The sequence below is a fragment of the Onychomys torridus genome, chromosome 4 (assembly GCF_903995425.1).
Source record: "Onychomys torridus chromosome 4, mOncTor1.1, whole genome shotgun sequence".
NCBI lineage: Eukaryota > Metazoa > Chordata > Mammalia > Rodentia > Cricetidae > Onychomys > Onychomys torridus.
The window spans coordinates 136,951,324-137,023,061 of record NC_050446.1 but is presented as its reverse complement, the minus strand read 5'-3'; the positions used below and the strand labels follow the sequence as shown (position 1 = coordinate 137,023,061).

The window sequence follows — 71,738 nt, the reverse complement described above, 5'->3', positions numbered from 1 at the left end:
GCATCTAAGCAGGGTGCTTTCTTCTCTCTCAGCCCGGGGGCTCCAAATGTCCCAATGGTGGCCTTTGAAGATGGTCACCTGCTTGGACATACTGGGGATCCCACACTTTTGTGACACTGCGGCATCTTCTCTCTTCTCTATGAAGCCCCACTCCACCATTGAGTTACAGACGTGGAGTACCTTCTGACCTGCTTGGTATGAAGTGTAAGGAAAATGCATGACATGTTTTTTGGTTGTGAGCCTAGCCTTTAACGTCTGAGCTATCCCTCCAGCCTGTGTGACATGTTTTTTTTTTTTTTTTTTCTTTTTTAACAACCCAGAATCAAGGCTCCAGAAACCAGGTGGCTGTGGCCATGAGTACCCTCACCTTCCATCAGGCAGAGGGCACTGGGAAGGGTCTTCCAAAGTCTATGGACACTGAACATTTCAGTGGCTCAGGGGAAATAGGATAATCACAAGAGGAAGCAACAGTCAGAACCTGAACTCCACAGTGCCCACAAGTGGCTTTTGTGGGACTCAGAAGGGGAAGAGGGAAAGGAACTGAGACTAGATTTCTTCCAATGGCAGCTCTTAAGTAGCCAAAGCCCATTGTAACATGTACCCATCTCATCCACATAGTGAACTTACAAATTAAATTAATAAGAAAGAGATCCTGAGCTGGGTGGTGGTAGTGCACGCCTTTAGTCCCAGCACTCAGGAGGCAGAGGCAGGCAGATCTCTGTGAGTTTGAGGGCTGCCGAGTCTACAGAGAGAGTTCCAGGTCAGCCAGGGCTACACAGAAAAATCCTGCCTTGAAAAAACAAAAAGGGGCTGGAGAGATGGCTCAGGGGTTAAGAGCACTGGCTGCTCTTCTAGAGGTCCTGAGTTCAATTCCCAGCAACCACATGGCAGCTCATGACCATCTATAATAGGATCTGATGCCCTCTTCTGGTGTGCAGGTATACATGCAGAGCACTCATAGATAAAATAAAAATTAAAAAGAAAGTAAGTAAGGGAGGGAGGGAGGAAGGAAGGAAGGGAGAGAGAGAGAGAGAGAGAGAGAGAGAGAGAGAGAGAGAGAGAAACCCTGAACCAACAAGATGGTTCAGCAAGTAAAGGCACTTGCTTCCAAACATGATGACCTGAGTCCAATCTCCAGGACTCACATTGTAGAAGAGAACCATTTCATACACCTTGTCCTTTTCCTTTGACCTCCATAAGCATGCTGTGGCATGCATACTCACAATACATACACACAATAAACAAACAAACAAACAAACAAATAAATAACATTTTAAAAAAGATATCCTGTGTGCTTAGAAATAGCATGTTACCCAGTATGATGTCCTCCATCTGTTGAGCCAAGGAACCCTGTGAGGTCACTGTAAGGGAATGCTTATATTGGATACAACTCCAGACTGACATCAGCTGTCAATCATATGTTTAAATCACAATTGTTTTGAGGAATGAGTATGTCAACACAATACCACAGGAATAAGATAGAGTCAGAACTGAGGCCTAGCCTGGCTGCTACAGGGACCACCCTTGATCTCTCAAAAAGGGACCTCTCTAAGGAGTATCCTATTGGATTGGGGCTTTCCAACTGGTCAGTTGCTGCTGATAGAATCGGGTCTAAAGTCTGAATCAAATTCTGTCTTGAGGCTCAGGGCTTAAGGGATTCCTAAATTGGAACTGCCTGTCAGGGACTTGCCCTATAGCTCTGTGGACTTGTTCCTGGTCACCACTACACAGCTGGTTATTCCAAGCTCCAGGGAATGAGGAGATACCTTGATGATTTTGTAAATATACTTGTTTTCTTAGGACCCAAATAGCCACTGGAGATGCCATCTGGGAATCATGTGATAAAGAGGACACATGCCTCTGTTCAGGTTCATATGTGGGCCTCCAGCCTAGTCCCTGGAAAGATGCCTACTTTCCACAACTCAGGGAGAAGCACAAGAGTAACATCATTTCTGGTGACATCACTTTTCTATCTCCTGCCCAAGAAGGATGGGTCAGTCAGAATGTAAGACACTGGAGGAAACAGAAACATGAGAATTGTTCAGGAGGGGATGGGAGGAAAGGGGTACACTGGAGTATCATATGAAGATGAAGGTGAATCTGCCGGCATAGGTTCTGGGTATCAATGTTGTATATCCCAGAAAAGCATACCTAGCCCTGGCATAGCAGATCTGATCATGGACCAGAACTTCTTAGTTTGCATGTTAGGGAATTAAAGGAACTTGGTCAAAGGTAAGATGGTACTTGTGACAGTCACTATGTGGAGCCTCCAACAACAAACAGGGATGGGAATCCTTCAGACTGATTCCATTTTTCTTAGCAAAGAACAGAAATAAAAATGGGACTCCTATGGGAAGCTGGTCAGAATATATGTGTCACCTATTATATATAATATAACATATTACCCTAAGGAGCAACTAAAAACATCATTGTTATCTTGTTTCCATAAGTACAGATACAGTTGCTGAGCATCTATGACTTAAGCTACAGACAGAATGTCAACAATCTCTGATCATTCTGAGGCTGCCCTGGTGTTAAGGGTCCCTTCCAAGAAGCACTATTTCCACTCATGCTAGCAGGACATGGGCCAACTTTGAACTGCTTGATCCTAGTTCCCCCAGAGTGAGCCATCAGAAAGTGATGGGAAAGAAGATGCCTGGACTCATTTCAGGAGTCATTCACTTCTGTTTGCCAGAACTGAGTCAATAAGAATAGACCACACTCAGGCTGGAGAGATGGCTCAGACGCTAAGAGCACTGGCTCTTCTTCCAGAGGTCCTGAGTTCAATTCCCAGCAACCACACGGTGGCTCACAGCCATCTATAGTGAGATCTGGTGACTTCTGGTCTACAGGCATATGTGTTGCAGAACACTGTATACGTAATTAATAAATAAATCTTTTTTTTTTTAAAAAAAGAATAGACCACACTCAAGGGAGTGCCAAAGATTTTGTGGTCCTATTTAATTTTACTCTTGCTTAGACAAAGTTTCACTTTATAGCTCTTGCACGCATGAGCTTAGAAGGCATGTGCTTAAAGGTATGTGCAACTGTCCTCAGCTTTGTGGGCATATTTTAAAGTCACTTCAAAACTGGGTGGAAGGGTGTGGTGGTGTACACCTTTAATTCCAGTTCTCTGCAGGCAGAGGTAGGTGGATCTCTGTAAGTTTGAAGCCAGTCTGGTCTATAGCAAATTCCAGGACAGCCAGAGCTATATAATAGAGAGATCTTGTCTCAAAAAAAAAAAAAAAAAAGTCACTTCAAATGCTATGATTGGAGTCACTACCGAAATCTGCATGTGTACCCCAAACTCAGTGTTGGAAACTTAATCCCAGGACAACAGTGTAGAAGGTGGGCCTTTTGGTGAGCATTTATTTGACTCCTGGAGAGTCTGTTCTCACCTATTGATTAATTCTGCCATGAACAGGGCTTGAACCTCTCCTGTTTTTCTACAACATAAGAATACAGTCTCAGGGCTGGAGAGATGGCACAGCATTTAAGAGCACTTGTTATTGCAGACCCAGATTCGATTCCCAGCACTCACTGATGGCTCACAACCATCTGTAACTCTAGTTTCTAGGGATTGAATTCCCCCTTCTGACTTCCATGGGCACCAGGCACACACATGGTGCACACATATTCATGTAGGCAAAACACTCCCACAAACAAAATAAAATAGAATAAATCTAAAAAATACAATCTTAGCGAATGCAGCTGGTACCTTGCTATGTATTTCTCAGCTTCTAGAACTGTGTGGGCAGTGGGGGGAGGGGGAAACAGTACAGATTGTCAAAGGACAACTTGAGGTGTTGTAGGGTATTCATGGGAGAAGACTTCTTGGACATGGGTTGAAGCCAATAGAAAGCTTTTATTAGCTGGTCAGTAACTACACTGGGTGTTTGGGATCCCAGTGTAGCCCCAAGCTTTTCTCAAGGTGAGTTTTCAAGCACAAAAAAATGATATATTAGGTTGACATAATCCAGTTAACAAGAATGGCTAGCCAGAAACAGAACTACAAAAGCACAGAAGCAAGGTTAGTACATTTAGGAACTTTCCCAGTGATGGATTTTGATGGATTAGGTCTTTGTTTTTGTTTTGGCAGATGGTGCTGTCTATGTGTTGAGTTGTATGGCCTGGATGGTACTTCCATCATGGAGTCAGTTGTGCTAAGGTCTGGGCTGTTAGAGAGGGAATCAGTCCTCTCCTTTCACCATGTGGGTCCCAGGGATCAAACTCAGGCCATCTTTCTGTTTGTTTGCTATGTTTTGTTGAGACAGGGTCTCACTGTGTAGTCCAGGCAGGCCTGGAATTTCTGATCTTCCTTGCCTCTGTTTCCTGGGTGTTGGGATTTTAGGCATGTGCCCACTACTGGCTTGAAAATGCATCTAATGTGCCTAAATTATGAATGACACAGTTTATCCCAACTGTGCTGGTTAACACTGGTTATCAACAGGAACTAGAAATGCCTAGAAAACAAGGTTTCTAGATTGAGTTAACTGAATTGGGAAATACCAATACCCCCAATTATGGGCAGCACCATTCTATGAGTTGGGGTCCTGGACTGAATAAAAAGGAGAAAGAAAACTGAACATCTGTTGGTGAAATTATTAAGGCCACTCCATGTAGTTAAAAGGGAGATTTATTTTGTGGGGTAACTTACAAATGAAGAGATAGGTTGCAGGGTCTGGGAAAGGTTATGTCGCAGTCTGGCGGTGTTCTCTGGAGAACTCTGCTCGGTCTACCTCCAGTGTCCAGGGTCCCGGAACCAAGAGATCCCTCTCATTCAGATCCTGGGTCTTCAGCTTCCTCCCTCAGCCCCGCCTTGTGGGCGTGACCATTACAGAAGCCTCAATGGGGGTTGGAACTTCCAGGCCAAGGCTAGGATGGCTACCCACTACAAACATCAATATCCATCATTCTCTACTCCCTGACTCTAGATGCAGTGTGACCTGCCACATGGCTTCTCCACTATGATGATGGACTGTACCTTCAAACTGTGAGCCAGAGTAAACCCTCCCTTCCTTTTGTTGCTTTTGTCGGGCATTTCTTCAGCATTGAGAAAAGTAACTAATACAATAGCCATCCTTATATGCTGAAGACACCCTAGCTGAGAGTTGGACAGTCACACAGAACTTATAAAGAGCTTTATTAGAAAAAAGAGGGGATAGGAAGGAGGAGCCAGGCCTGGTAGGGAAGGGAAGTGGGGAGCAGAGCAAAGAGCAGAGAGGAAACAGAGAGGGTGGGAGTCTGTGTCCTGCTTTTTAGGCAGGGATTTTGTAACCATGCAGCATTCACTGATGATGTAAGACACAAGATGCCAGGCCCCATGCTGAGCATGTACAGAATCCTAATATTCCAGGCTTTTGCTTATTATTAAAAAAAAAAGTGAGTGAACAGGAATAGGGCGTTGTTTCTTCCAGAAAAACTGCTTCCAGCTGCCTTGGTGAGCTTCAGTTGGCTCTTGTGGGGGATAGGGAAGGGAGCTTCTGAAGCAGACAGGCATCCTGGGATGGTGGGTTAGGCTGTCCTGCTGCCCTGGAGCCGTCCATCCCTCTTGGCTTGGCCCCCTGGCCACTTTTGTGTCTGACAGGATGCAATCAAATGTGTGGAGATGAAGCAGTGGTGGCAGCGGCAGGCGTGGTGTGCAGGTCCAGCAGCTGGGAAAATGAAAAAGCGGATCTGGCAGTCACCGGGCTTCTGACATTCCAGCCCCTTGATGCTGAGTGTGCAGAATTTCCTATCTGAGTTCATGGCACCAAATGATGGGTAAACGGTGCTGGTTATCGGCGGAAAAGTCATGAGCCACGGCCATGACTACCAGAGTTATAAAGGGCTTTATTAGAAAGAAGAGGGGATAGGAGGGAGGAGCCAGGCCTGGCGGGGGAGGGGAGCGGGGAGCAGAGAGGAAACAGAAAAAGCCAGAATCTATCTTATAATAAAGTGTTGGGCATCATCAAGATGTCTCAATGGGCCAGGTGTGGTGGGACATGTCTTTAATCCCAGCACTCTGGGAGACAGAGGCAGGCAGATCTCTGACTTCAAGACCAGCCTGGTCTACAAATCAAGTTCCAGAACAACCAGGACTCTTACACAGAGAAACTGTCTTGAAAAACAAAACAGATCTCTCAATGGATAAGGGTATTTGCCACACATGAAAAAGTGAAAGAACTGTTTCCATAAAGTTGTCCTCTGATACATATCACACAACCACACACAAATAAATAAAAACAAAGTACTGGAGGTCTTAATTTATTGAGTATATATAGAAAAACAGAACCAATAGGATGGATATAGAAAGGGGGATTTATTAGATTGACATACAGGATATGGTTTAGGTAATTCAACAATGGCTGCCCTAACAATGGAGAAAGAGAGAACTGTTAGCTGCTCCATCTACTCAGCTAGGGGCCTCAGTAGTCCCAATGTGGTGTTGAAGTCCCAGAAGATTCTTGGAGAACCATTGGTCTTCAGCTCAGGATGAAAGGCTGAAGAAGCTGGGTTCAGATGTCAGCAGCAATGACAACAGCAGCAACAATGTAAGTGAACTTGTGAACAGGGAAGATGAACTCACCGACTAGACAAAAAAGCAAACAAGTAGAAAACAAAAACAAAAACCCTAACCCTAACCCCTTAGCTCTTGTTCTGTGCCTGGTGCTAGAAGGTGCTACCTACAGTCAAAGTGGGTCTCCCACTTCAGCTAATGTAATGAAAATCCCTTGGGCTAGAATGGCTCAGTAGTTAAGAACACTTGCCGCTGCTCTTTCAGAGGACAAATGCTTAGTTCTAAGCACCCACAGGTCAAGCAGTTCACAACTGTCTTTAACTCCAGATCCTTTGACACCACTGGCTTCTGTGGGCACCTGCACTCACATACACATAACCCACATGAAGACACACACCTACACATAATTTAAAAAAATTTCTTTCTGAGACAGGGTTTCTCTGTGTAGCCCTGGCTGTCCTGGAATTCCCTCTATAGACCGTGCTGGCCTCCAACTTAAGAGATCCACCTACCTCTGCCTCCTGGGTGCTGGGATTAAAGGCATGTGCCACCACTGCCCAGCAATAGAAAAATATTTTTTAAAAGAGAAAATCCCTCACAGCCATGCCCAGAGGTTAATCTAATTTAGATAATACCTAACAGGTGTACCCAGAGGCTTGTCTTTCCGCTGATTTCAGATCGAATCAAGGTGATAAGCACGATTAACCATCACACTGCTGGCAACACAGTAGGTGTTCAGAACCATGTAATACATAACAAGCTGTCCAAGGATGTGAGAGTATGTCATATCACATCTCACTAGCCTGGAGCACAGGGGCTAAGGGTACAGCTTGGTGGTGGAGTATGTGCTTAGCATGCATGAGGCCTTGGGTTTAATCCCCAGCACTGTAGAAAATGAAATGAAACAAAAAATTGAAAATTCTAACTCCATAAAATCACTTTCATATAGGATAAAGTCACAATAAGGCTGAGGGGAAGTAGAGATGGCTCAGTGGTTAAGAGCACTGGCTGCTTTTCCAGAGGACCAGGGTTCAATTCCCAGCACCCACATGGCAGCTGACAACTGTCTGTAACTCCTGTTCCACAGGATTTGATGTTTTCTTCTGCTCTGTAGATTCTGCACACACATAGGGCACATAATTTACACAAGCACATACAGATACACATACAAATAAGAGATAAATGCATTAAAAATGACAAAACTATATTGAATATAAGCTTAGAACATTCAAGTACTCAGAAAAAATTGAGTGCATATTATATGTGTGCTATTTTACCCCAACAATTAAATTTTGTTAATTTAAAAAATATGTGTGTGTTTCTGAGTGTAGGTGAACAGGTACACACATAGGGGTCAAAAGTCAAAGGACAACTTCTAGCACTTATTTTGAACTTTTTTTTGAGTCAGAATCTCTTCTGTTGTTTGCCATTGCAATACATACTCCAAGCCAGCGGCCTACAAATTTCTGAGGATTCTCCTGTCTCCACCTCCCATCTTTATGTACCTCTGTCTTTTTATGTGGGTTCCAAGGATTTGTCATCAGGTATGTATTGTGACACAAGTGCTTTTATCTACTGAACCATCTCCCTAGTCCTTTTTGTTTTCTCACCCTTAATATTTTTGTTACATTTATTTATTGTGTGTGTGTACAAGAGCACATCACATCACAAATGGGGAGGTAAGAGGACAAGTTGCAGGAGTTAGTTTCCTCTTTCCATAATGTAGGTCATGAGGATCAAACTCTGATCCTCAGGCTTAGCAGCAGGCGTTTTAATGGAGGATCCATCTTAGCAGTCCTCTTTCCTTCCCACTTTGAGACAGGGTTTTCCTACTGTGTAGTCCAAGCCGGTCTTAAACTCTTATGTAGCCAAAACTGGTCTCAAACTTATGATCCTCCTGCCTAACCTCCCACATGCCAGGATTATAGCCCCAAACCTTAAAGGACCCCTCAGCCCATATTGGGGATAGAACCTAGGGTCTCTCACCTAGGTAAGTACTTTACCATATTATTTACCACTCTACTGCCAGCCCTGTAGTAATGAACTTTGCTCAGTTCTCTGAAAGAATTTGTAGCTAGTGAATAGAACCTGATTACGGGGGCTGGGGAGATGGCTCAGCCAGTAAAGGTACTTCCTGCCAAGCCTGACCACCCCAGTTTGACCCTGGACCGCATGGATATTCATACTCCATTGGCGAGAGTGTGCATAAGCACTCACTCTCTCACATACACATGACAGCTCATGACAGTTAATCTTACCATCAACTTGATTAGACACCTAGGAGATCAATAAAACACACCTCTGGGGTGTCTAAAAAGGCATTTCCAGAAACAATTAAATCATGATGATTTTATCATTGTTTAATATACAGCTTCTTAAACTGTGAGTAGTGAACATTTTTGGTAGAATAACAGAATGTGGGGATCACAAATTTTTTGGCAACAGCAACAGGTTTCTGAATGTGTAATGACCAAAATTAATTCAAACTAAAAGGCCTAATGAATTCAAATTGTTTCTGGCAATACTCTCATTATATCCTGAGATTTTGCTTGTAGCCTTCATTCTGAACATACAACATGAACACTTTGCAGTTGTGTGCCATCAAGTCACACAAAACAGCAATGAATCCTGCCTGAAACACTTTGGTTATTTGAGACTACTATATGTTACACATTGCATTGTTTTTACTGTACATACAAAGCTCTCTCTCTTACAGAAAATAATAATTATGGAAAATGGATTTAGTATGTGTCAGATTTATGTATCTTTGGATTTTATTTTTAGAATGCCTGACTTTTTAAATTGCTATGAATTGTCTCAACTTCATGAAGTTGAACATGTTTTGAGTCTCTCTGAATCTTTTTTTTTTTTTTTTTTTTTTGTGGAGCCGAGGATTGAACCCAGGGCTCTACCACTGAGCTAAATCCCCAACCCCATTAACTGTGGGAAATGTAGTTCTTTTATTCATTCATTTTTTTGGTTTTTTGAGACAGGGTTTCTCTGTGTAGCTTTGTGCCTTTCCTGGAACTCACTTTGGAGACCAGGCTGGCCTGGAACTCAGAGATCCACCTGCTTCTGCCTCCCAAGTGCTGGGATTAAAGGCATGCGTCACCACCGCTGGCCAAGACTTGGATTTTAAATTGGGTTTCTGTTTTCATCCCACATTGCTTATATTCTCCAAGGCTTTTTTTGAATAACATCTAACTCTTCACTTTCTTTTTATAACCGCAGACTTTCCTTCTTCTGTACCTCTCCCCAGCTATGTCTTGTTGATCCTCATGTACTCCTACCATCTTATTTACCTAAAATCCGAATAACTGGCTCTGGTGTTCATTGAATATGTTTTTGGTGACCTAGATGTAGTCTGGTGGTAGATCAAGTAAATGTTCAATATGTACTGAGGCGGTGGGTCCAGTCCCTAGTATTTGTATGTGCACAAACAGAGGCACCAAAAAAAAAAAAAACTTGGAACTTTTTGTTGTAAGCCAAAATATATATAACAGTTGTAAAAATGATAGTAGTTCCACATATCATTTACCCAGCTCCCCCAATGCAAGTATCTTAACATAACCACAGTCCAGCTATTGATGCCAGAAATTGTAACTGGCACACTATCAACCAAACCAAAGACCTTATGCGATTTTTACTAGCATTTTCACCAATATTGCAAGAATCTCTTTTTTAAATTTTTTCTTTTTTTTAAAAAATTTTTATTTTCCAGAACTGAGGACTGAACCCAGGGCCTTGTGCTTGCTAGGCAAGCACTCTACCACTGAGCTAAATCCTCAACCCCTAATTTTTTATTTTTCATTTTTTTCGAGACAGTGTTTCTCTGGCTGTCCTAGAACTAGCTCTGTAGACCAGGCTGGCCTCAAACTCAGAGATCCACCTGCCTCTGCCTCCTGAGTGCTGGGATTAAAGGCGTGTGCCACCACTACTTGACTACAAGAATCTCTTAATATTTTTGGTTTTGGGTCTCTAAACCCCCCCCCCCCCCCATTTGTGATAGTTCCTCATTCTGTTTTTTTCCATGTATTTTACATATTAACCACAGGTGCCCCCCCCCCCCAGTTCCCTCTCCCCACCTGTCTTCTACCCATGCCCTCCTCCATCTCCATTCAGAAAGGGGTAGGCCTCCCATAGGAATCAACACAGCAAGGCACATCAAGTTGAGGCAGGACCAAGCTCCTCCTTCTGCATCAAGGTCAGGTAAGGCAACCTAGCTTGTAGATTGGGTTCCCAAAAGCTAGTTCAAGATCCAGGGACAGGTCCTGATCCCACTGCTAGGAACCGCACAGACCAAGCTACACAACTGTCACACCTGATTTAGTCCTTTATGACCTTGTATATTTTTAAAGAGCATCAGTCAGTTATATTGCTGATTTTATCAGTATGAGTTTGTCTGATGTTTTCTCAAAGATGGATCAGGGTTAGACATTCTTGGCAACAGAACCACAGAAATGGTTGTTTCCTTCAATGGACTGTTACTGGAACTGTTTGCCATTTAAAAGCCAAAATATTCAGGAAGAGAGATTAGTAGGAAGGGAATCATCCAAAGGCTGGCATCCTGAGATGAAGGGGGTGTTATCATCATCCCTTAAAAGATCACCCTGAAGAACTTAAGTGGATGGAGGAGCTATTACAGGGAAGGAAAGGAAGTACAATTGGACACTGGGCAGAAAGGCTATATTCTGAGCAGGGTCTTCTTCATACAGTGTGTCTCCCCACGCCCCACTTTCTTCTTTTTATTACTTTGGCTAGAATATCATAGTAGACCTAAACTACATTTCCTGAGGCTAGTGTCTTTAGACAAACACAATACTTTTCTGAAAGCATTAGATCACACATTTCTATACATTCTAAAGCTCACCAGATGTGTTGAATTTTGTTAAGTTTAAAGAAAGACTGTTTAGCAGCTAACATTTCAACCACTAGGTGCAGTGTTTCTTCAGAATCCAGAAGCCAGTCAAGAGTGGAAGCAGCTCTGTGAGGGACAACTCACGAAGGAGCAGACATTGTTTTAAGATCACTTCACTCATTCCTATAATTCACTTCTAAAAAGTATTTTATTGAGCTGGGCATGGTGACACACGCCTTTAATCCCAGCACTCAGGAGGTAGAGGCAAGCGAGTCACTGTGAGTCCGAGGCCAGCCTGGTCTACAGAAGAGATCCAGGACAGCCAGGACTTTTACACAGAGAAACCCTGTCTTGAAAAAAAAAAAAAAAATTACTATCTTTCCTTTTATGGTTTATAAGTTTTGGGAAGGCAGAATTATCACCCTACAAGAGGTCCATGTTTTCATCCATGGAATATAGGAATATGTTTGGTTATGTACAAAGAGGAATTGAAGTAGATGGCAAGAAGGTTGCTAGGTGTCTTAGTTAGGGTTTCTACTGCTGTGATAAACACTATGGCCAAAAGCAATTTGAGGATGAAAGGGTTTATTTCACTTTTCAACTCTCAGATCACAGTCCCATCACTGAGGGGGGTCAGAGCAGAAGCTCAAGACAAGACCTGAAGCAGAGTCACAAAGAAACGCTGCTTACTGGCTTGTTCAGCCTATATTCTTTCTTCTCTTTTTATTTATGTATTATTATTATTATTTTATTTTTTTCGAGACAGTGATTCTGTCATGGATCTTGCTCTGTAGACCAGGCTGGCCTCAAACTCGCAGGAATCTGCCCGCCTCTGCCTCCTGAGTGTTGGGATTAAAGGCGTGCGCCACCGCTGCCTGGCCAGCCTATTTTCTTAGGCAACTAGGACTACTACTAGCCCCACTTCTACCCCACGGGAAGGATCCATCTCAATCATTAATCAAGTCAATGCACTATGGGCTTGTCTGCAGGCAAATCTTTTTTTTTTTTTCTTCAATTGAGAGTCCCTCTTCTCAAATGACTCTAGCTATGTTAAGTTGACATAAAACCAACCAAGGCACCAGATCACTGTCCCATGTGTCATCCATGTCCACCCCCACCCCCTACCCCACTCCCCAGTTTAACAGTTCTAGCTGTCCTGGAACTCAATCTGTAGTCCAGGCTGGCTACACAGGTCACTGTCTTTAAGTGTGTGTGTGTGGGTCTTAGGCTTTATCTAGATAGGCCCAATATACTCACAAGGGTCTTTAAAAGTAGGTAAGAGAGCAGAGAGAAGGGCAGTGGTGGCTCACACCTTTAATCCCAGCACTCAGGAGGCAGAAGCAGGCAGATTTCTGTGTGTTCAAGAGCAGCCTGGTCTACAGAGCGAGTTCCAGGACAGCCAGGGCTACACAGTAAAACCCTATCTCAAAAAAAGAAAGCAAAAGCCAGGCGGTGGTGGTGCATGCCTTTAATCCCAGCACTCGGGAAGCAGAGCCAGGCAGATCTCTGTGAGTTTGAGGACAGCCTGTGCTACCAAGTGAGCTCCAGGAAAAGCACAAAGCTACCCAGAGAAGCCCTGTCTCGAAAAACCAAACTAAAATAAAATTAAATTTAATTTAAAAAAAAAAAAAGCAAAAACAAAAAAAGTAGGTAAGGGAGACAGGAGAGCTGGCCTTAAAGATGAAGGGCTCCCCTTCGCTTCCTCTAGAAGGCACCAGTCCTGGAGCACATGGGCTTCAGCTCACTGAACTTGGATTGGGCTTCAATTCTGGCCTTCAGAGGAGTAAGAGAACAAAATCATGTTACTTGTTTGTTCTGGGTCTTGTCATGTAACTCAAATTGTCACTTAACTCTCAATCCTGCATCTTCTGTCTGGAAGTGCTGGAAATATAGGTGTATAATACATCTGACCTAAAAGTTGTACTTTTAAAGCACTAAATTTGACGTGGTTTTTTTTTTTGTTGTTGTTTCTTGTTTTTGTTGTTGTTGTTTTTTGAGAGAGTGTTTCTTTGTGTAGACCTGGCTGTCCTGGAACTCTGTCCAGGACCATCATATATGACTCATTTGAACAAGCAGGGATAGTGTAAAGCCATGACCAGGTGAGGTTAAAAATCATGGTCTAGGGCTGGGACATGCTGCATGAACAACCTTTACCAAGAATACACCAATGAGCCTGAAATCAAACGCAACGTAATGTCTAATAAACTTTAGGTCTTTACTGGAGTTAGGTACGAACTTCCTAATCTTGATCTCATTCACTCTCCGGGTCCTTCCTGCTGTTCCCAGACTGTCTCCTGGCTCAGCAGAACAAGCTTTTCCAGGACTCTGACTGACTGGTAATTTGTTTGTTTGTTGAGACAGGGTTTCTCTGTGTAGCTTTGGAGCCTTTCCTGGAACTCATTCTGTAGCCCAGGCTGGCCTTGAACTCTCAGAGATCCAGCTGCCTTTGCCTCCCGAGTGCTGGGATTAAAGGCGTGCACCACTACGGCTTGGCTTTGGTAATTTTTTGTTGTTGTTGCTGTTTAACAGTAGTAATAGAAAGTATTTTAGGGGAGGTATCTTGAAATCATGCAGAACTTGTTTTACCTCAAACTTTCATTAATTTTCAAAACTATCCAATGGATTTTGTCTGCCACAAATGTTTTTTTTTTTTTGTTTGTTTGTTTTTGTTTTTTTTTTCCCATTTCTTATTATATTTAGTAATCAGAACTCTAGCAGGGAACTGTCCTGTCTCCCCTTTACTTATGAAGTATTTGAACCTACACAATCTCCTGTTCTATGGGCATAATGTAACACTAATATCATGAGTTGGTGCTCACATGGACCAAGCTCTGACAGACAGGTGGTTTTTTTGAGCTACTCTACTCCCTGTGAAGGGCTACCACTTTGGGAGTATTTCCTTAATTGCAGGGAACTCATTTAACATTGGCTTAGATCATTGAGGCTACTGCAACAAAAAGAGCATACAGAACGTAGCTCTCACTCACAGTTCTGGAGGCTGGCAGTCCAAGATTAAGGCATGGTGTAATACACGAAGAGGGTTGCTTCCTGTCTCAGACATGGCACCTGTCACCTCTCAAACCCCTACTTTCTACTATCTTCTTAGGGAGTTAGGATTCAACATGCAAAAGGGGTGAGTGGGTCATGGACAAATGTCAATACCAGCTGATAACACCCTTCATTCCCTCCACAGACAAGGAGGGCTCTGCTCAGATGAAGGATGCCCACAGCAGGACTAATCTGAGGCCTTGGTGATCAGAGCCTGTGAGTCTGAGCAGGTGGGAGAAGCTGATTTTTACATCTGCTATATCCTGCAGGGAGAGTTTACATGTACCTTTAACTAAGGTGGTGGTCTTTAACTACACTCTTCAGCTTCCCTGAACAAATGCTCAGACTGGGCACCAGTTCATTCCACTTACCTACTGGCAGCAGCAGACATCAGCTATTCCTGTTCATGCAGGCTTTGATCTCCATTCCACCTCTTCTCTAGACTTACCCTTTAACTTCATTAGCATTTATTTCTGCAATGACAAACTTGCATGTTTATCACATAATAACCAAAATAAACAGCATTGAAGATTTCCTCATTTCATAATGAAAGCTCAATTCTCTGAAGACTGTAGGACAGGCAGAACAGGGATCCTGAAACCTTTGACTGAACTCTAGTGACCAAGCACATTTTGAGAGCTTAGGAGAGCTAGCCCCATGCTTAGAATTGGCTGTCTCAGCCAGTAGGCCCATGGCTGGGAAAGTAAGGGTTTTACTGCCAAGACCACAATGTCCAACATGGTACCCAGGCTCCACCAGGGCCAAGATAAACACAGCTCATGTTGCTAGGGCATAATGCTGTTACCTTTGAACCACACAAGAACTGCTTGTCTTTGGCTCTCAACTGTAAGAAATATAATAAATGTTGGCTGAGGGATTCTTATGTTCTGGAAAATCCAGGTATCTTAAATACTATACCTTTCCCTACAAGTTAGAAAAAATAAAAAATGAAAGAGGCAATTCTTTGGGCAGCCAAGACACTCTACGAAACTTTTATGGCTTCAAGATACCCCGAGACATTTACCTTTCATTAACTTTCATTTAAAACTTTAGAATACTGGGCTGGGCAAGATGACACACGCTTTTAATCTCAGAACTCGGAAGGCAGGCAGATCTCTAAGAGTTCCAAGTCAGCTTGGTCTACATAGCGAGTCCCGGTTTGGACTATCCGCTGCAATGCCGGTTGGTCAACCGCAAGAAAACACCGCTCCGCAATGAGCACGTTGCGAAAGCAAATTCGAAAACTCTTCAATTTCAAACAAGAAAGCACGATTCTGCCCGAAATGGGCAAGAACGCCCACACTCGGTGGTCGCACTCGAATTCTACGGACGTGTTGGTCGCGGCTCCCTAGTGGAGCCGACACGCGGGCTTAAAAAGCAAACGCCAACCTGGACTTGAGCCACGGAACACCTAACCACCGAGCACAGAAGTAAGGAACAAACGCACGCGCGCCAGGGCCCTTCGGGTACTATCTCACCACACCGTTCACTTCCGCGCCAGGCGCCAAATAAGTCTCCAAGCCCGCCCGACCTGTGCGTGCGCGGCCTTGGTGTCTGCGTCACTAGGAAGCGCGCGCCCGCGCCGCCGCCGCCGCCGCCGCCGCCGCCGAATCCCCAACAAGGAGCGAAGCCTGCAGCCGCCACCGCCACCACCCGCCGCCGCACCCGTCACAGCCGGGCGCCAGAGCAGGCCGGTGTGGGCCCAGGTAAGCGGCTTCGGCGTGCCCGCGCACCCCCGCGGCGAAGCTTCTCGCGCCGCTCACGCGCCGCCGTCCAGTCAGGGGTCCCTGCGGAGCGTCAGGACGTTACGGCGGGGGGAGGGGAGGTCGGGGGAGGGGCGGCGGGCGCGCGAGGGCGGCGGCGGCGTCAGGCGCGGCGGCGTCAGGCGGGCGGGCGGGCGCGGGCGCCTGGCGAGAGGGCTCGCGGAGGCGGCTGTGCTTCCGGCGTCCATCTTGGCTTCGCCAGAGGCAGGGTCGGATCGTCAGTGAAAGCCAAGGCGGAAAGGGACAGTGGGGTGTGGGGTAGGCGGGAGTGGTGTCGGATCCATCGATGGGCGCCAAATGGATCGAGTCCCTGAGGGAGGGTGGAAAGACTGGGGAACGACCCATGGGTGGGAATTCGTACCGGTGTAGACTCTTTGATGGGACCTTTATTGATGGTCCCTTGACTCGGAACAGAATACACAGAGACCCATGAGCATAATTGTAAGGGACTCATCGTCAGTGGAACCATGTCACTGTGGACTTGTTGGTGGGAACTGCATTAGAGACCCATTTGTAGAACTATGTGGTCAGTGGGAACTATATTAATAAGAACTCCTCGGTAGGAATTGAATGGATAATCTTATCGGTGGGAACCTCTTCAGTTTAGCCCATTTTTAGCCATAATTGGGTACATCTTTAGCTACTATTTAGTTGATAACTTTTTTGCTGAACCGGTTCTCTTTCTTGCAAACATTTCAAATACAACAGTTTCAATCACATTATTCTTACTAAATTAAAATTAAATGTATGACTGCCTGCTTAGCTTGTTTTTTCATAGGAAGTATGCAAAACTTTTTGGGAAAACATCCTGGAGTACACATACGTACATACCATTTGAACTTATGTAGAATGCAAAGAACAGATACGTCTGTGTGTGTGTGTGTGTGTGTGTGTGTGTGTGTGTGTGTGTGTTTAGAGAGGAGAGAGAGAGAGAGAGAGAGAGAGAGAGAGAGAGAGAGAGAGAGATGAATGGATATGGGCTTTCTCTGTGTTGCCCATCCTGTGCGGGAACTCTATTTGTAGGCCAAGCTGGCCTCAAACTGCCTGCCTCTGCCTCCCAAGTGCTGGTTTAAAGGCGTGCACTACCACCACCATGTAGACTCTTTATGACTCACCTTTCAGTGCTAGGAGACAAACTCACATGGATTGGGCCTGCCATATGGTGAAGTTTACTGGTCCGCTCCCTCACTCCATTCCTCCCTTTCCTTTCCTTCTTCCTTACTTCCTTTCTAGCTGGGAGGCTGAGGCAGGTGGATCTTGAGTTTAAGGTCAGCTTGGTTTACAGATCCAGTACCAAGACAGCCAGGGCTATACAGAGAAACCCTATCTCCAACAAACAAAAAACATAGTACTAGCCTAGAACTGATCTAGGATCTCTTATTTATTTTTGATTTTTTTTTTTTTTTTTTTTTTTTTGGTTTTTCGAGACAGGGTTTCTTTGTGTAGCTTTACTCCTTTCCTGGAACTCACTCTGTAGACCAGGCTGGCCTTGAACTCACAAAGATCCGCCTGCCTCTGCCTTCACAGTGCTGGGATTAAAGGCGTACGCCACCACCGCCGCCGTCTGGCATGTTTATTTTTATATGCATTGGTGTTTTGCTTGCATTCATGTCTGTGTGAAGGTGTCCAATCCTCTGGAACTGGAGTTACAGACAGTTGTCAGCTGCCATGTAGGTGCTGGGAATTGAACCCGGGGCCTCTGGGAGAGCAGCCAGTGCTCTTAACCGCTGAGCCATCTCTCCAGCCCCTCAATGCAATATTTTTTTAAAGTGAAATTTAAAACCTAATGGTGGTGGCATCGCTCTACAGAGTGAGTTCTAGGACAGCCAAGGAAGGCTACACAGAGAACCCCTGTCTCAAAAACAAACAACAACAAAAGAAAAAAAAAAGAAAGAAACTTAAAATGTTTGTTGAGGCTTGTTTAAAGGTCTTTGCTTTGAAGACTAGCTCTCAAACACTACATTGGTGAAAAACTTCATTCCAGAAATAGGAAGTCTACATGATTCCTTGTAGCTTTTCTGCCTGAGAAGCATTTGAAAATTGTCTACCGACCTGGATTAGCCTAACCTGGGGATGGAGATTTCCAGAAATGCTTTCATAGCTGGAAAAGTTCATATGTGAGCCTCCTACCTTGACTCAATGCACCTCGTCCTGTTGGATAGCTTCCAGTTTATATTGGAGTGATAGTAAAAAGATTATACTTAATGATGTTCTGAAACTTTTTCTCAGTGTTGGGGATGGAACTTATGGCCTCATTCAGGACTTTACGAGTACTCTGATATTGAATTTTGAAAATATTTTTTCTGTTTTTTGTTTTTAGCACTTTTTCCTTCTCTTGTTCTTTTTAGTTTTGTTTTTCTCTCCATTGCTCATTTTCTACACCTTTTTAGTCAAGAAAGAGAAGTACTGTCTTATCCATGGTTTCTAATTGTTAGTATCATGTGCTTAGATATATTCTGTTGGGGCTGAGGAAATGTGCTCAGTGGGTAAAAGTGCTTACTTTGCAAGTGTGAGAACATAAGTTCAAATCCCCAGAACTCACATAAAATCTGGACATGTAGCAGGAGTGTCTGTAATCCTAGCCCATTACAGGGCAGCGGGAAATGGAGACAGGAGAATCCTGAGAAGCTCACAGGCTAGCTAGCCTAGAATATGAAGCTGCGAAAAACAAAGAGATCCTGTTTTGAAACAAAGTGGAAGTTGAGGCCAACACCTCTGACCTATGCACAAGCAATGTGGCAACCATGCTCCTGCATTCGTATTCTCTGCTCTTCCCCAAACAAAACAAGATACATTCTACACATGTTCAATATGTTCTCTGTAGGAAAATCAATGTGTTTCCTTGTGGATTTGGCTCTGAATGATTTTCCTTCTTACTCTAACTCAACCAGATCCTCTGTGGTAGGGCTCATTCTTACCAGCTTGTGATTATTTTGGAAAGTGGCCCCTAGTTTCTTCTTGCTTCTTTTTCTTTGTGAATGTTTCCTTGCCACAATCCTTGCTTTTAGTCAGCCTACATTTCCTGGTTCCTTGGATCTTTGGGTCAAGAGTACTACAGGGCCTGGATGTTGTTGGTGTTTGGTAGCCCAAGTCCTAACTAACCTTTACTTCCCTTTGGCCCTTGGAAATCCTCCAGAGACTCAGGTCCTGCCCAGAACCAAGACCATTGATTGGCATGTTTGCAGGGAGGAAATAAACGAGGGGAATCTGAAAACTTTGCATTTCTATCCCCAGCAGTGCTAAAGAGCCTTCAAGTGCTGAGGATTGGAGCCAGGTGCAGTGGTAGTGGTGGTACACATCAATAATTCCAGCACTCAAAAGGCTGAGGCATGAGGGTCACAGATTTGAGGCTAATTTGAGTAATATAACAAGATCCTCTCTTTAAAAAAAAGTGCTGGGGATATAAGGGCTGGATATATAATTTAACAGAGAATTTGAGCTCTGTAAGGGGATGTGACTGACTGACTGACTGGTTAGCTGGTTCTATCACCAAAGACTTAATTGTAGAGGCTGGATATGGCTGTGGAGGTGGAGTCTGAGAACTGTCTCTGTCCTTGGACATACTTGCTGCTTGGTGAGTGCTAGGCATTAACAATTATTATGAAAAAACTCAAGTTCTGATCCTGACAACTCACACACCTTTAATCCTTGTGCTGGAGAGGCAGGGACAGGCAGATCTCTGAGAGTTCAAGGCCAGCTTGGTTTGCATAGTGAGTTCCATCTAGATCAGCACCAGTATGTGCTGGAGGTACACTCACCAAAAGAGAACATTCTAGCCCCTGACATGGGTATTGGGAACCAAACCCTGCTAGAGCAAGAAGCACTCCTAACCCTGAACCATCTCTTCAGCCCCTGAGCAAGTATTTATGGTCTCAGTCTTCTAGCCTTTATATAGTCCTAATGGAATTGTTTTATTATAATAGCATTAAACTTTGTTCTTTTCTTTTTTCTTTTAAAGACAGGGTCTTATGTAGTGTAGGTGGTCTTGAATTTTCCAAATATCAGAATGACCTTGAACTCTTGATCCTCTTGCTTCATCCTCAAGTGCTGAGATTACAGGCATGTGCCATCACATTGGGCACATGAATCTTTTAAAGAAAATAACTTTTCATGTAAAAATATCTTTATTAAATTTTTGAGAATTTTATACAATGTATTTTGATCATATTCACCCCAACTCCTCCCAGTTCCATCACTATTTCCCCGCTTTGTGTCCTTCCTTTAAAAAAACATGTTGGTTGGGGATTTAGCTCAGCTTGCCTAGTAAGCGCAAGGCCCTGGGTTCGATCCTCAGCTCCAAAAAAAAAAAAAAAGTAATAACCCATTGATTCCAGTTTGTGCTCTGCATATACTTCTGGGTGTGAGGCTGTGACGCTATTCACTGGAGCATGGTCCATCTACCAGGAAAACTCTCATTTTTATTATTATTGTATATGGTGTGTATGTGCACATGATGTATGTTGTGGTACTTATGTTTAAGTCAAAGGACAATTTTTGGGAGTTGGTTCTCTCCTTCCACTATGGGAGTTGAAGATCAAACTCAAATTATCAGGATTGTATATAATTTTTTTTTTATCCACTGAAAAATCTTGCAGGTTTTACATTAAAAAAAAAAAAAAACTTATTGTGACAAAAGGAAAAGTGGCTTCAAGCAGCCACACTATTGTTCATCTTTCTTTTCCAGAACTTGTTCATCATCCCACATTAAAGCTCTATACCCATTAATCAGTAGGTTTCCACTTCTCCTGCCCTGCTCTCAGTGAACTCTGTCTCTGTTCTACATTCTGTCTACAAATTTGACTCTTACTGCCATTTTGTATATGGTTTCTTTCATGTCAAGTATTATTTTCCATATTGTATTGGCATCATTTTACTTCATCTTGAGGCTGGACAATATTCTATTGTACCTATATGCTACATTCTGTTTGTTATCCAGTCATTTGTTGTTGTTTCATTTGGGTTGTTTTTAGTTTGGGGTGTTGTGAATAGTACTAATAACATTGGTGTACGAGTATGTGTTTTAGTCCTTATTTTCAATGTACTCCAATGTAGAATTGCCCATTATAGTTACTCTGTTTTTAACTTGGACAAATCTGTCTCCTGATTGTTGAAGGGCTTCTCGTTCTTACCATCCTCAACAATGCTTGTTATTATCATATCTTGATAGTATGAGAGATTCTTGCTTCACTGATAGCTAGTCCAGCTTTTCTTTCCATGTGCTTACTGATTGTCAGTAGATACTCTTTGGAGAAATAGCTATCCAACTTTTCAGTCAGATATGAGTTTTCATTTCTATAGAGTGAATATTTAGAGGTGGGAGTGCTAGGAGGCATAGTAAGAGTACATTTAACTTTATAAGAAATGACTGACCTGTTTTTCTTAGAGTAATTGGATCATTTAGTGTATATGAGAATTTCAGTTCCTCAGCATCTTTAGTTGCTCCAAAACTTAGCATTATCAACTTCTCCTATTTCTAAAGATTTATTTATGTGTGTGTGTGTGTGTGTGTGTGTGTGTGTGTGTGAGTGTATATATGTGCATTGTGTACATGCAGCTGCCTGAACATTCCAGAAGAGAATGTCTCTTACCTGTAACTGGAATACAGGCAGTTGTGAGCCACCTGATATGGGTGCTAGGAACTGAACCCAAGTCCTCTGCAAGAACAGCAAGTGCTCCTAATGCCTGAGCCATCTCTTCAATCTCCTTGGGCAACTTTTTGTTATTGTCTTTTTCAAGCCATTTTGTAGGTAGTGGAAACACATTATCAAGGCTTTAGTGAACATTTCTCCTTGGCCTATTGTCTTTTCTTTTTCTTTCTTCTTTTCTTTTTTTCTTCCTCCTTTCCTTCCTTCCTTCCTTCCTTCCTTCCTTCCTTCCTCTCTCTCTTTTTTTAAAGACAAGATCTCTGGCCTGAGTGGTGGTGGCGGCAGCACACGCCGTTAATCTCAGCACTCAGGAGGCAGAGGCAAGTGGATTTCTGTGAGTTGAATGTCAGCCTAGTCTACAGAATGAGTTCCAGGACAGCCAGAACTAAAACCGAAGAGAAACCTTGTCTCAAAATACAACCCCCCCACCCCCCCTCCCAAAAAAGGCAGGATCTCCTGTGTCCTAGGCTGGCCTGGAACTTGCTATTTTGGTTTCAATGACCTTGAGTTTCTGTTTCTTCTGATCTTTTTGCCTCCACTTCCCACCACACCCAGTTTTATGCTGTGCTGAGATGGAACTCAGGCCTTTTCACAGGCTCTACCTAGAGTTTCATTTCTAGCCCATGTTGAATTTTTCTATATATTTATTTTCCAAACATGTTTATTCCAATCTTTTACTCATTCTTGAAATTGGGTAGTTTGTTTTCTTTTTGTTCTTTATATATTCTGGTTGCAAATTCTTTATTAGAATCAAGATTTGTAAATTTTTTTTCAGTCTGTGCCCTGTATTATATTCTTCATTTCTCTCTCTCTCTCTCTCTCTCTCTCTCTCTCTCTCTCTCACACACACACACACACACACACACACACACACACTTAAAATTAGTCAATAGCTTAATTTTAAGGTAGTATAGGCTTATGTCAAATTTGAGAGTGGGAAGAACCACTGTAACTATGGGTATTTCATGGGTTGAGGACTTATATTAAATGAAAAGGAGAAAGGGATAACATCACTACCATTTTTCTCTACTTCCTGACTCACATGCAGTGTGACCAGCTGCCTCAGGCTCCTGTGGCCTTGACTTCCTTACCACTATGAACTGTATCCTAGCAACTAGAAGGCTGTTACAGTAACAATTCCCATATGCTCCTCTCCTTTCCCCAGCTTCTCTACTGGGAAACTCCACAGAGTCTGCTGAGGCTGATAAGCCTATACTGACATATCATTCAGAGCCCACAGTTTATAGTAGGTTTCTTGTGGAACCTAACCCTAATTCTGATTATACATGACTACATGATCCACCCTTATAGTATTGTGTAAAATAACTTCAATACCCAAGAGAGTCTGTATTTCACTGTTCATCATCCCCCCAACCCCCACCTCCCCACTCCAGAACTATTTTTTTTATAGTTTATCTTTTCCCTAATGTCAGAGAGGAAAATCCTACAGGGTATAGCTTCTTTTACTGAGTAATATTTTTGTTTGTTTTGTGCCTTTTAGCCCTAGCTCTCTCTAAAAGAATGTGATACCATTGTAAGGAATAGCAAAACGATTATTATATAGAACCCTTCCCCACCTTTTTGTAACGAAAGCTATTGGGGTCCAGCCCCTCAATAGCCTTCTAGAAGAGACACTACCAGCGGCAGATTAATCTCAGGGGTTCACTAATAAATCTATGCTCATTAATCTCTTTAGTCCATACACTTCATTCTTCCGAGTCAGTTCTCTCTCTACACAGCTTCTTTTCTGCTCTCATAATTAGCTTCTTTCTTGCCTGATTCTTTCTACCTCTTTCTACTGTTCTCCTCCATTCTAGTCCCCCAAGTATCTGAGGTTTACAGTTATATACCCATGCAATAACAATGCTCTGGCTAAAGCAAAGTCACCAGATTTGAATTCTTACAGGATCAAAAGGGCAGATAAGGGTTTTCCTCAAGCAGTCAGGCTTTCTTTTACAACCCAAAAGGGGAGTGGTTAGGGGAGGAGGTCAACTAAGAGCTAAAATCGATTAATGTATCAGAAAATGGGAATTTATGTGCTCAAACTACATTCCTAGAAGAGGTTAGGTAAAATATTAGGAGTCTATAATGTTAGTATAAATACCACTAAGCCTTTATAAGAAAGGGAATCTGAGACTAATTTGCACAAGAAGCAGAGCTGTGCATCTAACCTTTGCCTGTCTCCTAGGCCTAGGAGATAGGCGGTATCTCCATAAGGGTGTTTACCTTAATTTAGGAGACTCAGTGGTTGGTCTGAAATGCTTTGTCCTGTCAGCCCTTTGGTTTTGGATGCTAGAAAAGTATGTCATATAAAATACACTGTTAGAATTTCTTGGGGAAGGTATGAGAGTGCACAAGAAATTCATAGCAGGAAACAGCTGATATATTAAAAGCCAAATAACACTAAATACTCCCTGAAATTTGGCTTTTTCTCTGGAAGAATTCCTTAATTCTTTCAGGTATAGCTTTACCATAGTCAGTGGAATTTTTACTAAATTCCTGCAGCTTGTAGCACTTTTGGTAATAGTTCCCACCTTTTCCTTTTTCTCTTCTCTTCTCTTCTCTTCTCTTCTCTTCTCTTCTCTTCTCTTCTCTTCTCTTCTTCTCTCTTTTTAAGGTTTTTTTTTGAGACAAAGTTTCTCTGTATAACAGCCCTAGCTGTCCTTGTCCTGGAATTCACTTTGTAGACCAGGCCAAACTTGGAGATCTGCCTACCTCTACCTCCCAATTGCTGGGGTTTAAGGCCTGTGCTACTGTGCCCAGCTGTTCCACACCCTTTCAGTAGTAGTTCTCATATATCTATTTGCATACCAGACAGTGTTACAATTTTTTGTTTCAGCTATAATACAAGTGTAATTTTGTTTTGTTTCCCCTGAAACCAGGTCTCTCTCTGTTGCCCAGGTTCTTCTCACATTCCTGGGCTCAAGCAATCCTACTTTAGCTTGGACCGCAGGTACTTATCATTATTAGAGCCAGATTATGTGTTTTTGTTTTTTTTTTTTCTTTTTGAGACAGGGTCTTGTATAACATAGGCTGACCTTGAATGCCCTTTGTAGCTGGAGATTTCCTTAAACTTTTGATCTTTTTGCCTTTCTCTACCCTCTAAATGCCATGATTATAGGCATGTGCTACCACCATACCTGATTTATAAGGTGCTGGGGACTGAATCCAGGGCATTGTGCATTCTAGGCAAGTGCTTTATAATCTCTGGCCCTTGTTATGCATATTTATTTATTTATTTATTCATTCATTCATTCATTCATTTATTTTTTTATTTTTGGTTTTTCGAGACAGGGTTTCTCTGTGTAGCTTTGTGCTTTTTCTGCATCTCGCTCAGTAGACCAGGCTGACCTCAAACTCACAAAGACCCGTCTGCCTCTGCCTCCCGAGTGCTAGGATTGAAGGCGTGCGCCACCACTGCCCGGCGTGCATATTTATTTATTTGTTTGTTTATTTTTCGAATGTGCATGTGTGTGTGTCCCTCAATACCTGTGTTGAAGTCAGAGGACAACTTGGAGGAAGTCAGTTCTTTCCTTCCACCATGTAGGTCATAGGTATCCATCTCAGGTCACCAGTTTGGTGGCAGGTACCTTTACCTGCTGAGTCCCTGGCTGACCCTGTTATATATACTTAGTTGGGCAGCTAACCCATCCATCAGTACTTCCTTCCTTTTTCCTATTTTTCTTTTTGAGACAGGATCTTATGTTTATAGCTCAGGCTGACCTAGATCTCATGGTGATCCCCTTGCCTTAGCCTTAGTGTTAAGAATGTTGGGATTACAGATGTAAGCCATCAAAATTGGTTGGCTAAGTCTCTGTGTAGCTTTGGCTGGCCTCAAACTCATGGAGATCAGATATTTTCTTTTTTCTTTTTCTTTTTTTGTTTTTTTGAGACAGGGTTTCTCTGGAGCTTTGGAGCCTGTCCTAGACTAGCTCTGTAGACCAGGCTGTCCTTGAACTCACAGAGCTCCACCTGCCTCTGCCTCCTGAGTGCTGGGATTACAGGTGTGCACCACCACCGCCCGCCCAGATATTTTCTTTAGCACACTAACAATATTATTCTTTGTAGTATCTGTTAGCACTGGCCCAGCAACTCTAGAAGCTAAGGTAGGAAAATTGCAAGTTCAAAGGCAGCTTGGCCAACTTGGTGAGACATTGTCTCAAAAAATAAAAACAAGGAGCTGGAGAGATGATTAAGATGACTCAGTGGTTAAGATCACTTGCTGCTCTTCCAAAGACCTGGGTTGGGCTCCCAGCAACCACATTGTAGCTCATGACCATTTGTGATTCCAGTTCCTGAGGATCTGATGCTCTCTTCTGGCCTCTGTGAGCACCAAGTACCCATGTGATGCATATTTATACTTGCAAGCAAAATACTCACAAATTGAAAATAAAAACAAATATATCCTTTTTGTTTGTTTGTTTTCCTCAAGACAGGGGTTCTCTGTGTAGCTTTGGAGCCTGTCCTGGGACTTGCTCTGTAGACCAGGCTGGCCTTGAACTCACAGAGATCCATGTGCCTCTGCCTTCCAGGTGCTGGGATTAAGGGCATGTTCCACCACCACCTGGCCGGCCATTCTTCTTTCCAGCATCCTCCTAGTCTGGCTATCCTACCCAATCTCTTCCTGCCCAGCTATAGGCCAGTCATTATTAACCAATGAGAGTAATACATATTCACAATGTACAGAAGGATTATTCCACAGTACTCCAAGACCTAAATAAATAAATTAAATTAAATAAAAAATTGTTCTTTACTTTGTAGTCCCTGTGGTTTCCTGTGAGAACTCCAGTTAACATATGGTAAAGCATAGCTTTTGCCTGGTATTTGGAGATTTTTCATTTTTTTTTTTTTCTAGCTAGATTCTGACTGGGATATACCTGTTGGAAGTTTGCCAAGCATCTAGGATATGCATGTTTGTCATTAAATTTGGGAACATTTTGCAATTTTTTTTTCTTTTTTCTTCAAAGCCAGATTCTGATATGTTACTCAGTTGGCCTTGAATTTTTGGAAACCCTCTTGCCTCTTCCTCCTGAGTGCTGAGGTTACTAGTGTGCAAATATGCACAACCATGTCTGGCTATGTTTAGCAAGTGTATCTTAAAAAAATTTTTTTTTTCAGCTTAAAGCTTTTCTCTTTCTGCTGTAGGACTCCAGTGACACTCATTGGTTTTGCTGTACCTTTGTGAAGTTCAGTTCAGCCTGCTTTCCAACCTGTTCCCTGATGCTCAGATTGGATAATTTCTGAGGCTCTGTCTTATGTTCCCTGTCTCCTTCTTCTATGTCTCCATGGAACCCATCCAGTGTTGTTTTATTTTGTATTTATTTTTATTTTACACATAAACACAGACACACACACACACACACACACACACACACACACACACACTTTAAGATTGAACCCTGGGCCTTGAGCATGCTAAATAAGCATTCTACACTCAAGTATCTACAGTCCTGTTTATTTTTTATTCTCAGACTTTTGATTGGTGGTAACTTCTGTTTGGTGCCCAGACCTCTTCTCAGGCATATTTGGCTTACTATCTTGGAGGGGGGAGGGTGGTACACTTAGTTGTCTACAAGTCTGTTGACTATAGGAATGAGTGTCTCTTGATTATTTTTCCCTTGAGAGTAACCAGGGTTTCTTAGCTCTTTGTATATTAAGCAGTTTATTTATTTATTTTGGGTTTTTTGAGATAGGGTTTCTCTGTGTAGCCCTGGCTATCCTGGAACTTGCTCTGTAAAAAAGGCTGGCCTCAGACTTAGAGAGATCCACCTACCTCTGCCTCCTGAGTGTTGGCATTCTACACCCAACTGTCAATCAGTTTTGAATTACACCTGTATACTTTTAATGTTATTGTATGAGGTTGGGTATTGTTTAGTCTCACAGAGTGCAGAAACTTCCTGAAGTAGGGGCTGGACCTAGTTGGTCAGGCCAAGTGGTTTACTTTAAACTTTCTAAAAGTTGCATTTATTTATTTATTTATTTAGAGTGTGTGCCTTTGTGTATGTGTGTACATGTGCATGTATATTTTATAATGCATGTATGGGCATTGGAAGATAACTTGTGTCAGTTCTCTCCTCATCAATGGCTCTCAGGAATCAAATTTAGGTTGTCAGTGTTGGCAAAAGGTGCTTTTACTCCCTGAGCCATCTGGTCAGCCCTGAGTGAGACAGGATCTCACTCTGTAATCCATTCTGACCTCTATCTTGGGATCATTTTTGCTTAGCTGCTGAAATCTGGTATTACAGGTGTGTGCCACCACACCCTAGCCAAGGAGCATTTTACTCTGCCATATTGTGCTCAGGTCCATTTTCAGAGTCTCTGCAATGATCCTGAGACCCGCCTTGTAAATACTGTCCATGGCTCAGTCTGGTGGGTGGTAGTGGCACACACTTTTTTTTTTTGAGCTGATGATCGAACCCAGGGCCTTGCGCTTCCTAGGCAAGTGCTCTACCACTGAGCTAAATCCCCAACCCCCATGGCCCAGTCTGAAGCCTAAGTGTGATTGTTTTAGTTTTTTGTTGCTGTTGTTACTGTGATAAAATATCCTAACAAAAGCATAATTTGCTGGGTGGCGCACACCTTTAATCCCAGCACTTGGGAGGCAGAGCCAGGCGGATCTCTATGAGTTCGAGGCCAGCCTGGTTTATAGGTCGAGATCCAGGACAGGCACCAAAACTACACAGAGAAACCCTGTCTCAAAAAACAAAACAAAATAAAACAAAAAGCAGAATTTAAGGGAGAAAGGATTTATTTCAGTTAACACAGCAGGAGCCTGAAGTGGCTAGTCACAAGGAAAAAGCACAAATGCATGTGTGCTTCTTAGCTTCCTTTCTCTACTTGTATAGTACAGGATTCCCTGCCCAGGGAGTAGTCCCATCTATAATTAAGATGAGTCTTCTAATATCAATTAAGGTTATCAAGATAATCCTTCATTTGGCATGGGCAGAGGCTCATCTCTCAGGTGATAATAGAGTCTATCGAGTTGAAAGTTAACATTAACTATTACAGCAGTCTGCCCTGTAGGTCAGTACTCAAAGCCATTAGTTTTGCCATGTAGGCTTAGGTCCATACATACAACATCTCAGGATAGCCCACACATTCTTGTCTATCCTGTCTGTATGTCCTTCTTGTCTATACCATGTCCCATTCTAACTCTTAACTCTAGGGCCTCTTTTTTTGTCCTCTGGCTAGAAATCCATGCCGTGCTTGCCCCAACATTTCATGACTGGGTCCATCCTGGGCCTGGTATAGAGCTTGGGGGTATGAGATAATACAATCTCTAGGCTCTTGAGACACAGTCCTAGTGAGGAAGACATTCCTTCTAAATTTTGTGCTTTTGAAGCTACTACTACCTTCATAGAGTTAGAGCTTGAGTTTGCCTAGGGCAGGGCCAACAAAGACAGAAAATAATAATAATAATAATAATAATAATAATAATAATAATGATAATAATAAAAAACAGGACATTTCCCCCTTTTTGTGTCATGTGGATTTCACTATACTTTCCTAAGGTCAGGTGCTTCCTATCTATACTTGAGCTCAGACCACTTTTGAGTTCAGCTAGGAGATACAGAGAGAAAAGTAGTAATTTGGAAGCCTGCCTTCAGGAAAATCACCTAGAGTCTGTATTCCTTCCTTATCCTGCTGCTTTCCGCCTCTGAGCTTCCATGTTCACACAGATTGAGTGAAGGAGTATGACCCATCTATTCAGGAGGAAAGATTGGGTTTATCCATGGCACCTACCAAACCAGAGCTCCAGAGGGCTCCTGCATTACTGCCATTTCTTGACAGAGAACAGTAGGTAGGGACTTGGAGGAGAGTCTTAGTTGATATTGAAGACCATCAATTGCTATGTACTGTGTTAGCATTTTTTTTTCCAGTGCTAGAGATACAACCCAGGGCCTTGCACATACTCCACAGTGCTCTATTAAGCTACACCTCAGCCCTCAACTATTCTGTTGTTCCTGTATGGAAACTACCCTATAACCTGTGCCCCGCTTTGTTTGCTCTAGGATTTGAGACCCTGGAGGAGTGACACTGCTTACCTCAGGCATCTTCTTCCACTAAGCCATGGCAACCCCAGATGTGAGCGTCCACATGGAAGAGGTGGTGGTTGTGACAACTCCAGATACTGCAGTTGATGGCAGTGGTGTGGAGGAAGTGAAGACAGTGCTTGTAACAACAAATCTAGCTCCTCATGGGTAAGAACTAAACCTTGGTCCTGCCATGTTATGGTGGCACAGTTTGGTATGCCAGGTGTAGGGGTGAGCTTCAAGATTCTGAACATACAAGATTCTAAGACTGGACCCAGGTGAAGTACAAAGTGTATCAAGAAAGATGATCAACAGAGGCTCTAGGGTGATGTTTCAGCTCATCATTGCAGTGTGGTTCTAAATCTCTTGATGATATCTCTTGACCAGTGAAACAATGGGAACTGAATGTTTTCTTTATCATCTCTTGTTCTAGAGGTCAGAACTGAGAATTAGTTGGTTAAAAAGTCACACTTAACCAAACTCTTGTCTTTCTTTTGCCTCTTATGTAGGAGGAGGGCAGCAGTCAGATGCTGTGGGACTTTCTGTTCTTTCTCCCCTGAGAGACTTGGTCTCTGGGCTTTTGGCTTCTCTTTGCTGCATCTTGTGTGTCATATTATCATACTGAACTTGACTTTTCCTGGAGCCTAGGTGAGCTTTTGGCTCAATAACAACATGTTTACAGTGAATTTTTAGGAAGAAGGTTGTAGACCAATCCTTGTGGCCCTCTCTATTGAGGAGACTGTGTCTTTTCCTATGCATGTCTTGCTGTCAGCTGTAGAATAGGGATCTGGGCTCTGTTTGGGAGGTCTGACATTGCCTTACTCCTCAGGGAAAGAAATAGAAGCTGGTGTGCCTAGCTGTGCAGGGCTGGCTTTGGGTGGTTGTGAGTTGAATTATGTATGATCCTTCCTGCTTTGTGGCCATAGTACAAGACCCTGTCTATAAAGTAGGACCTCCAATAGCATTTTCCACTGAGTCTCCTTTTCTTTCTTTCTTCTTTCTTTCTTTCTTTCTTTCTTTCTTTCTTTCTTTCTTTCTTTCTTTCTTTCTCTCTCTCTCTTCTCTCTCTCTCTCTCTCTCTTCTCTCTCTTCTCTCTCTTCTCTCTCTCTCTCTCTCTCTCTCTCTCTCTCTCTCTCTCTCTCTCTCATGTGTGGGCTTGGTTTGGTTTGGTTTGGTTTGGTTTTTTGAGACATGGTTTCTCTTTGTAGCCCTGGCTGTCTTAGAACTCACAGAGATCCACCTGCCTCTGCCTCCCGAGTGCTGGGATTAAAGGTGTGTGCTACCACTGCCTGGCTTTTTTCTTTTTGCGATAGGTTCTTTATATAGCCCTGGCTGTTCTGGAACTCACTGTGTAAACCACGTTGGCCTCAAACTCATAGCGAGCTACTTGCCTCTGCCTGCCATGTACTGGAATTAAAGTGCTACCATACCCAGCTTACTGACTCTCCTTTGATGTATCATTGTCTTGATATATGGATTAGATGTTTCCTGTGTATATATTTTAGGTATACTGTATTTTCTGACACCTCCTGTAGACCTTTTCATAAAGCCATATCCAAAAGCCATACCCACCTTTTCCCTTAGATTTGGGATAACCTGTGGTAAATAGTGTGGCAGAAGTGACGCTGGATTAGAAAAGACCATGTAGCTTCTGCTTTCTGCCCTAGGGTCTCTGTTAGGAGTTCAGCTGCCATACTTCATAGCTCTGGTATCACCCAGGATTTTAGGGGGAGATGAGGAGGACCATACTCATGATGGTCTTCCCAGCTGAAACCCAGCATTGTGGTGGACCACTACTGTACAGTTTCAGTCCCACATTAAAGACCCTTCAATATTACATCCCCTCCTCCAGTCTCTTTCTTTTGACAGGGTCTCATTCTGTAATCTATCCTGGAATTCACTATGTAGCCCACTATAGCCTGGAAGGAAAGGGGATCCTCTTGTCTCACTCCTGACTAATGGAAAGCAGACATCACCACGCACAGTTGGGTATTACTGTCTTCTTGGCTATTTTTACATAGTTGTGGGTTTAGAGCTGTCCCTTGTGGGAATTTTGTCTTCTTGTAAGAGAGATCAACTTCTGGGGCTATCCTAGATATGAGAGTGTTAGCCAGTATAGTTCTCTAGCATCTGAGTGTCCACATTTGCTACTTTTGTCTTCATTAGAAAGGTGATTTCTGGAGGTCACCTTTGCTGTATCAACACTGAGCAGCTTTCCTAGGATGCCAAGAGTCTGCATATATCAAGGATTTAAAATAATTGTTTTTGGATTTTTGAGACAGGGCTTCTCTCTGTAGCTTTGGAGCCTTTCCTGGAACTCGCTTTGTAGACCAGGCTGGCCTTGAACTCACAGAGATCCGCCAGCCTCTGCCTCCCGAGTGCTGGGACTAAAGGTGTGCGCCACCACTGCTTGGCTTAAAATAAATGTTTAACAGTAGTGAGAATTAGCAAGTGCATAATTGGTCAGTTCTTTGTTTACCCTGTTTACTAGTATGTTAGTTTCTTTAGCTGAGTAAGAAACCACCACATGCTGGATGTGGTGGCTCATGCCTATAATCCTATTGCTTAGGAGACTAAGATAGAAGAATCATGAGTTCCAGGCCAGTGTAGACTATGTAGTAGTGAGGAAGAGGTGAACAAGAGAGGAAGGGAGAGAAACCATCTCAAAATTCAGGGGTTTAATATGTAAATATTTATTATTTCTTCTAATTCTTTCATTTGGCTCTGGCTTTATGGTTTAGGCTGTAGTTGGTTGTTGTCACTCTTTATGGGGCCCGCCACCCAGCTCCCAACTAAATATACACAGTCTTATTCTTATTTATGAATGCCCAACCTTCTTTTTTTTTCCTTCGAGACAGGGTTTCTCTGTGTAGCTTTGCGCCTTTCCTGAAACTCACTCTGTAGCCCAGGCTAGCCTCGAACTCACAGAGATCTGCCTGCCTCTGCCTCCCAAGTGCTAGGATGAAAGGTGTGCACCACCACCGCCTGGCCAATGCCCAGCCTTTTTAGCTCGGCTTGTTTCTAGCCAGCTTTTCTTTCACTTTTTGTTTTTTGTTCCTTTTTTTTGTTTTTCAAGACAGGGTTTCTCTGTACCTTTGGAGCTTGTCCTGGAACTTACTCTGTAGACCAGGCTGGCCTTGAACTCACAGAGATCCACCTGTCTCTGCCTCCCAAGTGCTTGGATTAAAGGTATGCGCCACCACCGCCTGGCATGGCCAGCTTTTATTAACTTAAATTGTCTTCATCTACCTTTTGCCTCTGGGCTTTTCCCTTTTCTTCTGTGTATCTTTTTTTTTTTTAAAGATTTATTTATTTATTATGTATACAGAAGAGGGTGCCAGATCTCATTACAGATGGTTGTGAGCCACCATGTGGGTGCTGGGAATTGAACTCAGGACCTCTGGAAGAGCAGTTGGTGCTCTTAACCTCTGAGCCATTTCTCCAGCCCACTTCTGTATATCTTACTTTCAGTATTACTCCATAGCTGGCTGTGTGGTTGGGTAGCTGGCCCCTAGCATCCTCCTCTCCTTCTCTTGCTCCTTGATCTCCTCCTCCCAGATTTCTCCTTCTATTTATTCTCTTTGCCTCCCAGTCCTGCCTATCCTTTCTCCTGCCTCACTATTGGCCACTCAGCCCTTTATTAGACCATCAGGCGTTTTAGACAGGCACAGTAATACAGCTTCACAATTTTAAACAAATGCAACATAAAGAATGCAACATATCTGTGCATCATTAAACAAATGGTCCACAGCATAAACAAATGTAACACATCTTAAAATAAAATTCTACAACATTAGGCTGCTTGTTTGACACTGTCGTGTGTTGTGGTGGGTTGACTGGTCAAGATGGCTTCAGTCATGTCTCATTCACAGGCTATTTTGATAGCTGTAGTGAGGGCATCCCTATGTCTTCCAGCCTCTCAGAATCTTCCAACTAGTTGGCCTGGACTTTCCTTGATTATCTCATGCCTTGTGTGTTCTCATTTCCCAACAACTAGAGCAAATTATATAACCATGTACTAGCTCTTAGTCCCGCTTGGGTAGACCAAGTCTACTTCAGGATCAGAAAAGTTGTAGATCATTAGTTTTATTGTTACAGTGACAAAATACTTGACATAAACAATTCAATCGAGGAAGGATGTACCTTGGCTCATGGTTTTCAGAGGGTTTAGTGACTACATCAAGGTGGTGGGAACATGTAGAGGAAGAGGCAGTTTGCCTCATAGGAGATAAGAGGGTGAGAAAGGGAAACATGAAGGCAAGGTAGGGAGACAGGAAGGGACCAGGAACAAAATATTCCCAAAGACTTTCCTCCAGTGACCTACTTTTTTCATGTAGTTCCCACCTCCCAAAATAGTATCACCAGTTAAGCCATCATTTTAGTGGGACACTTGATATCCAATATTTACCAAGATACCATGGCTGCCTCTACTGTCTGACATTATCTCTCCGACAGTTAATTCCTCCACATCCCAAAGGTCCCTCAACATCATGTCCAACTATGGCACCAGGCCTTAAGTCTTGGCTTCATAGGTAAATGTAAAAATGCCTTTTGATCATAAACCTGAGAATTAAAAACAAAATTATTCCCTGTCTTAAAGTTTTATTGCTGTGATGAAACACCATAACCAAAACCAACATGGGGAGGAGTGTTTCTTGTTGTTGTTGTTGTTTGTTTGTTTTCTGAGACAGGGTTTCTCTATATAACAACCCTGACTGTCCTGGAACTAGCTCTGTAGACCAGGCTGGCCTCGAACTCACAGAAATATGCCTGCCTCTGCCTCCCAAGTGCTGGGGTTAAAAGTTCGTGCTACTACTACCCAGCTAGGAGGAAGGGTTTTATTTCATGTTCTGCATTATAGTTCATCATCCAGAGAGAAATCAAGGCAGGAACTCAAGGTAGAAACCTGGAGTCAGGAACTGACGTAGAGGCCATGGAAAAGTGTGGCTTACTGGTTTGCTTCCTCATGGCTTGTTCAGCCTGCCTTCTTTTATAGCATCTAGAACTACCAGTCTAGGGGGAGCACTGCTGGGCTCCCACATAATTTACCAATAAAGAAAATGTACCATAGGCTTTCCACAGGGAATATATGTGTAGCTTTGCGCCTGTCCTGGATCTCACTCTGTAGCCCAGGCTGGCCTCGAACTCACAGAGATCCACCCCACTTTGCCTCCTGAGTGCTGGGATTAAAGGCGTGCACCACTACCGCCCGGGGGATGTTTTCTTAATTGAATATATTCTTCTTCCCAAATGGCTCTTGGTTCTGTCGGGTTGACATAAAATTAGCTTGCACTCTTCCTCTCCATGTACTCAGCATACAGAGGGAAGAGCCAGGGGAGCAGGCCTGTTCCAAGGCCATGTGATGAATTCTTTTAGGTGGGCATCTGTCTGCTTTTCTGGATAGGTCCTGAAGGTTGTTGGAGCTTTTGACCAGGTACTTACTTGAATCCTTGAGAGCAAATTAGAAGCCTTCACAGGCACACACTGTTTTGGTGCCCTAAAGCTTTGACAGTTGGAGATATGAAATCATTCAATCTTTGTACTCTCTATAAGTTCTACATTTTTTGCCCAAGATATTCCTCATGAGATTCAAACATTAATCAGGTTTCCACCTTCTAAATTGCCAAGAGACAGATTTCTTTCTTCTGCCATGAGGCCCAGTAGTTGCAGTGTCTCCTTTTGTTCATGCCTCTGCTGATGGTTCTATACTATTTTTTAAATTTTTATTTAATTTTTATTTCATGTGCACTGGTGTGAGGGTGTCAGATCTCCTGGGACTGGAGTTACAGACACGTGTGAGCTGCTATGTGGGTGCTGAGAATTAAACCCAGGTCCTCTGGAAGAATATCCAGTGCTCTTAACCACATAGCCATCTCTCCAGTCCCGGTTCTATACTTAGGGAGAAAATGCAGTTCCACTCTGATATCATTACTGTCTTAGCTACAGAAATTATATGATAGACTATCACAGAACTTAATGGACTAGATAACCAGTGCTTTTTGCTTTCTTGGTATGTTGAGTTTCCTTTGTCTGTGTGGCCCCTCTATACCTAGAACACAGATTCTTCATGTGCCTGTCACCATCAAGGTACCTACCTACTTGAGTGTGTCTTCATAGTGGAAGGTTCTAATAGCAGGGTTGGGAACTGTAGAGTCTTCTCCATCCCATTAATAAGCCGATCAAAGTTTGCCTGAGTTAAGTGGGAGAATAATAAATGACTCATTTGATGGGAAAAACAATGAAGGATCAGAAGACCCTTCCATCTGTGGCCTTAGTACCAGGGTGCTAGCATGTTACCCCAATGGTCAGTCCTTTCTGCAGAACAGAAAAGGCTGTGAATTCCTCCTTTGGAAGAGCCCATATAGCCCCCATAGCAGATCTATCCTGAAGGTTGGAGAACTTTCCATTTTTGATGGGGAATAGTTTCCATGATCCTGCTAATTGGAAATTGAGACTTAACTCTTTTTTTTCCCCTTTTTTGTTATGTATTACATTTGTGTTTTAATTTTACACATCAGCCATGGGTTCCCCTGTCCTCCCCCCTCCCACCCCCGTCCACACCTTCCCCCCAGCCCCTCCCCTCCATTCCCATCTCCTCCAGGGCCAAGACTCCCCTGGGAATTCATTTAAACCTGGTGGATTCAGTACAGGCAGGTCCTGTCCCCTCCTTCCAGGCTGAGCATGTGTCCCTGTGTAAGCCCAAGGTTCCAAACAGCCAGCTCATGCTCTAAGTACAGGTCCCGGTCCCACAGCCTGGATGCCTCCCAAACAGTTCAAGCTATTCAATTGTCTCACTTATCCAGAGGGCCTGATCTAGCTGGGGGCTCCACAGCCGTTGGTTCATAATTCATGTGCTTTCATTCATTTGATTGGCTATTTGTCCCTGTGCTTTTTGCAATCTTGGATTCAACAATTCACGCTCTTGCAGTCCCTCCTCTTTCTCGACAGTTGGACACCTGGAGCTCCACCTGGGGCCTGGCTGAGGATCTCTGCATCCACTTCCATCAGTTATTGGATAAAGAGTTCCAAGACGACTGTTAGGGTGTTTAGTCATCTGATCACCAGACTAGGTCAGTTTTTTTTTTTTTTTTTTTTTTTTTATAAAATCTTAAAGACATCTTATTGTGAAACAGATGTCTCTCTCTTTTTTTGTTTGTTTCTTGTTTTTTTAGATTTATTTATTTATTATGTATACAGAAGAGGGTGCTGGATCTCATTACAGATGGTTGTGAGCCACCATATGGTTGCTGGGAATTGAACTCAGGACCTCTGGAAGAGCAGTTGGTGCTTTTAACCTCTGAGCCATCTCTCCAGCCCAACTTTTTTTTTTTTTTTAAACCAGAGCTGAGGACCGAACCCAGGGCCTTGGGCTTGCTAGGCAAGCGCTCTACCACTGAGCTAAATTCCCTGGAGACTTAACTCTTAATGTGTGGGGAAAAAAAAAAGTGAAGTAGAGGCTAGTTAATTTCTTTGTGGGGAAATGATTTCCTTCCTGATTTGGGAAGACCTGGGGAGTATTCTTTACTCAGAAAGCCTGACAGAATTATTCCTGCTCACCACCATTCTGTGGCAAAGTCTGCCTACTACAGAGAAGAAAGCAGCTTTCACTAGAAAGCCAGGAGTTCATATGTTTAGGGAAAGTATACCTTTTTTATGTGACATGAATAGAAATGCCAGTTTGTTAGCATCTTTGCTGAGAGTTGGAGACAGTTTTACAGGTTGTGCTGCCGAGGGAGTGTACTACATCCATGGAGATACTTCCCCCTCAGTCTTCACTTTGATTTCCTCAGCTGTCTCCATTGAATGCTGGCCCTTGGTTTGCTAATGTCCTTGTAAGTCAGGAGCTGTAGTCTCTCCTAAAGGCACAGCTAGGGGTTTCAGGTCTCTTTTCCCCACTCGTGACTTCCTTTCTTGGAAGAATTTGTTTTGGACAGGGTGTCTCTTCTGGTTCTGTCTTTGTCCTCTGCTTTGTCTAAAGTTCTGGCTTAGGAGGATAGCTTCCTTTCCAAGTTCCTGCAGACTTTTTGGAGTCCGGGTGTTCCTATTTAATATTACTGTTCATATCAGAGTCATTCTTTGTTGTTGTTTATGGGGCAGGATCTCTCTAAATCAGAGACTCTCAACCTGTGGGTCATGACCTCTTTTGGGGTTGATTGACCCTTTCACAGGGGTTGCATTATCATATATCCTGTATATCAGATAGTTACATTACAATTCATAAAAGTAGTAAAATTACAGTAATGAAATAGCAATGAAAATAATTTTGTGGTTGGAGGACACCACAACATGAGGAATTATATTAAAGGGTCTCAGCATTAGGAAGGTTGAGAACCACTGCTTTAAATGGTCCTGGCTGGCCTAGAACTTTCTATGAAGATCAGGCCTGTCTCTACCTCCTGAATGCTGAGACTAATGGTATGCACCACCATGGCTGGTTCAGTGTCATTCTTAATGTCTTAAAAGGCAGATTCCAAGCCAGGAGGTGGTAGTGCACACCTTTAATCCCAGCACTTGGGAGGCAGAAACAGGTGGATCGCTGTGATTTCGAGGCCAGCCTGGTCTACAGAGTGAGTTCCAGGACAACAGCCAGGGCTACACAAAGAAGCCCTGTTTTGAACCCCCCTAAAAAAAGCAGAGGGTTAGGGATTTAGCTCAGTGGTAGAGCACTTGCCTAGCAAGCGCAAGGCCTTGTGTTCAGTCCTCAGCTCTGGGGAAAAAAAAAAGCAGATTCCAAGTTTGTATTTTTATTTTATCCCATTTCTGACCTGGTTCAAGGTAAAATAAATCTTGATGATTGGGAAGTAGTGAGCTGACTTAACATCAGTAGGTATTCCACAGGAGAGATCGGATTTAGCCCTTAGGATAGATATGCCTGCTATTCAGGGACTGTTTCCTGAGATGCTGAGATGCTGAGGTGGAGCTCCTTGTACATAAATCCATTGAGGGGAGTGGTCAGGCTAGAGACTGTATAGGGCTCTGACTATGAAAACTCACAGTGAGCAAATGAGCCCTCACATGTAAGACACAGCTATGGGTTCCAGGCACCCTCTTCTCTGCATTAAGTAGCCCATGTTTTAACCCTGAATAACCTCCTCTTCCTGTACTCCTCCTGGTCTCTTCATGGTACCCATTGTCCTTCCCAGGGACATCTGGCACATCTGAGAGTGTTTTCTAGCCACACTTATTATCCACACTGCATTCACTACTGTAGATAGCCTCTCCAAGGCCTGGCTTTCTGATGCTGCTAAATATTGGTACCCTGGCCTAAATGTTGTTCCCAGGGATCATCTGTGTCTCACACTACCTTTGTTTTCCTTATCTCCTAGGGAGCCTCTTAATTAATTTTTGTTTGTATGGGTGTTTAGCCTGCATGTATGTCTGTATACCTTTTGGGTGCAATGCCAGAAGAGGGTGTTGAATCCTGTGGAACTGAAGTTACAGACACTGTGAATTACCATGTAGGTGCTTGAGATTGAACACAAGTCCACTGGAAGAGCAACAGTTCTTAACCTCTGGGCCAGCTGTCCAGCTCAAGAGACCCTCTTATTCACAATAGCTATACTGAGGGATCCCTAGTCTGGGCCAAGCCTGACCTCTGATGAACTGCAAACTTGCCTAGAAAATTGCTAATTGCTTGTGTAATAATTGTGGACATTTTGTAGACTAGAACACTATTTAGCCTACAGCTGTGCAAGCAGCTGTGGATGCCAGAGACCTGTTGGTAAAGTGGTTTCAGAGCACGGTAATTAGCTTTATTATTTCTAGGCCATGGTGAGGTAGAAAGTTGTGGTGAATGGAGATGACAGGGCAAAAATGCTCATCTCATGACAGCTAGGAGACAGAAAATGAAAGGAAGAGCCAGGGACAAGGTACACCCTTCTAGAGCACACTCCCAGTGATCTACTTCCTTTAATTAGACTCCATCTTTCACTTTCTACCATCTCTCAATATCATTGTATTATCATCCATCAAGTGATAAGTTCATTGAAAAGTCAGAGCCTTTATGATCCAGTCACTTCCCCAAAAGCTCCAGCTCTGAATACTGCTCTATTGGGAACTAAACCTTCAACACAAACCTTTTGGGTGAGCTACCTTATATATAAACCATGACATGTGCCCTCTTGTGGTTTTCTAGTTACGCTGGAGTGCTGCTGTTTCATACCTGTATTATCACTCCATCAGCTTTTCCCACAAATATCTTGGTGATAGATACTTCCATCTTTGGCCTATCTAGGTGAAAGTGGTTTCTCACTCATCTTTTTTCTCTCCCAGTGCTGGAGATTGAACCCAGGCCTTTGATAACACTAGGTAAGCACTCCACTACTGAACATCTCAGTTCTCAACATAGTCCTCATTTGCATTCCTTAGGAATTAGAAGTAGTCTCTTCACAGGTTTCTCATGGCTCTGGTCTTGGACCTTGGTAGACTGTCCTCCAACTATTCATGTGTTTTCTCTTTTAAAAAGTTTCTCATAGTGTTTTTTGCCCTGTGCTAAAAGGATTTTTTTGTTGTTGTTTGTTTTTAATTTATTGTGTATGCCATGGTGTTTGTGGAACTCAGAGAGCAACTTTGAGTAGTTGGTTCTCCCTCCCACTTTTACATGGGTTCTGGAGATTTAACTCAGGTCATCAAGCTTACATAGGAAGTGCCTTTACTGGCTGGATGATCTAACCAACCCAAAATTTAAGTTTTATTTATTTATTTTGGGACAGAATATGGTGATATATGCCTTTAATCCCAGCACTTGGGAGACTGAAGAAGGTGGATCTCTGAGTTCAAGGCCAGCTAAGGCTATATAGTGAGACCCTGTCTTAGAACAAAACAAAACAAAGAGACAGATTTTTTTTTACATTTTTATTGTGTGTGTATATGTCTTCACCTGCATGTATTCAAGTGTACCATGCGCATGCAGTGCTTATAAAGGTCAGAAGAGGGCACTGGGGCCCCTGGAACTGGAGTTACAGGTAGTTATGAACCACCATATGGGTGCTGGAATGAACAAGGGTCCTCTGTAAAAAGCAGTAAGTATTCTTTTTTTTTTTTTTGTTTTCCTGATAGGGTTTCTCTATAGTTTTGGTGCTTGTCCTGGATCTCTTTCTGTAGACCAGGCTGGCCTCAAACTCACAGAGATCCGCCTGGCTCTTCTTCCTGAGTGTTGGGATTAAAGGCATGTACCACTGCCACCCAGCTTCAGCAAGTATTCTTAACCAGTGAGCCATCTCTCTGGCTCCTAATTTTATTTATTTATATTTTAAATTTTGGAGGAAATTTGAGGGGAGGTTTTGCTATGTGGTCCTAACTGGCCTGGAAAGAGCTAAGTAGACCAGCTTGTCCGAAACATGTAGCAATTCCCCAGTTTCTGCTCTTGAGTGTTGAAATGATAAGTATATGTTTTTTCTGTTGGTTTGTTTGTTTGTGTGGTTTTTTTTTTTTGTGTGTGTGTGTATGTACACCCATGTGCACAGATATAGAAGTCAGAGGACTTCCACATATGGGTGTCAGAGGACTAAGTTTTGATGATTAATCTGAGGTTGTCAGGTTTGGCAATAAGTGGCCTGGCTTCTATTTTTGTTTGTTTGTTTTGAAATAGGATCTCTTATAGCCCACGCTGGCCTCAAGCTTACTGTATTTCTAAGGATGATCTTGAACTTCTGATTATTCTGCCCTCTGGTAATACAGGCATGTACCACCATGCCCAGTGTTATATGTTACTGGGAAATCAAATTCAGGTCTTTGTGCATGCTAGCTAGGCACCCTACCAGCTAAGATACATCCCATCCCCAAGTATTTTTATTTTTAAGCCAAAAGTATCCTTTTTTTTTGTGATTCTGGATTTTGTATATAAGAAAAACCTTTACCATTTTATAACTACTACTACTAATCCTCTTCTTTTAAAAAATTTCAATACTATAGGGTTTCACCTTTGCCTTTGCTTTTGGTTTGCTCATAATTTATTTTGGTATAAGATAAGGATTGGTCGCCAGTCGGTGGTGGCGCATGCCTTTAATCCCAGCACTTGAAAGGCAGAAGCAGGCGGATCTTTGTGAGTTTGAGGCCAGCCTGGTCTACAGAGCGAGATCCAGGAAAGGAGCAAAGTTACACAGAGAAACCCTGTCTCGAAAAACAAACAAACAAACAAACAAACAAAAGATAAGGTTTGGTCAAGATTAATATTTTTCCTCTTTCAAAAATTTTGTATTTTTTGAGTATATGGCTCAGTAGAACATTTGCCTAGCATGCTTAGGGGCCTGAGTTTGATCTCTAAAACTGTATAAAATGTATATTTTTTTAGCAACTTTGTATAACAGTATAAAATTATTATATTGGAAATAGAAGACTTTATTAAATAAAGAAATAATGCTTTTGAGTTCCAACATGAATGTTTGTTGCTTTTTATAAATTCCTCACACTGGCTTTGCTTGTCCATGCCATTCTTGGCACTGGTGGAAGGCAAAAATGGAACAGAGAATGCAAGCTACATGTTCTCCTAAGGGTGGCATAAGTACTTGTCTGTGCATTCTTCTCTGACTGCATAGCCACCACAATTTCTGAATAAAGATAGCAAAGTATAATTAGTTTGTTAGCAATGAGATTCATCCTTCCACACTCTAGGTATGCCAGAGGCTGCAAAATGTGCACTTGGTGATTCTGATGTTCTTTTTCTCTGTCTACCAGGGGTGACTTGACAGAAGATAACATGGAAACAGAAAATGCAGCAGCTGCAGCTGCTGCAGCCTTTACAGCCTCCTCACAGCTCAAGGAAGCCGTGTTAGGTAGGAAACCCTATTGACTGGGAAGCAGTATTAGGTGGGAAGCCTGCCTTCTGCCTACTCTGTTGGTTTTGAGAACAGGACAGTCCCACAATTGAGGTAACAGCAAGGGCTAGGCCCTTGTTTGGGCTGTTCCCCAACATAAGAGACCAGGTCCCAGGTCTTCTTAAGAGGGAGGGGCACATTGTATCTTAAATGAGAACTGCTTCTACCAGCCACTGGTGGGAGAAGAAATGAGTCATCTCAAATTTTGCAGCTCTTTTGTAGTTTGTTGTCTTGCTGCTGTCTTCCCCATTTCCTTTGTCTACAGTGAATGATTGTAGGTATTCATTTATTATCTATGGGGTCTTGTGTCAGTGAGAGTAAAGAACTGGGATGCCTAAGACATGTTTCCCTGGCAGTGTTTCAACTGTGGATTGATTTTTGTCTTCTAACGTGGCTCTTCAATTGGCCATTGTTTAATGAGCTTATGTTAATATTGTGGTTAATAGTTACTGATAAATAGTTAAGTCTTTTTTGTTGATTCATCTGAAATTCTCCATGGGATTGATGGGAACCTTGCTTCTGGGCTCTGTTTCAGGCCTTCTTGGGTCTCAGTTTGGTTTCAGATTGGCAGCTGCTTTCCACATTTGCAGGAAGTGCTTTGGAAAGTTTGTAACTGATTTTCTCTTTCTACTTTTCTTGTCCATGTGTCTGTGAGAAGTGAAGATGGCTGAAGAGGGGGAGAACTTAGAGGCTGAAATTGTGTACCCCATCACTTGTGGAGACAGCAGAGCTAACCTCATTTGGAGGAAGTTTGTGTGCCCTGGCATCAATGTGAAATGTGTTCAGGTGAGGGTCAGGTGAGGCGCACACCTTTACCTGCACTTCCTCCTGCTTGGGGGTTGGGGGTGGCAGTATCCTATGTAGGACACTCCTCTGGAGGCTGAGTCTCATGGGCCTGGGGAGACAGAGGAGGCATAGCAGATAACCTCTAGGAATGATGAATATAGTGAGAAAAAGCCTCCAGCAAGAGTAATTTAATTTCTGCTGAGGTGAAGCAACAGAGACAGGTTGGTGAGAAGACATTCCTAATTTGAAGGAGGATAAGTTTATGGCAGTTCATTTCATGTCATTTTTCTTATTTATATTAAGTACACTTACCTCTGTTAGGTATATGGTGGAAGCTATGGCCTCTGAGTTGCAAATGGCTTTGTTTGACAGACTGAGGTATGCTCTGAAGAGACCTCATTTAGTAGCTAGGGAATATTGAGTGGGAAGGGTATTCTATTTCTGGCACCATGGTAGGTTAGTACCTAAACTCATTTTGTATTGAAACAGCCCAAAATTCACACTAAGGTATATTCATAAAGCTGGTTTGAATTTTTTAATTTATTCTATTTTATATATGAGTGTTTTGCTTGTATGTATGTATGTGCACCACATGCATGCCTGGTGACTGAGGAGGTCAGAAGAGGACATCAAATCCCCTGCAACTGGAGTTATGAATGATTGTGATCTACCATGTGGGTGCTGTGAATTGAATTTAGGTCCACTGCAAGAAAACAAGTACTGTAACCACTGAACCACCTCTCCCCCACCCCCCACCCCAAAGCTATCTTAAGTTGGCAAAAAGTAAAAGTCATTAGTCTCAGGGTCAAAGTGTGAGTATAGTGCCCAGACAGAATGATGAGTCTTGCTCTTGCCCAAGATATGAGTCATCTAAGTTTTGCCTGCTGTAGACAAAAGGGTAAAACCTGGGGTTCTTCATAGCATGTATTTAGAGAGGGGCTGGTCTCTCAAATTGATACTGATGAGACTCACGACATCATCCCACCTCTGCCCACCCTGAGCATAATGCTGGCACTCCCAGTTTAAGCAATGAGAATAGAAGCTTGATCTCTGGAGCACTGACCTGTGACAGTATGGTTAGAACCTCCATCAGAGGATAGCTTGGTTTTAAGTAGTTTCTAGGCTGACTTCTCCCACAATTTGACAGAAATAGTTGAAAATCCTTTTTGAAGAAATCCATTTGCCTTATGTAATTTCTACAAAGTTCTAAGTCAGGAAGGGGTGGAGACTACCTTACAGAAAAAGAAAACCAAAGCACTCAACACAAGGGAGCAAGGTGCTTTGGATGAGCATGTGCAGAAACATTGGGCAACAGAATCAGCTCATCACTGGGATTCCAGACATGAATCACTGTTCTGGGCTTTTTATGTTGGTGCTGGGGATCCAAACAGATCCTTTATGTTTATGCAGGAAGCACTTTACCAATTGAGCCATCCCTTAACTCCAAATAATTATTTAAAATTCATCTCAAATAATAAAAGATAAGCCTGAACATGTGTAAAGCATGAGCAAATTTGACAAAAAAAAATTAGCTAGAAATGAATAGATTTAAACTAAATATTTGATTGATTTGTTTCAGAGATTAGACATAGCTGAAGAGATGATTAGTGAACTGGAGGATAGAATCAAAAACTTCATTCAAACCTTAGTTCATAGATATAAGGAAGTGGCAGATAGAAGCAGGAGAAAAATATGACATGTCTGTCTGCAAGGAAGGAGCCTGAAGACTTCATGAGGAGGCAAGACTGCTGTCCATCTTTTGAAAGACCTGAATGATTCCCAGATGAACAGAAAGGCTCCCTTCTGGAATAATTTAATGTTAAAATAAATAACATCAGGCTGGAGCTCAGTGACTGATCACTTGTTTAGCATGTGTAAGGCTTTGAGTTTAATCCTAGCATGACAAGAGAGAAATAAGTAGTAATACATGAGTAAGATAAGGTTCCCTTTATCTTTTAGTTTATTGCATAAATGTTTTATACTAAGTTAAAAAGCAGACTCCATATGATTATGACATAAGCTGTGATGCTTTTAAATTTGTGTCAAGGGACAGAAGGGAAATTCTATGCCTTACAAGGAAATCTTGATTTAACCTTTCATGAACTATAAGCATCTAACACGGTGGTTCTCAATCTTCCTAACACTGTAACACCTTATACAGTTTATGTTGTGGTGACCCCCAATAATAAAATTATTTTCATTGCTACTTTATAACTGTAATTTTGCTTATTTTGTAATTAATCATAATATAAATGTCTGATATGCAGGATTTCTAATAATACAACTCCTGTGAAAGGGTTAGTTGATTTCCAAAGGGGTCTCTACCTGCAGGTTGAGAATCATTGATCTAAAACCTATGCACCTTTAGCTGATCATCCTTAGCAAATTCAATCTCTGCCAAAGAGCTGGCAAATGTTCTTTTACTGGTTACCCTGGAGCTGAGTTATTTCATTTGTATTCTGGATGTTGAACTCTGGTGTTATTGCAGGTAAATTTCTTCTTAAATTCCTTTACTACAGGCTGGGGATGTAACTCAATACATATGTATGGAAGCATGTGTGCGTGTGCAGGCGCATGCACACACACACACACACACACACACACACACACACACACACAACTTGTCTGCAACCAAAAGACCCTAGATTTCAATTTCCAGTACCACCTAAAAAACAAACAAATAAAAACATCTTTGTGCTAGGAAGATGGCTCAGTTAGTAAAGGGCTTGCTATGCATGCAAGAGGATCTGAGTTAAAATCCCTAGCACCCTAAGCGAGTTTGCTACGAGATTGTGTCTCCTAGTAATATCAAAAGCTTCACCCATAAAGTCTCACCAACATGACTGCTCAAATATTAGCTGAACAGGGATGACACCAATGAGCATGCCAAACTGGATGGAGAAAAATCTATGAAGCCTCAACCCTTTACAAAGAACTTGAAGCAACTGAAAAAAGCTGGGAGTGGAAGAGGTGGTCTTCGCCAGGGAAGATCACACCAATTGGTTGTCCAGTGCCAAATAGTCAGTTAAGAAAACATACATACCAGTAACATTATATGGACTGAACAGATTATATTTAGAAATATATATGTGTATACATATGTATGCAATAACAATTAGTGGAAAAAGAGGCCATAGATTTGAAGGAGAACAAGGAAGGTTATTTGGGAGGATTTAGAGGGAGCAAAGGGAATGGAGAAATGTTGCAATTAAATTATAATTTTAAAAATCCCCCCCCCCAAAAAAAACCAACCCTTTTAGCTGGGCAGTGGTGACACATACCTTTAATCCCAGCACTCAGGAGACAAAGGCAAGCAGACCTCTGTGAGTTCAAGGCCAGCCTCATCTACAAAGTGGGTTCCAAGGCAGCCAGGGCTACAGGGAGAACCCCTGTCTCAAAAAAACAAAACAAAACCAAAACAAACAAAAGCATCTTCCCAACACTATGGAGACAGAGGCAGTGGGACTTGCTGACTAGCTAGTCTTCCAAATTGGTGAGGTCCAGGTTTGGTGAATATCTTAGCTACTTTTTTATTGTAGTGAAGATACACCATGATCAAAGCAACTTATAAAAGAAAGAATTTATTGGGGCTCATAATTCTAGAGGGTTAGAGTCCGTGGTTATCATGGTACAGAACATAGCAGCAGGTAGGAAGGCATGGCACTGGAACAGTAGCTAAGAACTTACTTACATCCTGAACTACAGGTATACTGCAGAGAGAGACGGAGAGAGGGAGAGAGAGAGAAAGAGAAAAAGCTAAGTGGAATGGTGTGAACTTTTGAAAAATCAAAGCCCCCCTCAGTAACACACCGTCTCCAACAAAGCCAGATCTTCTAATCCTTCCCAAACAGTCCCACCAACTGGGGACTAAGTTTTCAAATATATTAGCCTATGGTAGATATTCTCATTCTCTATACATGTGTATAAACACACACACACACACACACACACACACACACACATACACACATATATACACACACACACACACACACAAAATCCTTACTAGTTCTTTTGATTCTATTCATCAGTGATCCCTTGGACAATAGTAAGGGTCCTCCTGCATTTTTCTGTTAATTTTCCTACAGGTATAACTCAGTGCTAATAGGAAGCTTGTAGCTGGAGTTTTCTCCAGTCCTGCCTGGCCCATAGTCAAGACAAATCTCTCTCACCCGCCAGTCCTACAGCCGCTCAGACCCAACAAGTAAACACGCAGAGACTTATATTGTTTACAAACTGTATGGCCATAGCAGGCTTCTTGCTATCTGTTCTTATATCTTAAATTAACCCAATTATATTAATCTATAAGTTGTCATATATGGCTATATATAGTTATGGCTCGTGGCTTACCAGTATCTTAACATGTTGCTTCTCATCACTGAGGCTGGCAGTGTCTCTCTGCCTCAGACTTTCACTTTCCAGAACTCTCTTTTCTGCTTGTCCCACCTATATTTCCTGCCTGGCTACTGGCCAATCAGCATTTTATTTATACAGAGCGATATCCACAACAGAAGCTAGTCATGATCTTTACTTGTATTGACAGTGAGTTAAAAAGAGTGTAGGATATGGATAGTGTACATGAAGCACAATTTCTTTTATTCTGTAGAATAGTTTGTGGAAGGTACTGCAAGAAAAGACAGGCAGAAGTTGGGATAGAGTGTTAAGAAAGGGGCATGAGGAGGCTCCTTAGCAATGGACTGGGAAATAAAATTTATTACAATGTATTTCATGTACTTTTTCTTATATTAAGTACAATTCTACTAGATATGTGCAGAGAGAGAAGTGAAGTTTTCATGAGAATGTCTACCAGTGAATATGGAAGGAGTGGTGGACTAGGAAAACTAGCTGTGAAGTAGAGTGAGGAGCAGTCAGAACATCCCTTCTAGATCACACACTAACACAGAGGGATGTGGCTGCGGTGAAGAAGCTTTGAGATGCTTCCCTGTCTAGGGGCCAATGTCTATATTCTTGGTTTTAGGATAAGCAGCTGTCAAGATGGAGTAGAATTCCTTGGGTAGGCAATCATTAACTGATAGAACCCATGGGTAGGAAACTCTAGGTATTCCTGCCCCAAACTCACAGCCTAACTTTACTCCCGAGAAAAACTTCAAACACTAATTAGGAGACAGAACTATAATAAAATACCTAACCTGCAGGACCAGGCATCATGGTACCTGCCTTTAATCCTAGCACATGGAGACAGAAACAGGTGAATCTCTGTGGTTTCCAGGGCAGCTTGGCCTACATAGCAAGTTCTTAGCCAGCCAGAGCTAGACAGTGAAACCCTGCCTTTAAAAAAACAAAACCATGAGGAGGTGCTTAGTCTTAGTGCAGCTTGATGTCCCATGTTGTTGATATTCACGGGAGACCTGCCCTTTCCTAAACAGAACTGGAGGAAGAGTGGATTGGCAGGGGGAACAGATGGGATTGGAGGGGAGGAACTGGGAGGAGAGGAGAGAAGGGAAACTGCTGCTGGACTGTAAAACAAATAAATTTATTTAAAAAAAAGATCAGCTATTAGACACATGTACGTACCAAGATCTATTCAGGCCCTGAAAGGAAAATCTATAATTAAGGACTACCTCCCTTTCCACTGTGGAAACCCTCTGAGGCATTTGCCAAAATTGTTGCTTTTAAGTTTGCTTTGTGAAAGACTTGGTTACTCCTAACCCTCAAGTGTTGTTCTCTGACCCATCACTTTTCTTCCCCATTTGGCATGTTTACTTGAAGTAAATGCCATGGGTCAGAGGGCGGAGCAGATATATGGAGGGACGGCTTGGTCATAAAAGCAATGAAGAGTAAGTGGGTGCTTTAAAAACAAAACAAAACAAAACCAGCTCTGCAGTGGTGGCACACACCTTTAATCCTAGCATTCCAAGGCAGAGGCAGGCGGAACTCTGAGTTTGAGGCCAACCTGGTCTACAAAGTAAGTCAGCCAGAGCTGTTACACAGAGAAAACCTGTCTTGAACACTGCCCTCAAACAAAACAAAATAAAACAAAACAAAACAAAAAGTTGGAAAGATGACTCAGTAGTTAAGATATCTAAGTTCAGTTTCTAGCATCCACATAGCAGCTCATAACCATCCTGTAACTCTAGTTCCAGGGATCCTATGCCCTCTGTGACCACCAGGCATACATGTGATGCATATATATATGTAATAGTCATACACATAAAGTAAAATTAAAAATAAAATAAAAACCTGACATGTGTGCTTCAAAAATGCAAAGGTAAAGATAAAAGCAGGTTGGGAGGTGGTTTTATGAAGGACTCTGATAAACCCTGTAGTCATTCTTTTATCAAGACAAAACAGGGAGAAAGACTGTAATCAGGACAGTTGGTGTATTTGAATATGGACTGCAGGTGGACATTAATAATGTACTGATCCTGATCTGGGAAACTATTTCATGATTGTGTCAGAGTACCTTGTTCCTAGGCAGTCTGTGTCTATGTACTATGGAGTCAAGGGTCTTGCTGGGGGGTGGTAGCAAACACTTTTAGTCCCAGCACTCGGGAGGCAGAGGCAGGCAGATCTCTGTGAATTCGAGGCCAGCCTGGTCTACAGAGTAAGTTCCAGGAGAAACCCTGTCTCGAAGAAAAAAAAAAGTGGGGGAGGAAGGGAGTCGAGGGTCTCACCAGTCCAGAAAACATGCATATACATGTATGTGTAGATGGCAGTGATGCAGAAGGGCCAAGTGAAATAGCTGTGATTCTGAAGAAAGTGTGGTGGATTTCCTGGAATACCCTTGCAATTATTCTGTAAGATTAATTATATCAAAATAAAAAAGTAAATGTCCCATAGATGGCATGACAGTAAAGCACTAGAATTACAGGGGCAAAGATTTTTTTTTTTTTTTTTTTGAGCTGAGGATCGAACCCAGGGCCTTGCACTTGCTAGGCGAGAGCTCTACCACTGAGCTAAATCCCCAACCCCAGAAGATTTTTAAATGGCTTGAAAGTTGGAGATGTAGCTCAGTGGTAAAATACTTGCCTAGCATGTGCAGGCCCTGCTTTCAATCCCCAATACAAAACAACAAAGGGCCAGGCATGATGGTACATATATTTAATCCTAGCACACACTCAGGAAGCAGAGACAGGCAGAATTCTGAGTTCAAGGTCAGCCTGGTCTACATAAAGAATTCCAACCAGGTACTGCATAGTGAGACTATATCTCCAGCAAATAAACAAACAAAAGTTCCCCCAAATAAAAATGGCTAGAGAGCGAGGAAGATTGCTCAGGAGAAGTCAGAAGTTACATAGTGCAAGATTCTCCCTATGATAAGAGACCTGATTGAAAAGTTATTCCTGAAAGTAAGTATGAAATAGATATTTTTCAGGAAAAACTAAATTGTCATCAGTATATCTTCTGCAAAGGATGCTCTGGATATGTTTCATGCAGAGGAAAAGAGATCCCAAACAGAAATGTAGGATACAAAGAGGAGTGGAGGGTAAGAGATATGAGGGCAGATACTACATGGTCAACTGGCAGCACTGATGGAAATGAAATGTTGGGTGGCCAGGCATGGTGGCAAATGCTAATAGTAATCCCAGCACTTGAGCATGAGGATGGCTGTGAGTTTGAGACCAGCCTGGATTACATAGCAATTACCAGGCCAGCCATGGCTACATAGCAAGATCCTATCTCAAAAATAAATAAGTAAATAAATAAATAAAAGGGGGAATTACACAGTGGTGCTCAGTGGTTGGTGAGCTTTGATAGCCAAGCCATGATATACTCGGGGCCCAGCATAGAGCATGCAGAGAAGAAATAGAGATAGCCATCATCCCACATGAAGGTAGGAAAGGAAAGAACAAATAGAAGTGGTTCCTAGAACCAAGTGTCAGACTTGAACAGGATCAAGCCAGGAAGGCAAGGTCAGATGAGCAGAGGTAATTGCAGAATGAAGGGCTGGATGCTACAGTAGTCTTCTAGTTCTGCACTGGTCAGCAATGTGAAGAGAGTTCTTTGCAATTGCTCTGGATTACAAAAGCTGCACTGGTTTTTGGGGAATTTAGGTACATCATTTCTATCAGCAGATGGCCATTGCAGTTGTGATTGATCATGACAGTTGTGACAATACTGCTTGAGAAACAGAATTCTGAAAAGAGGTGCTTTCTGGAGCCCTGCAACTGGTCCATCTGAGCTTTATTTTCATTCTTTAGTGCTCGTAGTTGCTTGCTTCAGGATATTGAATAGTATGTTTACCTTTTCAAGCTTTTTGCCCCAGAACAGTGTTGAATCAAGGGGGCAATTCTCTTGGCTTTGAGGTGGATATGTATGAGCACTATGCAAGGCAGGGCACTGTGCATCTTATGTTTCTGTGGCTTCTTAGTGGGTTCATCCAAGCAAGGGGCCATTCACATCATAGGTAGGCTATATACTTATGTCTTGATTAATATCACATTTTTCTGATGTGATAATGGGTGCATACCACTTAAGGAATAATCTATAAATAACTTGTTGTGTCCTTTCTGGTGGGAGAGTACAGTAGAAGCTTTCTCTGCTGTGGTCTGCCCCCTCATCTGGCACATAGTACACTTTTGTGGGGCTACAGTGTGCTAAATATCAGGTAAAGAGCTGTCCTTCACCCTGGCCACTGGCTACTGGGTCATATTCCAATGAGCACGGTATCAGAGTGTTCTATACTGAGGCCTGTGACTGGTCAAGCCATATCATTCCTTCCCGTGAACCTCTGGTGCAGGCTAGCATTGGAAGGGAAAATGGGCTGTGCTACAGTTTCACCAGGCCTGTGTCAGTCTGAGGAGGTCCTTTACTCCTGTGTTTCTTTCTAGTATGATGAACATGTGATCAGCCCAAAGGAGTTTGTGCACCTGGCAGGGAAATCTACCTTGAAGGATTGGAAGAGAGCCATCCGGATGAATGGCATCATGCTCAGGTGGGCATCTGACCAGCTTGAGATGATGGGAGGGAAGGAGGGGGGTTCACAGCCATTGCTTTTTCATTTGGTTTTGGATCTTTGAAGATGAATTATTTGAGTTTTATTTTAACTTCCACTAATTCTTTACTTGGTGGTGGTGGTGGTGTGGATGTATATTTTGAATGTATTACTATTAAAAATTAAGGATATAACGTGGTGTTTTTACATAGACATTTAAGTTTAATTTTTTTTGACAGTGCTTTATGGGACCCTTCTGTGTTTTTTATTACTTTTTATGAAAGTCCCTGGTGAAGTACACAGGTACTTAGGACATGCCAGGCTCACATACTTTATGACCTAAGAGCCATACTTGTTTCTGTGTATCTGGGGACTGGCAAGCTCTCCTAGGGGTGTTCCATCAACCAGCTACCTCACTACCTAAGCACTCCCTAAGGTACACTGTTTTGTATCAGAGTAGTCAACTCTGGATGCTTTCTCATAGCTCTCAGCCTTATACCTCTGAGAAACCCTGTTTAAAATATGTCTGATGGGATAGCTATTGAGACCACAGGCTGAGAGAAGTATGTTAGGATTGTCTGAGGCCACCACTGCCCATAGGCTGAGTGAAACTAGAGCCTCTGGCCTTATGTTTATGGGTTATGATAGTCTGGCTGAGACTGGTTGAATTTTGAGTCAAGACCTCAAAGAGGCCAGAGTACTTAGAAGGGAAGACCCTGGTAGGTGAGAATAAGTGACTAGCCTTAGAAATTGTTTTCAGTTTTGAGGAATTCCTTTCCTGTCCTTCCAAAAAGCAAAGCTTCCTCTGGAAATGATTCTTAATTCCCTGCCTCAGGACTGAGTCACTTACCACCTTTGTTAGCTGAAGATCCACCATCACAGTATGGATAGTTGCTAGCCAATGCCTCTGTAGCATGAATCTTAAAAGGTCTTACCAATAAAAACAAACCTGGAGCCAGGTATTGGGATGAATGCTGAAAGATCAGAGAAACAGAACAGGCCACAGCTCACTTCACACTTCACCTTGCCAATTCCTCAGCTGATCCTGTTTCCTTAGACTGGAAGCCTCTGTGTCCTCATCCAGAATGAATCTCAGCTGAACTGCTGCTCAAAGCCTAAAAGCTTAACCAGGCTGTAGTGCCTGGTCCTCACACCTTATATACCTTTCTGCTTCTTGCCATCACTTCCTGGCATTAAAGGTGTGTGTCACCATACCTGGCTATTTCCAGTGTGGTTTTGAACTCACAGAGATCCAGAGGGATCTCTGACTTTGGAATGCTAGGACTAAAGGTGTGTGTGCTACCATTTTCTGGCCTCTATATCTAGTGGCTGTTCTGTTCTCTGACACCAGATAAGTTTATTAGGATACACAATATATTGGGGAACACAATATCACCACAAGTGCCTTCATCTCCTTCCTATGGACAGAATGCTGTGTAGGTGGCCTGAGGTGGCTGTGCCACCTATACTGTACTTGTATTTGAGCTTTCTGCATAGTGAAAATTGCAGCCCATCTTCTACCTCAGAGGAGCCTAGCCCTAGTTGGCACCTCTGCTGGAACCTACTCCCTGCAGTTGGACAGTCAAGTCACAGTGGTAGAGGAGGTATTTTCAGTTAGGTCTCACCTGGATTGCTCTGGCTTTTCCACAGGAAGATCATGGACTCTGGGGAGCTGGATTTCTACCAGCATGACAAGGTCTGCTCTAATACCTGTCGCAGCACAAAGATTGACCTTTCAGGGGCCCGTGTATCCCTGAACAGCCCCACATCCACAGAGTACATCCCACTTACACCAGCTGCAGCTGATGGTAGGTATAAGAGGCTGCCAGTCTTGCAGGTCATTGCAGCTATCCTGATCAGCCTTCACTGGGTGCCATATACCTTGTCTGTTCTCCAAGGACACTCCTTCCACAGGGCCCTACAATGTTGAGTCAGCCTTCTTCCTTGTATTCTTCCTGGAAGCACATCTGGGGATTTGTTGGGTTTGCTAATGGGGGATCTTTTGTTTGTTTGTTTGCTTGTTTTGTTTGTTTTTCGAGATAAGGTTTCTGTATGCAGCCTTGGCTGTTCTGGAACTCACTCTGTAAACCAGGCTGGCCTTAAACTCATATAGTGCTAGGATTAATAAAGGCGTGCACCACCACTGCCTGGCTGCTAATGGGGAATTTTAAAGCATCTTTAGTCATTTTCATTTTAAGATAGTAATTCACATATAGAGAGGATATAAAGAAAGGTTAAGAATAGCCTGTGTCCTAAGCCTGCTGTCAATAACTCAAGGCCTGCCTAAAGTAGAGATACATTTTCCTTGGTGCTTGGTGACTTTTCAGACCTTTTACTGGTATCTGGATGCAGGTCTTTCCTGCTATTTGGATTTTGGGTGACAATTTAGGATATTCTTCTCTGTTAATATCTGTTGATCGATGTTAAAATGGTCTTTTAATAAAAACCCAGAGCCAGATATCAAGGTTAAAGTTGAAAGATCAGAGAAGCAGAGCAAGCCACCTCTTAACTCACCAATTCCTCAGCCTACAAGAGCCTCAGCTGGTAGGCCTCTAGCCGAAAAGGGTTCCTCAGCCAAAAATGCTTTAGTTCCTGTCCCTTCATACCTTATATACCTTTCTCCACCCACCATATCACTTCCTTTTTAGTGCTGGAATTAAAGGCATGTGACTCCCCAGTATTGGGATTAAAGGTATTTGCCACCACTGCCTGGCATCTGTGTTTAATCTAGTGGCTTGTTCTGTTCTCTGATCTTCAGGCAATTTTATTAGGGTACATAATATATAACCATAGATATCCATCCTTCAGAGCTGTAGAAAGATTGACTCTTTACTTTCTTTTTATTCATTCATTCATTCATTCATTCATTCAATTTGGTTTTTCAAGACAAGGTTTCTTTGTGTAGTCCTGGTCATCCTGGAACTAGCTTTGTAGACCAGGCTGGCCTTCAACTCACAGAGATCCACCTGCCTCTGCTTCCTGAGTGCTGGGATTAATAAAGGTGTGTGCCACCACCACCTGGCAGTTTTCTAGAATTCTATCCAGTTCTGAGTGAGATATTTTGAAAACTGAAGTGAGAATGAAGTTGGGTCCTGAGTTCCTTATTGTGAAATTGGGCTGTGTTATCTTTCTGTCAGTTAAGCTGGCATGTCATGTGCTTCCATGTGATCAACTATATATACACTTGGTGTTTAAGCAGACCAATTGAAGAGCCTCATCTGAGGATGGGAGAAGAGAGTGAGGCCCTATGAGTTCTGCCCTATTTTCTTTCAAAGTGCTTCTTTACAGACTGGTTGGTCAAGATTAGGTAGAGTCAGGGTGAGGATTCAGCTCTTTTGATAGTACTGAATTCTCTTGAGAAACCCAGGGACATCTAGGGTCATAGGGACTGACCTTTGTCAGCTCTTCCCTCAGTCCATGTTTATGGTTTACCATGATTTGAGGGTGTCTATTGCTTAGCTCCTTTCTGGACCCAAAGCGCCAGGTCAGGACAGAGCTCTTCTGGGGGCACATCAGAATGAAAGGCAGTGTGGGGAATGAGTAGTCCAGGTCTTGGTGGCTGTCTTGGCTTGCCTTATTAAACTTAGTCACAGCCCAACAGAGGCAAGTGAGGTGTTCTTTTTTTGGGGGGTGAGTGGTTTTGAGACAGGGTTTCTCCGTGTAATTTTGGTGCCTTTCCTGGATCTCGCTCTGTATACCAGGCTGGCCTCGAACTCACAGAGATCCACCTACCTCTGCCTCCCGGGTGCTGGGATTAAAGGCATGCACCACCACCGCCTGGTGCGAGTGAGGTGTTTTAAGTACACTTGGAGTTGGCTGAACTATGGGATTTGTAGTGTTTCCAACTGATGGTGTGTTTATCAGTGTGTAACCACATCATAACAGGAAGAACACCTATTAGCTTATTCCTGCAAGCCTTAGTGAGATGGTAACCAGCCAGAATGCCAATTTCATGGGATTATTTTGTAGGTCTCATGCAAAAAAAAAAAAAAAAAAAAGTATAAAATAGCTTTTAAAATAAATAGCCAATAAATAACAGTTCCTGAAAAAAGAACATTGGTTATAGGTGACAGGCCAGGACAAATAGGAACCACTAGTGCCATCTCCTGACAGAGCAAGTGGGCTTTCTGAGCCCCCTAAGCAAGGCTGTGATTCCTGGGAAAAGCAGAACTGAGGTTAGGATTTAGCTCTTCTGGTGATTTTTTTTTTTTTTTTTTTTTTTTTTTTTCCAGAGCTGAGGACCGAACCCAGGGCCTTGTACTTGCTAGGCAAGTGCTCTACCATTGAGCTAAATCCCCAACCCCATGTGATTTGGTTTCTTTAGCTTAGAATTTTTATGAGTCTTTGGCTTGAATATAGTATAGCTAGGGGGAGGTATTCCTGTTTAGTTGATTCCAGGCATACAGGACTTACAAGCATTACAACATTGATAATCCTACTGTACGGAGGAAAGCTGTCAGTGGGAGAGTCTTTTGGCATACATCCTAAACTTCTGTGGAGCTGGCTCCTCCTACTGGCTGGTCCCTTCAGGAACTCTGGGAGGGGCCCAAATTTTTACTAAGTGTTGGCATTGTCCTTTTAAGATGCTGTCCTCCTCAACAATTCCATATCTTCTGAAATATATGTCTGTTTCTGAGTCTGCCTCTGAGCTAGGTGTGTGCATGAAGCCATGGTCAGAAACTCCAGAACTTCCAAGTGCAAACTATGTGGGCAGTTGGATTTGTAGGTGCCAGATAGGAACTTGGGGATATACTAGAATAGATAGTCTGTCTCTTTCAATATTAAAAAATTGGAAATATGATGAGTTCTAAGATTACTATGGCATCAGTAAAATTTAGACAAGAAGTAAAGGTGACCCATAGGACAAGGAGAGGAAAACAAGGTGGGCAGAGAGTTCCCCTTCCAGTTTTCCAAGGCTTAGTCACAGGGGCTTGCACATAGAACCAGAGGAGCAAAATGGTGGGAGCTACTGAAGTTGGATGGTGGCTCAGAGGCTGTTCTTTTTTTGTGTGTTTAAAGACATCTGTGATTAAAAATAAACTCACTATGAAGTAGAGAGTACTTTGACTAGTACTAGTGTATTGTGCTTCTTAGTTCTGTGAAAATGGATGGGAAAGAAGGATTCAGATGTAGCCTTGGAAGGATTATCAGGACTTTAGTTCTGGGGGCTGTAATATAGAGCAACACTCACCCACAGCTCTGTCTTACCTGCAGTGAATGGCTCACCTGCTACCATCACCATAGAGACCTGTGAGGACCCTGGTGACTGGACCACAGCCATTGGAGGTATATTCCCCAGCCTCTTGGGAATACAGGTGGGCCCATGGCAGGAACTATCTACCTATGATCTAATCCTGGTTGAGCTCAGGATCCAACCACTGAACCACTAGACATATGGGCTGTAATATGGAACTCAGTGCTTCATGTGCTGGCCTCCTAAGGTGATGTCCTTTACTACTTCCTGTTGTCAGTTACTCCATACATCGATCTATCTCCTGCCTCTCTGACTCTTTTTCCATCATAGATGACACATTTGCATTCTGGCGGGGACTGAAGGATGCAGGCTTACTGGATGAGGTCATACAGGAATTCCAACAGGAACTGGAGGAAACCATGAAAGGCCTGCAGCAGCGAGTGCAGGACCCACCCTTGCAGCTTCGAGGTAAAGGGACCTGCTTCTCCCTCCTGCTATCCCCAGGTCTTGCCATGTAGCTGGGATGGAAGCTGAACCTGAACACAGGACCCTGCTGTGCTGAGGGGAGCTGTCAGTGGGAGAGTCTTTTGGTATACATCCTAAACTTCAGTGGAGCTGGCTCCTCCCACTGGCTGGTCCCTCAGGAGCCAGCCCAGCACCGGAGTTCAGGAACTCTGGGAGGGGCCCAGATTTTTACTAAGTGTTGGCATTGTCCCTTTAAGATGCTGTCCTCCTCAATAACATCGTACAAAACTTCGGCATGCTGGATCTAGTGAAGAAGGTGCTGGCCAGCCATAAATGTCAAATGGACCGTTCTCGGGAACAGTATGCCCGGGACCTGGCAGGTATGCCCAGCAGCAGTGTGAGGTTTGGGGAGCCTATAGGCTCACTTCTCTAGTCATGTGTCCACATACTTCAGAGTCACAGCCACATAGGTGAGCTTTTCATTTAAAGTCCAAGAAGTCAGAAGAACACAGGCATCATACATGGAAAAGCCAGTGAAACTCCAGTGGCTGTGGTGTAGGACTTGCCAGTACAGAAAGGATAGGTCACTCTTTACTGACCTTTTTGTGATGAACCAAGTTTTTAATTTAAAGGAATATGACAGGGGAATGGAAAAAATCACCTGCTCCAGCCAGAACTGGATTGTCCTGTGGTGTTTGTATATTAATAATAATTTTTCCCTGGTGTTTTTACCTAAATGTATGCCCTGCATGTGACTGTGTATGTGTGTGTGTGTGTGTGTGTGTGTGTGTGTGTGTGTGTGTGTGTGTGTGTGTATCTGTCTGTCTGTCTGTGTGCAAATAGGCCTTTTACTTGGTTGCTCTTGCCTAACAACAACTTTCATGTGAAACTGAATGGAACACTTTGATGCTGAGGGAAAGGTTTGGCCTAAAAAACTTCTCTTTGGAACTGTGCTTTTGGGTCATCCTGAGGGCCATTAAGGGACCTACTGCTACCAACCTTTCCTTTGGCAAGCAGCCTTTCAATCATTCAGGTTGCTGTTGATTTATGATCTGCTCACTGATTGTACATGTCTGCATTGTCCCTGTGGGAACACCTTCTGTCTGCATCTCTGTTCTCTGTGGTGACACTGTGTATCCCCTGCAGCCCTGGAACAGCAGTGTGATGAGCACCGTCGCCGTGCCAAGGAGCTGAAGCACAAGTCCCAGCACCTCAGCAATGTGCTCATGACGTTGACACCAGTCTCCCTGCCATCCCCTATGAAGCGGCCCCGTCTTGCACGAGCTACATCTGGACCAGCTGCTATGGCTTCGCAGGTGCTTACACAGTCTGCACAGATTGCTCTCGGTCCAGGAATGCCTGTGTCCCAGCTGACCAGTATGCCACTTAGTAAAGTGGTGTCTACACTGCCCTCCACTGTCCTGGGTAAGGGTTCTCCACAAGCTGCCCCAGCCAGTTCACCGGCCTCCCCACTGCTTGGGGGCTACACAGTCTTGGCCTCCTCTGGCTCTACCTTCCCCAGTACGGTAGAGATCCATCCGGACACATCTAGCCTCACAGTTCTGAGCACAGCTGCCATGCAGGATGGCAGTACAGTACTAAAGGTGGTCAGTCCACTGCAGCTGCTCACTCTGCCTGGTCTCGGACCCACCCTGCAGAATGTGGCCCAGGCATCACCTGCAGGCAGCACCATCATGACAGTGCCCACAGCAGCTGCTACTGGACCTGAGGAACACACAGCCACTATTGAGGTGGCTGCTGTAGCAGATGACCATGAGCATAAGTAGCTGGCAGGGAGGGTAAGATCCTTCCAAGTTGGGCTGGCTGCCTCTCCTCAGGCCACTGCAGGCAGAGGCCACTACAGACACAGGCCACAGGACTGGCTCAGCACAGGCAGGTCTGATGGGCTGAACCAAAGAGAGGATTGCCGGATAAATCAAGAGAAGAAAAGGGGGCAGAATGATGCCAGCAACCTGGAAAATCAGTCTTCAGCTTCTAAACTTCCTCCCCTTTTTTTGTGGGAAATACTCTTTTCCATTTGTTGCTTATTAATCCTGTTTACACATTGGGCCTTGAGCAGGAACCAGGGGGTCAGTGACCAGGAGAAGGCTGGGTGCTTCTGGAACAGCTGCAGAGCCAGCACCAGAGCCCAACTGATCACAGGTCCTAGTGCCTGCACCCCAATGGGGCTGAACCTGCTGGGTCATTATTGACACATGTCTTGGGCAGCATGCCCGAGTGTGGAAGCCATAGATCCTATGGATTTGGTCTCTTCCCACAGTTCTCTGTAGGTTCAGTATGGCCAGTGTTCCTACACTGTGGGAACATGCCCTGGGGCTGAGTGCAGACCCCAGTCAGGACCCTCCCTACCCCACAGAGGCATTCAGGTGGTGAAGGGATCTCATGGACCTGGTGTGTTCTAGACCCCTTTGCACATGGGCTGCAGGTGTTTTTAAGTAAATTGCTTAGTAGGCTTCTAGGAAAAATTAAATTTATAGTGTTTTCAACCAAAACAATGCTGAGTGCCTAGGCTCCTGAGTCAGTTCTGGGAGGGACCCAGAGCACCTATACATACACCTAGCCAGGTGCTAGAGGTCTTAGGTAGTGTCTTTCCCTGAGAAAGCTCTGGAGGATTTGTATGGAGGTATGTCTGAGATTTGGGGTAGCTCAAATGACTCCCTATGTGCAGCCTGCTCTTATAGTCCCCTCTAGTAGCACCCCTAAATTTTCCCTGGAGGTAGAGCAGGGCCTCTCTGTCCAATACTCACTCAGTGTCTCTATCCTGAGAGTCCCAGGTATGTGAGAAGGCTGTTTAGAGTTGGAGGGTCAGTCAGCTAGGAGATAGGATCCAGAATGTTCCATGGAAGGCTGTCTGCAGGTAGTTTTTATAGGTCTGGCTGGGCCCATGCAGGGGCTATCCTCTAGGCCAGAGTCCCTGGAGTCAAACAATTCAGGGAACAGAGTTTTGGCCTCTTTGGTAAGGTATGTCCTTGGATAGCCCTAAGGTGCCTCTTAAACTTCCTGTTCTGTCAACTGAATGCTTTCCTTTCAAGGACCCCACAGCAGGAAGGGACCACTGTCCCATTTATCTGTTTGAAGGGAACTGGTAAACTTTTTGTCTATCCATCCATCTCCTTGAGTGCCCAGATCCTTTCACCTTTGCTGAGACTGGGGCTTTGCCTGCCCCTGCTCTCACACCATGTCAAGCTACTGAGGTTCTAGCTCTTGTCTCCTTCTGTTACATCACTGTTCACTGTGGTCATGAGTCGGCTGGTTTTGGCAGATGTTTACCTGTTTATGTATATACTCCTTTTTGAAAACTTACTTTGCTTGAGTTACAAGTCCTGTTGAATGCAGCTGTGTGACTCTAGGGGCATTGGAAGGACCAGCAGGGTGGGTACTGCCCAGAAGTCCCTGCTCTACAAGCTCAGACTGTATTAGTGTCACAAATAAAACCTTCCTGCCCTGGGAACCAAGAGCCTTTCCTTGGCACAAGTCTCAAGTGCCATCTGCTTTTTGGGATGTGGGCCAGTTTCCTTTCTTCATAAGAGCAAGGTTGAAACCTTTTTAGCCCTTGCCCCTTAGAGCATGGAGGTACTGGAAGGTGAAGTTCATTTCAGAACCATACAAGAATAACCCTCAAATCAGCTTCAGAATTAGTTCACACCATGTATTCCCACTGTCCCCAGAGGCTGTCAATAGCCCACCCTCCAAGGCTGTTCCTGGCAGGCCGGGGAGGGTTCTGCAGGACAGAGAAGGCCTAATAGTCCCATCTGCATGGAACCTGCAGTTCTTGGGGAGGAAGTGTAATCATTGCCCCACCACTTATTTGTACCTGCCTCTTGTTGTTCCTACTGACTCCTGTTGCTGTGTTCCCTGCCCATTGGGCCATTCAGGATCCAGGAAGGAAAGTCTTCCCCTCCACATGCAAACATGGGTGCTTGTGGCTGCTTTCAGTTTTGTTTTCTGAGGAAATAGGACAGGATTTGGTTTTGCAGAAGGTGCAAACTCCTTCCCATGCCTGCCCAGGAGGCATGCAGGGAAAGGCAAGTTTGAGTTCTTTGAGTTCTACTTTGTATGTTGTTAAGTAAGTATCTGCTTGGTACTTTGACTTAAAATAAAAACACTTTTTTTAATTTGTGTGTTTGTCTCTTGTGATGAAAACTATGGAAGAAACCAAATTTAGCTTGTAAAAACATGCCCCTTGTGACAATGCTAGCTTATTTCAGGTTCTTCACACACATCTGCCACTGAGTCTGACTATGGCTGGGGTTGGGGGCCAAGGAGCCTTCATAGTGTCCTAAGGTCAGACAGTTTTGTTTGTGTATTTGTTTGATTGTTACATATATATATATATATATATATTGGTGGTGGTGGTGGTGGATTTTTTTGTTTTGTTTGTTTGTTTGAGACAGGGTCTCTCTACATAGCCCTGGCTATTCTGGAACTCACTATGTAGACCAGGCTGACCTGGAACTCACAGGGATTCCACCTGCCTTTGCTGGGATTAAAGGTGTGCACCACCACACTCTGTTCAAACACTTTTAATAATGCACCAGGTACCATTTGGCTTCCTTGTTTAGCTCAGTGTGCAGGTGTACGCAGTGTAGGTGCTAGGCATCTCTCTGTGTGCCTTTCTGTTGCTGTGTCAGACTTTGCAGACTGGGTGACTCAGAAACAACAGAGATTCACTACTTGTAAATCAAGGCAGACACTGTAGAGCTGTAAGGAACATGGAACAAGGTAAAGATAAAGTCAGAGTAACTAACTCTTTTTCACCTTGACCCAAAGCTAGAGTTTCAAGTACTTTCTCTAGAGGATAGGGAGGGGCCTTTGCTGTCAAGCTAGCCATGTTCTTCCCTTGCTCAGCTTGTTCAAGATCCTTCTTTAGCACTGCTACCCTCTTTGGTACTGTGGTCCTTAGGAGACCACAGGTATGTGTCATGACGTGTCACAGCCTGGGTGTGTGGGTTCACTCAAATTCATGGAAAAAAGACTCAGAGGCACCTTAAGAATGACTCTAGCCTCTCTAGCTGCAGGGGGATCCAGTCTCTAAGGACTGAAACACTTTCCCTTTGCCCAGGGCATTTTTATTTTTCTTAATATTTTCATTTTAGCCAGTTGGCTTCCATATGTTCAAAACAACCTAAAAGAAGCTCCCAAAGATATAATGCCAAGTGCAAATTCCTCGATTCATCAGGTACCACAAGTTTTCCAGGTTTCCTGAACCAAGTTTTTGCATAGGCTTGTATTTTTGGGAAGCTCTCAGACAAGATTCACATAGATGGCAACAAGAGAAACAAAAGGAAACCAACCAAGAAACAAAAGATGGATTAGGGGTAGGTGTAGCTGGAAGTTTTCCTGTGTCCCACCCAGTCTCACAGCCACTCAGTCCCAAGTAAACACACAGAAGCTTATATTTATTATAAACGGTATGGCCTATGTCTCAGGCTCATTATTAACTAGCTCTTATAACTTAATTCAACCCATTTCTATTAATCTATGTTTTGCCACATGGCTTCAAGACATTACCTGTTCTCTCACATTTTGCATCTTCTGGCGGTGGCTCGCAGCTTCTCCTGACTCCACCCTTCTTTATCTCCATCTTCAGTTTGAATGTCCCACCTAACCTTATTCTGTCTTGCCATTGGCCAAACAGTTTTATTTATCAACCAATGAGAGCAACACATTCACAGCATACAGAAAGATATCCCACAGCACTTCCCCTTTTCTGTCTAGTAAAAAGGAAGGTTTTAACTTTAACATAGTAAAATTATATATAACAACAGTTATCAAGCAAGAATTACAGTTACAATATCTAGTCTGTGCTTGGTAAAATTAAGGAAAATATCTATCCTATATTTGTGAATCTAAATTTTTATGTTTAATTTACTTCTTATCATAAGGAAAACTATACTTACAACTATCTAGTCTTTAACTCCATCAAAGACCCCAGAAGGATATAATATTCCTAAGTAAACAGGAAGTGCATTGTAAGCAACTTCTAAAATTCTAGAAATGACAGAGACATCTGGCTGCCTGGACAGTTACCCAAAGTTCCTATGCAACATTTGGGCATCCATCTTTAGCCTACAGGCCTAGAGTCTCTAGCAGACTTTTTTTGTGAAGCAGGAAATTTGAAGGATTGTCTCACCTATTGGCAAAGTTTATCAGTCACTTTCCTCTGTATCCTGCAGAATGTCTGGCAGTATCTTTTGTGAAGCAGGAATCTGAAGGATCATCTCTCCCTGTTTAGGCAAAGTTGAGTGGTCATTTTCCTATGGGTTCTGTATGTCCAGTTTATACAACATACTGTCAAGCAGTCCAGGCAAGAGCAGTTTCTTGCCCAAATGGCCAGTTTTGCCAAGAAGAAGATAAACTCCATATGGAGTGTCTTTGATGCCCATCTTCCTCTTTGAAGTAAATTGGTGCTGCCAGGAACAGACATATCTCACTGTCCAGAAAAGTCTATAAGTTTTTAAAACATTTTAAATGCCATATTCTGTAGGTCTTTGAAGTGTTTGAAGATTACCTACCTAGTTGAAATATATATGTATACCTAGAAAACTAACATGACTATAAGTTTGATTATCATACATGACTATTAATTACTCTGTATTTCTTAATTATACATTACAATTTTAAATGAGTTGCATTAACATAATACCTTAAACAAGAGTAGAAATACACATACAATATAATAAAATTAACTTTAAATTTGTATCAATAAACTAAAATCCATAGCAATGTAAAATATTTTAAACAAGTTGTTGCTTTTTAAAAGATTCAATAATTTACCCTTTTATCCTACCATATCTATATCCCCTTTTCTTCTTTAGAAAGAAATTGCATTTATAATCAACTCCCTTTAAATAAAAATAAACATTTATAAACAATATTTTGGGAATTTGGGCATAGCTTTTCATAATACTTCCTGCTGATTGGGGGCACTGGCAATCTTTTGGGGATCTTGAGAAAATTTAGAATTATGGTCAAGTCTTTGTGCCTTTCCTGGAACTCACTCTGTAGCCCAGGTTGACCTTGAACTCACAGAGATCTATCTGCCTGCCTCTGCCTCCCAAGTGCTGGGATTAAAGACATTCACCACCACTGCCCGGCCTATGGTCAAGTCTTGAGGTCTAGTTTGTGAAGCTGCATCATCTCAGCCAGTTGCCTTGAAGCTGTTCTGCATGCCATGGATCCAATTGGAGACCTCTCAGGGGGTCTTCCTTGATGGAACCATATTAACTTGGAAGGAATCCACTGCTTCTCATTCTCTGTGGAAACAAAAGCAGACCCTCTTTTCCAAAACAACATATCCTTAGACTCAAATTTTAAAGTCAAGATACCTTTAAAATATATATGTTGGTTTAACTTAGTAGCCTTTATAATTAAATGTGTTTCTGCAGTTAGCTCATTAGCAGTCAAAAAATTCAAAGAAAACACAATAAACATAATCCAGGCTCTCTGTGTATTTCCCATCTTTATGTGGCTATTTCTTTTATATTACTTTTATTGTCTCTTTAAAGATTTTATTTTTAAAAACTATTTCTTTATATAACTGCCTATTTTCATTTTCCTCTCTCTTCCAAGCCTACATACATTTTTACATACACTGTAAACCATTTAGAGGTTTATTCCATCAGAATCTGTCTTATTGTGTATCTGTAATCCTTTTCTGACCAGGAGAGATTTGAAACTGCTAAGCTGGACAGCAGCTTTGGCTGTTGACTCCACCCTATTTGGTTTCCCAACATGGCAGGAGTATGTTTATTGTAATCTCTGAGAGCCATGCTCACCTCCAACTCTGGGAAGTCGTGGTTCTATGCCTCCATCAAGCAGCGTGTAGCCCAGCCCAGAAACCTGGCTTGGAGACGCCTCTCTGTACAGCAGGAATCCACCATGCTGTGCTCACGATCAAATGCCACAGTGTCTGTGCTGCTGCCTGTGTGAGAGACACAAACTAGGAAGCTGCTCTTGGCTCCATTTTAGAACCCCTCCCTTTTTTTTAAAGCTTTCTCTGGTTTTCAGTGGAAATTCTTGCCCCACATTGGAACACCAGATGTAGCTGGAAGTTTTCCTGTGGCCCACCTAGTCCCGCAGCCACTCAGTCCCAAGTAAACACACAGAAACTTATATTAATTACAAACTGTATGGCTGATGGCTCAGGCTCATTATTAGCTATCTCTTATAACTTAATTCAACCCATTTCTATTAATCTATGTTTTGCCACATGGCTTCATGGCATTACCTGTTCTCTCGCATCTTGCTTCTCCTGGTGGTAGCTTGCAGCTTCTGACTCTACCTTTCTTTATCTCTGTCTTCAGTTTGAATGTACTGCCTAACCTTATTCTGCCTCACCATTGACCAAAGAGCTTTATTTACCAACCAATGAGAGCAACACATATTCACAGCATACAGAAAGACATCCCATAGCATGTAGGTGCTAACTCTCTGGAGTCAGGCCAGGTGTAGCCCAGCAGGAATGCTACCACAGGTATGCCTCTCCTATATCCCACAGAGCAGAGAGGCAGATACCATGTCATGTCACTTAATGAGAGTTGGATAAGGCATAGACTTCCTTGGGGGTGGGTTTTGATGGATATGTGACTTCCTAGTGGGGACCTAAACAAATGTCCACTTAGCATCTGAAGACTTGCTCTGATTCAATGTTTTCCATCAGCATGCACCACTGCAACAAAGCCTATAGATGGGCTGTAATAGAGCCTACAGATGGGCCATGGGCCCTGCCTATTTGTACTTCATGGACCTCCTGTTTGCAGCCCACCTACGATCCCTAGAAAATCTATAGGCATCTCAGATTTAATGAGTCCAAGACAGAATTCACTTTCTCCCCTGAACCTGTTCCTGTTGTTTCTTGTCTCTGGGAAGGATATCACCAGCCACATGTTGCTTAGGCTATCTTTTTGCAATCTCACCTCAGATATCCCCTCATCATTAAGCCATACCCTGCCACCTCACAGGTCAAGAACATTCACATTTGTTCTTTACTGCTGTGCTCTATAGTCACCCTGCTCCTGACATTACCAAAGAACCCTTTTTTGCCCCTGGGCAAGGGGAATGTATATACCTTCATCAGCCCTTTTGACACCTATTCCTGACATTTGTGGCAGTCACAGGCTGCAGAATATAAACCCACTAGCTCAGAAGGGTTAACCTCTTATGCCCCCACTGAGAAGGTCCTAGAGACAGGTTCTAGCACTGGCTACTGGTGGATGAGGATGCAAGAGGGAAGGATGGGGAACAGAGGAGCAGTCTACCCACTCAGCTTGCAATGTTCTGTAGCATGAGTCCACAGAGGATGGACTGAGTGATATCCCACATCTGGACAGACTGCACTTTGCCCATTCACCTACTGAAAGAGGACAATTTTTTTTCAAATTTTTTGAGTAAATAACCATTGCGAGGTCATACAGAAATACTTTTTCAGTTTTATGAGAAATTGCCACAGTGTCTCCTAGTGCAGCTGTATCATTTTGTATTTCTGCCGGCAATGAGTATTCCTGTTGACCCACATTCTCACTCCATGTAGTGTACATAGCATTTTGGACTTTGGCATTGTGGTAAGTGTATGGTGGTATCTCACTGTTGCATTTTTGCTTGTTTTTGTTTTGTTTGAAATATTATCACTGTGTAGCCAAAAATAGCTTCAAACTTGTAATGCTCCTGTCTCTCTCTCCTGTGGGATTACAGACATGTGATACCACATTCAACTTCCCTATTAAAAATTATTATATTATTATGTACATGAAGTATGGGGGGGGCATGTGCTATGTGCATGTGGAGGTCAGTGGACAACTTTGTGGAGTTAGTTCTCTCCACCTTCATATGAGTTCCAGAAATAGAGCTCAGGTTGTCAGGCTTGTACAACAACTGCTTTTACAGACTGAGCCATCTCACCGCCCTTCCCTGTTGTTTTAATTTTAATTTGTAGTTGCATAATGATATATGGTACAGGACACATTTTTAAAAGATTTGTTTTTATTTTCATGTGTGTGAGTATTTTACCTACATGTATGTATGTGCAGCACATCCCTGCCTGGTGTTTGCAGTTCCAGAAGATGACATCAGATTCCCTGAAGTGGAGATAAAATATGGTTGTGAAGCAGGGCTGTGATGGTTTATACCTTTAATCTCAGCACTCAGGAGGCAGAGGCAGTCAGATCTCTATGAGCTCAAGGCCAATCTGGTCTACAGAGTGAGATCTAGGACAGCCAAGGCTACACAAGGAAACCTTGTCTCAAAAAACAAAAAATAAACAAAAAAAGATATTTGTGAGTTGCCATATAGGTGGTGTGAACTAAACTCAGGTCCTCTGCAAAATCAGTAAGTCCTTAAAAGTTCTTTTTTTAATGTGCCTATATATCCTCTACAGAAAAGTGTCAGGTCTTATGCCTATTTTTTTTTTTAAAGATTTGCTTATTTTATTTATTTTTTTTTTGTTTGTTTTTAGAAATTTATTTATTTATTATATTTACCGCATGTATGACTGCAGGCCAGAAGAGGGCACCAAATCTCATTATAGATGGTTGTGAGCCACCATGTAGTTGCTGGGAATTGAACTCAGGACCTCTGAAAGAGCAGCCAGTGCTCTTAACCTCTGAGCCATCTCTCCAGCCTGCTTATTTTAATTTGTTAGTTATGAGCCTTTATATTTATGAACGCCACCACTAGCATGTCAGGTGCTCACAAAATTACAGACAAAATTAGCTGCCATGTGGGTGCTGGGAATTAAACCTATCTTCCAGAAGAGCAGCCAGTGCTCTTACCCACTGAGTCATCTTTCCAGCTCCTCTTTTACCCATTTTTTTTTTTTTTTTTTTTTTTTGTCAGAGCTGAGGACTGAACCCAGAGCCTTGCGCTTGCTACCACTGAGCTAAATCCCAACCCATGTCTTTTACCCATTTTTAACTAGGTCCATTTTGTTAATTATGACTTCTGTTCTATTTTTTATTTTCTTTTTTTTCCAGCAGTGCAAGGGAATAAAACTCAGGGTCTCTCTCACACATGCTGAGATTAATGGTCGGGGCAGATATTAGCCTTTTATTGGACATTTTCATCAGATTTTTTTCAAGTCTCTCTCCCAGATTATTAACAACAATAATTATTAACAATAATAACAAACAGTAACAATAATTTTAAAAGAGCTTTTTAAAAAAACTTTTGCCAGGCATGGAGGCCAACACCTTTAATCCAAGCACTTGGGAGGCAGAAGCAGGTGGATCTCTGTATGTTCCAAACCAGTGCTACACAGTGAGATACTCTCTCAAACCAACCAACCAATCAACCAACAAAAACTGCACTTACACTTTGGAATTTAAAAACATTGTGGTTTGGAAGTATAGCTCATTGGTAGAGTACTTGTCTGGCATTCACAAGTGCCTACTTCAGTCCCCAGCACTGGAGGAAAAAAAGAGAGAGGGAAAAATAAAAAAGAAATCTGCTTACAGTACATCAGACATGCATATTTTTTACTGTATTTTTTCTGTCACTGGCTGTTGCTGCCATAGTCACTTTTCTATTGCTGTGACAAAACACCGTAGTCAAGGCAACTTATAAATGAAAACATTTAATTTGGGCCTCATGGTTGCAGAGGGTTGAAGTCTATGACTATCATGGTGGAGAATATGGCAGCAACCAGGCAGGCATGGTGCTGGAGCAATAGCTGAGAGCTTATATCTTTATCCATAAGTAGGTTGTAAAGAGAGCTAATGCAGAATGGCATGGGCTTTTGAAACCTCAAGGCCCACTCCCAGTGACAGACCTCCAGAGGCCACACCTCCTAATCCTTTCCAAACAGTTTCTCCTATTCAAATTTATGAGCCTATGGGGGTATTCTCACTCAGACCACCACAGTGCTTTACCTTTTAATTTTTCTCAGGGGTTTTCACTTGGTAGAACTGTTGAGGAAGGACTAAGAGATGTAGCTTTGTTGGAGGAATGTGTCCCTGGAGGGTGGGCTTTGGGGTTTCAAAAGATTCCCAATGCCCTCTGCCTTGTGATCTTGATTGATCAAGATATAATCTCTTAGCTATTTCTGCACTCCACCATCATGGACTCTAACCATCTGAAACCATAAGCTAAATTAAACTCTTTTATAAATTACTTTTGTCATGGTGCTTTATCACAGCAATAGAAATACAAAAGTAATTAAGACATAGTATTAGCACACACACATATGCATTTATAACTTGTACTAAAGTTATATTAATGATCTAATTTTTTATTAAAAATGTACATTTTTTTCCTTAATCCAATTCTAGAATTCAGTCACACCAGTTCTTGGGCCTTCTTGGCCTCTTCAGTCTAGCCTGGCCTCTGGGGACTTCTCTGAAGTGAACAGGTAGTCACTGAACATCTCTCATGAGTCTATATGGAGGTCATTGTGATGAAGTTGAGCTCAATCTTTGTAATCAAACAGGGGGCTTTGTCCTCCCAACCCCTCATCACAGAGCTTGTGACATCCATTTGTCTGCCTCTAGTGATGCACACTTTGACTGCTCTGTTTAAGTAGCATCCAAGTAGTCACTGTAGTGGTTTCTAAAGACCCTGAAGTCATCACTTATTCCTGAGCTGTGATCATCACAGGAATGAAAAATAAGGAGGCCACAGAGGGATTATAGCTGATCACTAATCTTTATCAGCATTTGCTGTGTTGGGATATGGATGAAGTGGGGTATCCAGGACACATCTTTTCAGCTTAGGTCTCTGAGAGAATGGATATCCTTTGCTGCTAGAGAATAAGAGGAGAAGAGTTCGTGCTAGGTTCCTGAGACACTCAGGAAGAGAAGCTGGGGAGGCTCTTGGATCTCAGTGTCTAGTTCCAGGAGTCCAGGCTTAGACTCCTGTGTGATTGGCATGGGAACAGTCTGGAAGATTCTCTGGCTTTAGTACAGATGAGAAAGGCTAGAGAACTGGATCCCTGGTGTGTATGTGGTGCCTGACCAAGTTGTCCTAGAGGCGATACATTTTACTCCTCATTCCCATGGAGACATCTATTCGATCCCAAAAGCAAAGGCACAAAGGCTGAGAGAGAACAGTAAATCCCACACTGGCTATGACTTACTCTTGATTGCTAGGACAGATTGCTGTGAGGTGTGTGTGTGTGTGTGTGTGTGTGTGTGTGTGTGTGTGTGTTTATTTTTATAGTAAAAAATGCATGCTGAACACTTTCTTCTTTAGTAAAGTGTCCAGAACTTCTGGTATGGCTTGCTCTGACCCATTTTCTAGCCACCATTTTTGGCTCTGTTCTAGTGGCTGTCTGTTCTCTGACCCCAGATAAATTTATTAGGGTGCACAATGTTGTGGGGGAACACAATAGTCCTGTTCTGTCATTTCTGCTTCAGGATGATAACTAGCTGCTAATAAGTAACCTGAGAGCAAGCCATCTTTTTCAGAGTGTGGATGCTGCTTCACCCCACACATTCTGATCAGTTTGTGGACCCTGACACAGAGATCTGCTTGTCCATCTGTAAGAAATATTAAATACAAATCTTTTCTACCAAATATAAAAGGAATTAAAATCTTTTCATCCTCCCTGCAGTGTAAAACTTTCTTGCAAATGTTTTAATTCCCCCACCTAGTTAAATTTTTGTTTACACAAAGAGCCCCCCCATGGGGTTGGGGATTTAGCTCAGTGGTAGAGCTTCGATCCTCACCTAAAAAAAAAAAAAAAAAAAAAAAAAAAGAGCCCCCAGCTGCATTCCAAGAATCT

General features: G+C 42.9%; 1 protein-coding gene and 1 long non-coding RNA gene across 3 annotated transcripts; one reads left to right on the top strand and one right to left on the bottom strand.

Moving 5' to 3' along the window:
- Positions 1–12,974: 12,974 nt before the first annotated feature.
- Positions 12,975–16,189, bottom strand: LOC118581600. The gene is made up of 3 exons (XR_004944713.1): positions 15,430–16,189; positions 14,777–14,878; positions 12,975–13,130 (listed from the first exon to the last, which is right to left on the bottom strand). It is a non-coding gene; the product is annotated as an uncharacterized LOC118581600 (long non-coding RNA).
- Positions 15,978–62,139, top strand: Gmeb2 (glucocorticoid modulatory element binding protein 2). Of its 2 annotated transcripts, XM_036183919.1 has the most exons (10): positions 15,978–16,111; positions 29,826–30,014; positions 42,523–42,620; positions 43,321–43,448; positions 52,241–52,344; positions 53,995–54,152; positions 57,559–57,630; positions 57,869–58,006; positions 58,261–58,383; positions 59,150–62,139. In XM_036183919.1, the coding sequence occupies exons 2-10, from the start codon at positions 29,884–29,886 to the stop codon at positions 59,788–59,790; spliced, it is 1,593 nt and encodes a 530-aa protein (XP_036039812.1). In that variant the 5' UTR covers positions 15,978–16,111; positions 29,826–29,883; the 3' UTR covers positions 59,791–62,139. The 2 variants fall into 2 exon arrangements, with proteins under 2 accessions (XP_036039812.1, XP_036039813.1); XM_036183920.1 differs by lacking the exons at positions 15,978–16,111; positions 29,826–30,014 and having other exon boundaries at positions 42,561–42,620; positions 43,326–43,448.
- The last annotated feature ends 9,599 nt before the right edge of the window (positions 62,140–71,738 follow it).

Bases quoted from the DNA above. Each gene is read 5' to 3' on its own strand.
- Gmeb2 (XM_036183919.1), top strand. From the start codon at position 29,884: ATGGCAACCCCAGATGTGAGCGTCCACATGGAAGAGGTGGTGGTTGTG. The intron at 30,015-42,522 runs GTAAGAACTAAA...TCTGTCTACCAG, and splicing joins ACAAATCTAGCTCCTCATGG to GGGTGACTTGACAGAAGATA. The intron at 42,621-43,320 runs GTAGGAAACCCT...GTCTGTGAGAAG, and splicing joins GCTCAAGGAAGCCGTGTTAG to TGAAGATGGCTGAAGAGGGG.